The sequence below is a fragment of the Gastrolobium bilobum genome, unplaced genomic scaffold (genome assembly GCF_033153095.1).
Source record: "Gastrolobium bilobum isolate Gb01-03AN ecotype WA unplaced genomic scaffold, APGP_CSIRO_Gbil_v1 utg4364, whole genome shotgun sequence".
In the NCBI taxonomy this organism is placed as follows: Eukaryota; Viridiplantae; Streptophyta; class Magnoliopsida; order Fabales; family Fabaceae; genus Gastrolobium; species Gastrolobium bilobum.
In genome coordinates this window covers 42818-114906 of record NW_026898973.1, presented here as the reverse complement: position 1 = coordinate 114906, position 72089 = coordinate 42818, and the positions used below count along the sequence as shown (strand labels likewise).

Sequence of the window (72089 nt, the reverse complement as noted above, 5' to 3'; positions counted from 1 at the left end):
TCCGGGAAGGTTGTCATGCACACCCTTAATGTCTAAAGATGAATTTTCAATTTAGGTTATCCTTAACCTTTGAAGGGTTCAATTAATAAAATATCATAAGCCTCTAATTTTCCAATTACAAAATCATGAAAAAGAATGTTCAAGATCCATTTCCATGGTTTCTTGAAGCTAAAAATCTTGTTAATCGAATTGTAAAAATCACGCACACACTATTCAAAAATAAAGGTACCTATCAATCTTTTAGATTTCCGGTAAAGATAATCATATATTCATTTTAACAGTAAACAAAAGAAAAATTATAGAAATTGCATTAACATTGCATCAAACTAAATTCAAGTGTAAAAAGGTTAAGAAGAATAGACCAGGAACTTGAATACAAATGTTGAGAACTATAAAAGCTTAAAAGAAATACATATTAGAACTTGAAACTTTGAAGATTCTTGGGCTTTTCCAATCTCACGTGTTCCTTGCAAAGAACGCAGAAAACTAAACTCAAGAAGTGAAAACAAACTTGCTAAAGACTGAAAACTAAAAATCTATATGAAGTGTTTTTTTTTTTTTGTTAGTCAAAATTGAAAATCCTAATTAAAGCTAACTAAAACTCCCAAAAACTTCAAGCATTGTTGTCCTTTAGATTAATCAGCATCCTACGATTTAGATCTCTTTCAACTTAGCCAATTGTTCACGTGTTCTTAATTCGTGCAATAGAGTGGTAATAACAGTAAGTTAATTTATCTAAATCTCCTGTCCTTTTTTTTACTTTTACCTTCATGGGATGATTTCCCCTACCTTTTGGGTCTTTCACCTGTTTTATTAGTCCATTCACAGTCCAATAGGAAGTAAAATATAGGTGTTTAAACAATCCAATTTTACATCTAACATTACACAATTGTGTTTCTTATTAATCTTAGCATTCAAGAAATGAAGAAAACTCAAACTGAACAGACAAAATAACACTGAAAAGTAGATATCAGAGAAATATGTGTGCAATATAGAAACTGTTAGAATATTTACCAGAAAAAAGGAAAAGTAAAAGTGAATATTTGTTTCATTTCTGAGTCATACACTGCACAGAAGATGCACAGGAGGTTTTACATCTATATATCCTATCAATTGCCAAAGTTTGTTATAACAAACTATGGCTTGTAGAAATATCCTCTATGACCTATTGGGCACAACGAGCCTTTAAAGGAATGACGCGGTTGAATAGGGTACAGAGAAATGTTTTGCAACACTGCCCCTCTTCACTAGACTCACGAAAATTTATTTATATATGCATATTTAGTAGAGATAGTTTTGGGGGCAGTGCCCTAAAAAAAATTAAAATAAAGTTTTAAATGCATTAAAAAATAAGTGAATATAAGCAAAAAGGGATTTATATCCCTCATATTACATGAACCAAATTTTTGTCATATTAAGAAGAAAAGAACAATTCATTGAATAATGTGTCATCTCAATTTCTTTAATATTATATAACTTGTCTTTTTCTTAACATGACAAAAAATTTCGTTCATATAATATGAGGTGTATAATCCTCAAACAACAAAAGAAAAGAAAACTTCGACTTAACATAAAAAAAGAGTAATCAATTTAATGATATAAAACCACTAAAACATAAGCAGTAAATAAGATGTGTTTGTTTCTTAGTATCTGCTTTGTATTCCTGACAATGCAATTACTAAAATTGTTCCCTAAGTGACATTCCTAATTAATTAAAAAATATATTTCTTCTTTACTAAAAAAAGATGTATGACCAAATTTATGTGTGGCAACCAAATAGGTCCGCCAATGGCCCTCTTCAAGCATGATAATCTTCTCCTCTGTGCTCCAACTAGGGCTGGAAAAACTAATGTTGCAGTCCTTCTGCTGAAGTCTTCAAAATAGTAACATTCTTGAAGAAAAATCGAAAATCGTCTTCAGAGATCAGGTCTTATTGAAATCTATTTTTAAAAAATGGATTTTTGATTTTCAAGAAAAAAATTCCATTTGATAAGGTCTGTTTTAGAAAAATAGTTCTAAAATTTATAATTCTTTTTTAATTTTTAGAATCAAATTTAACAGATAAATCTGGGTTGTTTTTGTTTTATGTTTTGACTTTTAACTTTCAAAACAAAAAAACACAGAAAACACTTGTTTCATTAACTATTCTACAAAACAGTTTTAAGAACCCAAAAAACATAACACAATTATCTAAAGGCAAAATAATTTTGCCTTTAGGAAAAAATATGAAAAGATAAAGCAATGCATAAAATAGTTGTAGGATGGTTATACTAATGCATTAATTTTGACGGTAGAGAGGATGAAGAAAAGGAAATAAATGATAAAAAAATATGAATAATTTATACACTTATATAAACTACGTTAGGTCTTAGAAGATCGTATTGCTATACCGAGTGGTATGCGCTCAAGGATACCTTAGAGATAGGTACCGTAGTTGGCTTATAGCCAGTATCCCAATCACTGCACACAAGCAATAGGCTCTTAGCCAAGACGTGGGTGTGTGCACAGTATTGGCAGTAATAGTCAATAGCAGTGTTTTAAAAACCGGATCGGACCGGCCGGGTCGACCCGGGTCTCAGTGACCTGGTGGGTTCCCCGGTTCGATCTGCTCTTTGGACCGGTCGTGCAGTTAACCCGGTTTGGACCGGTCGACTCGGCCGGTTCTCGGTGACTCGGCGAGTTGAAGGAGACCCGGTTTGGACCGGTTACATGTTTTAAAAATAAAATAAAATGAGTTATATTACAAAAACGAGGTCATTTTTTGTGCTTCAAAAGTTTCAACCTAAAGGCTAAAGGAGACCCACCCGTATATCTCATATTCCTTGATTTCCTTCGCCGTTCGGATAGTTTCTTTCAAGTACCTAAAGGAGACCCACCTTGTATCAGCTGAGATTGACATTGCTCTTCGTCCTTGACTTCTTTGCAGTGCCTCTTCGTTCTCCAAAAGCAGGTAATCAATTTTATTATGTGTGATACGATAATGTGGCTGAATTTTATTATGTGTGTGCCTCTTCGTTCGGCTTAAACTTACTTCCTGCAACTTTCTAACTCTTAATTTCTGTTATGTGGCTGAATTTTATTGATAATGTGGATCTATACATCATCTGCAGAAAACTTAATATTTATGTTTATGAAGACACGACCTCCTCCCATTACAACCTGAATTTTTTGTTCTCATTTCTTCTTAATCTTAATGTGTTCATGTAATTTTATTTTAACTTTTGTTACTGTATCTGTCATTGTATGCATTTTCAATTTTTGTTATTCGTCAAGAGGATGATTTTGGGGTTATTTTTTAGAACTTGGTGATTAGAGTATACGGTGGGAGGGAAGAGAAGGTCAATCTTAGTGTGTATGGCTTTTCTAATGTTAATGGGTATTGCAGTCTATTTCAGGCTTTGGGCTATTGACTACAATATTTCTTCTTATGACACTGAGCTCTTAAGGTCCCCCTTCTTTATAATCTTTCATTTTTCTTCTGTTTCAGTGTCATTAATGAGGAAAAAAATATTGTTTTTTAATAATTAGAGGTTATGTTCATTCTGCTTGTGTTGAACTCTTGTGAGTCTATTTGTTTTTTATTTTGAAAACAATGAAAAGATCCCTTGTTTTGTTCATTTTTTGGTTTATTTTCTGCAAAGCCTTGCTGATTTTAATTTAAAGTTATACCCATTATATGAAGCACAAATAAATATCATAAATTGCATGTACTTGTCATATTTCTCTGATTTTTTATCAAACCAATTGAGGGCTATCATTCAGGGGATAGCTCAGATCTTTCAATTCCCATGTCTGCATAGTGCAAAAAAAATCCCTACAATTCTCATGGTTTCAATTGACACTGCTAAAAGAAGTATTGTTCTTCTGTGACTGCTGGGATGCTTGAATTTGTATTTTACCATTATATTTGCAGCCTTATAGGGTTAGTTTATTCTAGCTTCTATGATGAATGTGTTTGGTTCACTCAACTGTTTGCAGAAGACAGTTTGATATTGCTAACAGGGAGGCAATGGATGAATCTGCTGAGTGGAGGCAATAGATACATAGTTGATGTCTTTATAAAAACTAGTAAATATTTCAAAATATTTATTATTTGTTGATGTCTTTATATACTTGATTTATGTTTCATGCGGATTTATTTTCACAAAGATGTCATATGCTGAACCTGGTTCAACACCATCCCAAGAAGTATCATCTCAAAATTCCTCTAAACCAAATTATAGGGGGAAAACTGATCCAAGCTGGGGGCATTGTAGACAAGTTATTGAAGATGGAAAAGCTGTTATAATATGTCAGCATTGCAATAAAGTTATCAGAGGAGGAGGGATTAATCGGTTGAAGAGTAATTTGGCCGGAGAAAAAGGGCAAGTTGAGCCATGTAAAAAGGTTCCAGCCGAGGTGTGTGATGAAATGAAAAAAAAGTGTTGATGAAAGTAAGAAGAAAAAAAGAAAAGTTCAACTTGAAGAAGAAGAAAGCGGTGATTATTGTGATGATATCAGACATGTTGATAATCAACCACCTTCCAAATCTGAAAAAGGAAAGAATACCATGGGTTCTTATTTTATTCCAAGAACAACTCCTGGAGCTCAACCAACCATAAAAAGCGCTTTACAAAGTAAAGAAGTGATTTGGAAAGCTCGCCGTTCTATTTCAAAGTTGATGATTGTTTCCGCCCTCCCATTTAATGCAGCTAACAATCCTTGCTTTCAGGAAATGTTTGATGCTGTGTGTAACATGGGTGCAGGTTTTAAAGCTCCAACCATGCATATGTTACGTGGTGCTTTACTAGATAGTTGGGTTGATGAGGTCCATAATCTTGTTGAGAGTTATCGCAATGTTTGGCAACACACCGGATGCACTATTATGGCGGATGGTTGGACTGATCGGTGTAGGCGAACTCTTATTAATTTTCTTGTTTATTGTCTTAAAGGAACTATTTTTTTGAAGTCTGTGGATGCTTCTCATGCTTCTAAAACTGCAGATTTATTATTTCAGTTTTTCAAAGAAGTTGTGCTATTTGTTGGGCCTGAAAATGTTGTTCAATTTGTGACTGATAATGCTGCCAATTATGTTGCTGCGGGAAGATTATTAGAGGCTGAGTTTCCCAAGATCTTTTGGTCTCCTTGTGCTGCTCATTGTATTAATTTGATGTTACAAGACATTGGCAAGTTAGAGGAAGAGGGTGAGGCCGTGACACATGCTTCAAAAATTACGAAGTATGTATCTAACCATTGTCATCTGTTGCATTTAATGAGAAAATTTACTGGAGGCAAAGAAATTCTTTGACCAGCTCCAACTCGCTTTGCCACAAATTTCATTGCTTTGCAGAGCATATTGGCTCAAAAAGATGCATTAAGATCAATGGTAACATCAAGAGAGTGGACACTTTCAGCCTATTCTAAGGATGTCAAGGCTAAAAGATTTGTTGAGCAAGTCTTAGATTCTAGATTTTGGAAAGAGTGTGTTGACATTGTGAAAGTTACTGAGCCACTTGTGCGGCTGTTACGTCTTGTTGATAGCGAAGAGAAGCCTTCCATGGGTTATCTTTATCAGGCCTTTTATAAAGCAAGAGAGGAGATGATCAAAAGGTTTCAAAGAAAAAAGAGAAAGGTGGAGCCATACTTGAGAATCCTAGATAGCCGATGGGATTCACAACTTCGTAAAAATTTGCATGCTGCAGGATATTGGTTAAATCCAGGATGTCATTTCAATTCTGAGGAGTTTCAAAAACACGAATTGACAACGTCTGGTCTTTTAGATGTTATTGAGAGGCATGCATATCAGGATGTGGATTTGCTATCCAATTTAACGGCTGAGATGAGAATATTCAGAGAATCTGAGTTTGATTTTGGAAGGCAAGCAGCTATTTGGGAACGAAATAAAGTTATGCCAGGTAAAATAATTCGTGAGCTTTACCTTTAATTCTTATTACAGTTGAACAAAATTAGTATGAATGTTAATTTATTTTATTGCTTACAATATTTCAGATAAATGGTGGGAAACATATGGCTTGGGTGCACCAAACTTGAGAAAATTGGCTATTCGTGTCTTAAGTCAAACTTGTAGTGCCTCTAGTTGCGAGCGAAATTGGAGTGCATTTGAGCATATTCATTCAAATAGGAGAAATCGGTTAGAACATAAAAGGTTGAATGATCTTGTCTATGTTCGGTACAACTTAAAACTCCAACAAAGGTATTAATATTATGCAAAATTGATTGTTTACTTTCTTTTGGACAAATATTTGTATGTATTTGCTCATGTTGAATATTGGAAAAAAATAGGAATCAATTGAAGCACCAAAATTATGACCCAATTAATTTTTAAACAATGGAGGATCATTACAATTGGATTTCTGAGGAGTCACCACCATTATTAACAGATGAGGAGGCAAGATCTTTACGTGAAAACATAAGCAATAATGTCATTCAACCAATTATAGATGATATTGGTTTGTTTCTTTATACAATTTATTAATATAATTCTATTGTTTAATTTTATGATGTGATAATTGCATATTAATTACTAACTTACATAAGATGTGATGTTATTGTAGATCAATTGAATTTAGATGAAGATGACGATGATGATGCACAAGGCATGGCTATTGCAAACCACAATGAAAGCAATGTTGGTCAATGTTTGGATGAGATTGGTGGAGAAGATCTAAGAGAACCAGAATTTATTGATACAACTTTACCACCATGGGCATAGTGTTTTTATTAGATTGTGTATTATTGGCTTATAAGTTTCATCAGATTCTGAAGGACTACAAGGGCCTTTGTGTTTGTTTATGACTTTATGTTATACTCATGCCCAGCTTTTGGTTTTATATTTTCGTGTAGTTCAGACCAGATTTGGGTTTTATGTTTTGCATCTTTTATTTTTGTGTTTGATTTACTGTAGTGTTTGGACATATTGCAACTTTTTACTTGCTTCCTCCCCTTCCCCTTTTTTTTAAAGCCCATTATTGATAAATTTCTTTTAAGAATTTTTAATATAAGTAATAAATTTATATTTTTTTTAATACAAATAAATTTATATTTTTTTAATATGTGAACATTGTATCCGGTTGAACCCGGTTGAACCAGTGACCCAGTGACCCAGTACCTCGACCGAGTCGATGACCGGTCCGAGTTTTAAAACACTGGTAAATAGGTCAAAAAGTGTGTACCTGGGGTCTTTAGCCTCTTATTTATAAGGGTTACCTTTAGGGTGTGTTCAGATCTCCCAGTTGTAGTGAGATTCAACTTTCTTTCTGTTGAGATAGGGGCCTTGTCTTGAGTAGCTTTGTTATTTGATATTGTTGGTATAATTGAGTATCTATCCTTTAAGAGATTCTTAGGTAGGTAGTTAGGATATGATATATATTCATAACAGTTTCCCTCCAGCCTGGTATTCCGAAGCTCAGAATGCCGGGGTGTTTAGGTTTCATCTCGACTTCAGTATTGTTGAGTTCCTGCATTTGGTGTTGCGTATTAGTTGTGTCAAAGACTGGGTCACGGGCCCGATATCTGATATATCGATGAAATATGGTTCTGGTTTGAAGAACTTCTTTCCTCTTTTGCCGAGGTTTTGATTTGTCATTTTTTGTCGTGGTGTGAGCCTTGACTACGATGTCGTGGACGAGGTCAAATCTGGCCCTTATCGCATCAGCTTGACCTTTCGCTTCGTACCTGCAGTGACAGTTACAATCTTCCACGTGTTGTACCCTTATTGGTAGTTCGTGCTTCGTGGAATGGGCGTCGTTCTGAGCTTTTGCAGGTCATGAGTGCATTTATTAAATGCGTGCAATGGTAAATTTACCACTTAGCCCTTGGTTATTTAACTGTTTAAGACCTCTTCATGTTCATGCCTAGGATGCTTTTTCCTTCGTATAAGTATTCATTTTCAAAACGCTTTGTGACTTTCACTTTCCTCTGGATCTTTCTCCTTTGTTTCTGGCGTTATCTTCCCTGAGTATTTCTTCCTTGCTGTTGTTGTTTCTGAAGATCCTCGTAGAGTTCACAGTTGCTTTGCCAGTTCCTTTCTCTGTTATTAATCAGGTACTTCTTCCTTTCCCCTTTTCTTTCTCTGTTTACTTGAATATGAAATCTTAGGGATTTAGAGTATTGCATTCTTCTCTCTACTGGGGAAGAACGACATTTGTGTTTCTTCCTTGAGTCTCCTCTGTTTTCCACATAGGCTTTCTTTTTTCAGGATTCCTGATGACTACTCCCGGTCCGGCTTCTGGCCGAGGTGATGAAGGGGATGAGGAAATAGTGAAGCAATTGCCTCGGGCAGTTCAATATTGGTTCCATGGTAAGGAGTATATCGAGGAGGAGAAGCTTCAACAGCTTCTTCGGGGCCATCGAGGGGGTCGCCGGGGTGGACGTGGCAGAAGCAGACAAAATGGAAGAGGGAAGGGAGGACATCAGTCCCAACTTAATTTTAATAATGCCATTGGTGGGAGCAACCTTTCTTCAATTTCAATTCCTGGTGTCCGTACTGGGCCTGACTCTTCTTTCGATCCGACCCCCTTATCCTATATTCTGCCTTCATCTCAAGTCGTTCTGGGTCCGAGGTCGATCCTGGATCGGATTCCCCTTCTTGGGTTGAGCAATAGCTCTTCTAGCTCTTCTTAATCCGAGCTTGGTTTACCGAGGTCCAAGACCCTTTTTCCACCATTTTGTAATACCTCATCAAGTGAGTTCCCAATTATCGATCTCGATAGCAGTTCCAATAGTTCCATTCCTTTTTCTTGGAGTCCCAAGTCATCAACGTCCAACCTTGATAATATGGGGTTGGATTTAACTGATTTTAATATTTACCCTACTCCTTCGTGTTCCAAGTCTTTGGTTATGGATGAATCTGACGTCCGAAATTCGGTTCTTCTGGAGATTCTCAACATGCACTCCATCATGTCACCTGCCGAGGTGACCCAACTTCCTGTTGGACACCCTTCCGGGACTGATATTCTCCCAGCCAATGATAATCCAGTATGTCGGGGTCCTGATGGGGATGAACCCCATTTCTTCTATTTTTACAGAGACCTGATTACCAAGGTGGGACTTCGGTTCCCCCTTTCCAATGTTCAAATCTTCGTGCTTCGTAGGCTCCGGGTTGCTCCTATGCAACTCCATCCCAATTCTTGGGCTTTTGTCCGAGACTTCGAACAAGTTTGTGAATACCTTTTTCTCCCTTGTATAGTCGATCTGTTCCTGTATATACAGCTCGGTCGGGGGCCGAGGTAAAAGAAAGAAAGGGTTGGGTCACCCTTCGAGGTGCTCCAGGTCGAGGTATCTTTATTCCTTTTACCCAATCTTTCAAGGGCTTCAAGGATTCCTACTTTAAAGTGGCATCTCGTTGTGATTTTCTCCCCTGGTTCGCCTAGGAAAGGATGGATGAAGGGGGTTTCGCATGTCAGTTTGAAATTTACTGGACGCAAAATCACTATCAACGGCGTCCTAGGGATTATACTACCCCAGGCTCTTTCCAAGACGGAAAGGCTGGCAGCTTCCATGTTGGTTGGATATGCCAAGGAATTTTGCATTATCGACCTTAGTCGGATTGTAGATAAGTTTGGAAATGATCTCCTCTGTGAACTCGGTATGTAGTTTCCCTTATATGTTTACTTTAATTCATTTTATAACTTGCATTCTGATTCTTGGCTCTCCTGCAGTTAGCATGACAAGCTCAGCATACAAGAAGTTTTTGCCGAAACCCAAGAAGACTTCCTCTAAGGGGAAAGCAACTGATGAACCCTCCCTTGACGTCAAAGAGACGTTTCGACATTATGACCGAAGGCAGCTTGTCTGTTGTGGGCTATATTGCGCTCTCTTCCGAGGTCTCTGCGCCTCAGCTCACTCCTTCCGTATCACCACCTCCACCCCCTACCCATGCTCCTCAAGGGGACATTGTAGTTTTGGAACCTGGCGAGCTGTGGAGGGCGGGGGATTAGGGTCGCCCTGAAGCCTCCTCAGCAACTCATGGGAGGTTCGCCTTTGACTCCTGACATCAGATCTGTGCTGGCCTGGATGGAAGAGGAGGCGTTGAAGACAGCTTCCTTAATCCAATCTTCCCAGGATCTTTATCAGAGACTCGATTTGTCTTCAGCCTCCAATCCTTCACTCACCGTTAAGGTGGATGAGCTTTGGGGGAAGCAGGAGGAGTTGTGCAAATCGAAATCCGAATTAGAAGTGCAGGTTGAGGATCTTTCTTCCGAGTTGGCCGAGATTAAGAAGGCTTTGGAGTCGACCACTACTAAGGTGGACGGTTTGAGTGCTGAGAAGGAGGCCTTCTTGAAATCTATGGCTGATAAAGATACTCGAATTCAGAAATTGCAGGCTGACTACAAGGAAGCTCAGGCTGTTATTATAAACGTCGTTGTTGAATCCTTTACGAATGCCATCGAACAAGCTCAGGTCCTGAACCCCAGTCTTGTTACGGAAGGGATAGACGTTTCCTATGGTGTGAAGGATGGCTCAATCGTTCCCGGCACTCCGGGTTCCGAATCTCCTCAGGAGGAGGAAGTCGAGGCCGAGGTTAATGAAGTCGCTTTTTCGCGTGATGCAGAATAAAGGGGTCGGTATGCCGGCCTTAATATTGTATCTTCTATTTTGGGGTCTTTGGTCCCCTTTTTGAGTTTGCATAAACATATTTGCCGCTATATGTCGGATTTTTGACTTGCAAATTTATTTTGTCATTTATATTTCTGAGATCGTTGCTTTGATTTACTTCCTGTTTTAATCGCATCGTGGGGTTCAATTCTGATCTCATTTTATCGCACTCTGACTTATGATTGTCAAGTTACGAGATTATTTTGGTCAATTTGGAATAAATTTTGTTCATCAACAAAAGGTATTCCTTTTTTATATCGTTAAGCTCGTAGGCTCGTATTATTTGGATAGAAATCGATATGCATCAAAACTCAAGGTCAAAGATCGTATTATTTGCATTTAATTGAAATCTATTTACATGACTGAGTTTAGAAACTCGTCTTATTTGCATAGAAATGAATCTATCTACTGACTGAGCTTAGAAGCTCGTCTTATTTGCATAGAAATAAAATTTATTCACAATTTCTTGGAGGTCAGATTTTGGGCCTAGTTGTAATAAGCCTTAAGCTTATCTGCGTTCCAAGTTCTTTTAATCGGCTTCTTAGAGATGGTCTCTAATGTATAGGCTCATCTTCCCAGGTTTTCCTTAACTCTGTAAGGGCCTTCCCAATTTGCGGCGAGCTTCCCATCTCTGGCATTTTTGTTGCCGATGTCCGCTCTCCTCAGCACTAAATCACTGTTCTGGAACGACCGAGGTCTGACCTTCTTATTGAACCTAGTCATCACAAGGCATTTTGCCATCATATTTCTATATTTGGCATTCTCCGTACTTTCATCCAGTAGGTCGAGCTCTACAGCCAATGCTTCACTATTCTGCTCCTCAGTTCCTTACAATCTTTGCACCCTCCTCCAGGACGGCTCTCCGATCTCTACTGGGATCATAGCCTCACATCCATATGTCAGCTTGAAGGGAGTTTCCTATGTAGCGGATTGGGCACTCATTCTATATCCCCATAGGACGAGATGTAACTGCTGTACCCAATTCCCTTTAGCATCGAATAGCCTTTTCTTGAGACCGTTGATGATCACCTTATTAGCTGACTCAGCTTGTCCGTTTGTCTGAGGGTGCTCCACTGATGCGAACTGATGTTTGATTTTGAAGTCGGCCATCAACTTTTGGAACTTTTTATCAACAAAATGTGTTCCGCTATCTATGATGATCTCGGCTGGAATTCCAAATCGACTTATAAGATTTCTTTCGAAGAATCTTTGAATCCTTGCCGAGGTTATGGTGGTGAGGGGTTCGGCCTCAATCCACTTGGTGAAGTAGTCTACTGCTACTATCAACCATTTGAGTTGTCCTTCAGCCGCAGTGAAAGGCCCTAGCAGGTCCATCCCCTACTTGTAAAACGGCCAAGGTGCCGTGATGGTTTGCAGCTCGTCAGGAAGTGCATGAAGGATGAGTGCATGCTTTTGACATTGTTCACATCTTTTGACATGCTCCTTCGCATCCGCTTCCATGGTGGGCCAGTAATATCCTGCCCTGAGTGCTTTCCTGGCCAAAGTTTTTCCTCTCATGTGATGCCTATTGATACCCTCATGGATCTCAGTCAAAGCATAATCCGCCTCACTTTGATTCAAGAACTTGAGCATAGGTGTGTAACCCTTTTGTAGAGTTGCCATTCTACTATAGTGTAAATGGCTGAGTTCCTCACGAGCTTTTTCGCCTCTTGGACCTCGTCAGGAAGGACTCATTTCTCCAGGTAGGCTACTATTGGCCTTCTCCAGTCCTAATTCTCAATTATGACCATCACGCAAGTCGGCACTGGGATGCTCTGTTGTATCACAGTTTGATGATTTCCTGAAGCCTTCGTGCTGGCGAGCTTTGACAGGATGTCGGCCCTGCTATTCTCATTTCAGGGTATGTACTGGACCACTGCCTCTTCGAATTCTGCCAACAGTTCCTTAACTTGTTGGAGATATTTCATCATGAGGGGACCCTTGGCCTGGTACTTCCCTTCTACTTGCGAGGTTACGAGTTGTGAATCACTGAGGGTTTTTACCTTTCTTGCTCCGTGTTCCTTTACCTGTGCGATTCCTGCAATGAAAGCTTCATACTCGGCCTGATTATTTGAGGTCGAAAATGCAAGGTTCAGTGAATGTTCAATGGACACCCCATCTGGGCTTTCAATTATCACCCCGGCTCTGTTTCCCTCGGAGTTTGAAGATCCGTCGACATATATAGTCTAGAGATTCTTTTTCTCTTGCTCCTTTCCTCTGATAGGAGTAAGTTCCAACACAAAGTCGGCTAGAGCTTGAGACTTGATTGCATTCCGAGGTTCATATGATATGTCGAACTCTGAAAGTTCAACAGCCCAGTTGATCATCATCCTTCCTGCTAAATCCTCCTTATGTAACACTTGTCAGATAGGCTGGTTGGTTCTCACGAACACTCGACGTCCTTGGAAATAAGGTCGGAGCCTTCTTATCGTGGTAAGAAAAGCGAATGCCACCTTTTCAAGCTTTTGATATCGAAGCTCAGGTCCTTGCAATGTTCGCCCTACAAAATACATCGATTATTGTCCCTTATCTGTCTCCCTTACTAAGGAAGCACTAATGGCTTTTTCTCCCACAGAGAGATACAAGATCAACGCCTCTCCGGGCTCCGGCTTTGACAACACAGGTGGGGAAGCTAGGCACTTCTTTATTTCTTCAAATGCCCTTTCGCAGTCTTTCCCCCATCCAAATTCCGCTTGCTTTTTCAGGAGCTTGAAGAAAGGCAAAGAATTTTCTGCCGACCTTGGTAGAAACCTGGTTAAGGCCGCTAGGCGACCTGTCAGCTATTAGATTTCTTTTTTATTTTCTGGCTCTTTCATTTCCAAGACGGCCTTGTATTTGTCAGGGTTAACTTTAATTCCCCTGTTGGTGAGCATGAAACCCAAGAACTTTCTAGCTGGCACCCCAAACGCGCACTTGGCTGGGTTTAGTCGGATTCTTCGAGCTCTCAGTTGCTCGAAGGTCTCTTTTAGGTCGGCCACGTGTTCAGCTGTATGCAGGGATTTGACGATCATGTCATCAATATATACCTCTAGGTTCCTTCCAATTTGATTTTTGAAGACACGGTTCATCATTCTCTGATACGTTGCCCTGGCATTCTTGAGGCCAAAAGGCATGACATTGTAGCAGAAGTTCCCCCTTTCAGATATGAAAGCAGTCTTCTCATGATTATCTGGATGCAGTGGAATTTGATTGTACCCGGAGTACGCATCCATGAATGATAGTAGTTGAAATCCTGATGAATTATCAACCAACTGATCTATATTAGGCATTGGATACGAATCATTTGGGCAAACCTTGTTGAGGTCGGTGTAGTCTACACAAATTATCCACTTCCCACTATATTTCTTCACCATCACAACGTTGGAGGGCCATGTGGTGTATTGTATTTCTCTGATGAAACCAGCTTCTAATAGCTCATCCACATGCTCGTTCAAAGCCTGACGTCAGTCAAGGCCTATTTTCCTCTTCTTCTGGGAGACTGGTTTTGACCCGGGGTACATAAAAAGCTTGTGACAGCAAAAGGTTAGATCTATCCCCGGGATCTCTGATGCCTTCCATGCAAACGCATCGGAGTTCTCATTAAGAAATGAGATTAGTGTATTTTTTACCTCTGCCTCTAGGCCTTTTCCGACCTTGGTGTGTCGTTTGCCTTCCTCCCAATGCTGATATTCCAGCTCTCCTTGGGGCTCTGGACGAGGTGCTTGGAGCTCCTCCCTCATGTCTAACTCAACCAAATTTACTTGGTTCCCACATGGTTACACCGATTGGTCTCTGATGAGATTTTATCTCCATTTTTAATTCTCGGAGGAGATGATGGCCCTCCATGGATGATCCTCAGTGTTTCATAGTAGTATTCTCTAGATTCCCTCTGATCTCCTCGTATGGTGATGACCTCATTCTTTGACCCCCACCATCTTCAATGCTTGATGTTTGGTGAAAACTAACATGTCCCACTCATGGATCATAGGCCGGCCAATAATTATATTGTATGAGGATGGTGCATGTACTACTATGAACCGAACTTTGCCAGCTCGAAATGCCTTTTTTGTTCCCAAATTCAGCTTTAAGTCTGTGTAGCCCTTTGGGGGAGATGGTTCTCTGTTAAAACCAATCAGCTCGGTGACGCACGGTTTCAAGTCTTGCTCATCCAAATTCATCTTTTGGAAAGCACTCCAAAAGAGTATGTTAGTCGAACTTCCGTGGTCGAGGAAAATTCTTTTAACCTGGCAGTTGACTAACACCCCGGTAATCACTAAACCATCAGTATGTCTAGGTATGACCATTTCTAGGTCCTCTTCACTAAAGAACAGCCTTGGGGGGGTAGGCTTACCAGCTCTTCCTTTGAAGGTTGGTCTGTCCCTAACCGACATGACTTCCTTTAGATATTTTCTCCTAGCATTTGCAGTGTCACCTCCTCCACCCAAGGCCCCACTTATCACGTTGCACTCAAATTCAGCTTCTTGGAACTCCTCATCTTTGTCTTTGACCTTCTTACCCTTAGGAGGGCGGTCTTTAGGGGTGTTAACGGGTCGAGCCGAGCCGAGCTTTAGTCTTAAAAGGCTAAGCATGTGTTTAAATGTGTCAGCCTGACCATGTCTGTTACCTGTTATGAATATAATTTCAGCCTGTGGCCTGTCTTATTTACAAAAAAATAAAAGTCTGGTTTAGCCTATTAGCCTATTTAAAAACATAAGACAACAAAAAGTATCCAAACAAAATATACAATCAACAACACTAGTAACTCCGTAAATATTCATAAATTTAATGTATATCAAAACAGCATAATATAAAACAAAATCATTCAAAAAGTATGTTTAATTAATAAAATGGGATGAAATGGATTGAGGAGAGAGAGTGGGCTATCACAAATAGTATAAAAAATATAAAAAATAAATAAAAATTAATATATTAGGCCAGCCTGGGAGGCTCTAAGGCTGAGCTTTTGAATTGGAGCTTGAAGCCTTTTAATTAAACGAGCTTATATACAAGTTCAAGCCTTGTTCCAACAATCAATTTTAGACATGTAAGCTCAGGCCTTCACGAGCCGAGCCAAAGGCCTCTGGCTCGTTTAGCACCCCTAGCGGTCTTGTTCCCGATCTTTCCTATCCTCCCTCTTCGGGATATGACTTCTGCTCCGGCTTCTCTGCCTTCGCTTGCTGTTTTTCTTTCCCTGAGTTCGGATGAGGTACTGCTTCAACTTTCCTTCTCTGATGTGCTTCTCAATGGCATCTCGTAGATCCCAACAGTCATCCGTAGTGTGGCCATTTTGATCATGAAAAGCACAATACTTGTTTCTATCCAAGCTGCCCTTGCTTTTGAGGGGTCGAGGCCTTTCGACGTTATGCATCTCGGTTTGAGCCACTTCTTTCCATATCTGAGATCTGGACATGCTTAATGGTGTGTAACTATCGTATTTGGTCCTCGGAGATCATTCATCCAACCTCTTGTCATGAGAGTCGTCCCTTTTCTTTGACCCTCACTGATCTCTTTTTTTTTCTTGCTTGGACTCCGGCGATTCGGACTCCGTCCCCTGGACTCACCATAAGCTTTCTGCATGTCTTCAACGTCGATGTATTTGTCCGACCTTCGTCGAAATTCCTCCAGATTGTTGACCGAGTTCTTATAGATGGATTTTGCCAGTAGAGAGTCGCCATCTAATCCCGAGATGATTAAGTGCAGGTGGACTGGCTCAGTTAAGCTTCGAACTTTGAGGGTTGCATCCTTAGATCGATCGAGTTACTTTCTCAGTGATTCATTCTTCTTTTGTCAGATTCTTCCTAAAGCATAGGCCGGAATGGGGTGTGCTTTACTTGTGGCAAAGTTCAAGCGAAAAGTCCGAGCCAGGTCCTCAAATGAATCAATTGAGTTCTTGGGGAGCCTGGTTATCCATGTCATTGCCTGACCTGTCAAGGTCGTAGCAAAAATTATGGCCTTAATGGGTCCAGTTATCCCGTTGAACAGCATCTCAGTCTTGAATGCCTCTAGATGGGCGTCTGGATCCTGACTTCCGTCATAGGGGGTATCTTGGCACTTTTGAATCTCGACGGAATTGCCAAGTTGATGAGTCTCTCAGTAAATGGGCTATCATTAGCCTCTTCATCATGGAGATAATTATCTCTTTGGTTGTTTCCCTTTCCTCCGCCTTCGTACTAGTTGTTGTGGCGAGGATCTCGGACGTTTTCAGTTGTCGAGTTCTGATGTTCCGGCCTTTCAATTTGAATTGGGCCTGCTCTTCCAGCAAGGCCTTCTGGGCCTGCTCCTCCATCTCGGCCTTCAGGGTTTTGGTTTCGCAACTCGGCCTCTAATGCCTCCATCTTCTGGGCATTCAGCCTATGTTGAGCCAGGAATCTGTTCTCCATCTCTTGCATCCTTTGAAGGATTGCGTTAATGGCAGTATTAACCACGTGATCCTCACTTCTGGGCTGGTCATTATGCGGAGGTGGACGTGTAGGCTCCACCATCGGGTTGCCTTGGGTCACGAAGGGCAGTTGCTTGGTGTCGATCTCTCCGACTTGCACCTCTACTAGCACCGGTTATGTAATCGACTGGAGGCGTCCGAGGGCAGGCTGATGCGGCGGCGGTAGAGTTTGAGCGTTGTTGGACATCGAACGGGTGTTCATCATCGTGGGATGGGAATCGAAATTTAACGTCACCACAGACGGCGCCAATGTTAGGTCCTAGAAGACCGTATTGCTATACCGAGTGGTATGCGCTCAGAGATACCTTAGAGATAGGTACCGTAGTTGGCTTATAGTCAGTATCTCAATCACTGTGCACAAGCAATAGTATAATATCCCTAACCTAATTAAATAGTAAATTACATGTAATTAAGTAAATTAGCATGTATTAGTGAATTGAAATAAGTAAAAGGCCTAATTAAATTAATTAGGATCACTTTTGAGGTAAAAAAATGCAGTCAGCGAAAATTATGGGTAAAAATGGGTGTAGGCAAAAGTATCTAAAATATGAAAGTAAAAGTAAAAATATTCTTAGAAAAATATTCCAGACCTTTGGGTAAAGTTTGGAAGTAAACGGAGTTAACTAGATAGATGAGCTCATACCCAGTTAAGATAACTTAACTATGTTAAGTGGAAAAAGCAAGGAAAGAAGCCTCATTCTTCCTCCTCCTTCGTCGACCAAAACAGAGAGAAAAGAGAGGGAGAGACCATTTTGAGCTTCAAACCCTAGCTCCCTCATCTCTCAACGAAATTCATCGTTCTAAAGCCAAAAATGTAAAGAATCTTCTCTTCATTCCAAATCCTAGCTTGGTTTTGAGTGGGAAGCATTGTGGAGTGAGATATCTCCCTCCAAAGATTTCGACCCTTGTGAAGATTTGAGGAGTTTGATGTCATTTTCTTCCATGGGAGCTTAGGATAACACCATTCCTTGGCTGTGTGATGCTTTGGGGTAAGTTTTCACTTCTCAAACTTGGTTTCCATGGAGGTTGCATGAGGTTGAAGATGATGAATAGTAATTTTGTGAGTTTGATAAGTTTGAGTTATATTGAAGCTAAGTTCCTTTACAAATGTTGTTAGGAATGATGAATAAACGGTGGAAATGAACTTAGATAGTCGTTTGGTTATTGTTTCATATTTTGGAAAAATTCATGCTTGAAATGTGTAGTTTCTTGCATTGTTGAGTCATGGCCTGGATTGGTTGTGTTAATGGTGCCCATTGTGTTGATAGGATTGAAGCAAGTGGACCCACATTGAGTGACCAATCATTGGAGGAAGCCATGGAGCTTGAGTAGCTCATTTGGATTGGTAAGTTCATGCCTAAATTATGGTGTGAATGGGATTGTGTGGTTTTTGAATATGTTGTATGTATGTTAAATTGATGGATTTCAAACTCTTGAATAGGGTGCATTGGTGATTGGAAGGAATTGCCAAGTGGACATACCAAGAAAGATTGGTGTGGATAAGTGAGATATAAGAAAGCTTGCAAAGGAAGGGAAACATCAAGAGGTAAACCTTTGGATCTTGGAGGTTAATCCCTCTTGTGGTTCCACCATTGCTTTTATGGAAGTAATGGTTAATGAATGGATGATTGAGTAGTAATGTTAGTATTATTGTATGTTTGCATTCATATAGTATTGTTGTGTCATTGGAGAAAGGGCCAATGGACAAGCACGAGGGGCTAGGTTGTATGCTTAGTGGAAAGGACTAAGATGCAACTGAAGAATGTGTGATGATTTAATTGTTTAATTTTTTGACCATTTGAATGCACGAGTATGCTTTAATTAAATCATTGCTATTATTTCCTCTGGATATATGATGTAGTGCGTGCCATGTGTATACTAACCCTTCATGAAGGAAGTGAACTCTGGGGTTGGAGCAATTCTCCAAGAACCCTGGGTTTATTGAGTTTTATCTCACCCCGTTTGGGGACTGTTATTTCAGGTGTAAGCAGAGATGATACTAGGCGAGGCAAAGGGCACGAGTAGCTTTCATATGATAGATGATATTTGAGATATTTTGATGCATTAGTGATAGATGAATGCGAATACGACTTAGAAGTGGATCATTGATGTTGTATTTCCCTGGTGGGACTTTGATCACTTGTTATTTCTAAGTCTTTGGTATGTAATCATTTTGAAATACATTGATGTAATTGAGCCCTTTGGATATCATGTGAGCCTTGAAATGGAAAGAATCATGTATTGAAATGGTTGTACAATATCTATTAGGTGAAAGAAAACCTTTGAGGTTGAGAATTAATGTAAATATAAGAATATTATGGCTTGTTGTCCATTTTCCACATCCTATATGATAGATTTGGACCCTTGTCTTGATGGAAGTTATAGATCTTTTTCTTATCTTCCAACGAGACTAAGATTACGACAATCGGATAAGTATAACTCCAGTTAAGGGTAAAATACTAAGGCTAGGTGTAATCTCCAGAAATTTGGCGCTATTAGCGCCGTGGTGGCGCTAACCGCGCCAAGATACAGTGGGAAAACGCGTTCTCGGCGCCATTCGCGCCATGATTGGCGCCGTTCGTGCAATAAGTCGGGAAAGCTTATGTTTCGTGGCGTTATTCGCGCCAGTCTGGAGCCATTCGCGCCGGTCCCAGTGGTTTCAGCACTCGTTTTGTAGAAAATTCATAACTTGGACTACGGTTCTCCGATTTGAGCGTGGTTTGAACCTACGCGTAGATAACGAAGAGATCTATAAAATAGTAGAAGATGAGAACCATATAAGTAGTGTAAAATTTCTTAGGTAACTAAAAAGTGGAGGTGTTTAGTGTTGAATAACAATAAAAATGAGTATGAAAGCCATGATTGGCTCCATTCGCGCCATGATTGGCGCCGTTCGCGCAATAAGTCTGGAAAGCTTCTGTTTCGTGGCGTTATTCGCGCCAGTCTGGAGCCATTCGCGCTGATCCCAATGTATTCAGCACTCGTTTCGTAGAAAATTCATAACTTGGGCTACGGTTCTCCGATTTGAGCGCGGTTTGAACCTATGCGTAGATAACGAAGAGATATATAACATATTGGAATATGAGGACCATATAAGAAGTGTAAAATTTCTTAGGTAACTAAAAGTTGGAGGTGTTTAGTGTTGAATAACAATAAAAATGAGTTTGAAAGCCTTGTTGGTCTAAGGGGACTGCTTGGCACACTATGGTAGCAATATATGGTCTAAATAAAACTTGCAATAGGTGTTCCACATATAGTTTAAGTTATGATCACATTTATGGGAGATTTTTTAAGTACAAAATTGATTTTAAACAGAAACGTTTATAAATAAAAAGGAAAAAATTCGTCTGTACTTTAATTCAATTGTTGTGATTGTAAGTGCGCTTAATGCCGTACGTAATGTTAACAAACTGGTTCTAGAACGGGGTGTTACAAATAGGCTCTTAGCCAAGACGTGGGTGTGTGCACAATGTTGACAGTAATAGTAAATAGGTCAAAAAAGTGTGTATATGGGGTCTTTAGCCTCTTATTTATAAAGGTTACCTCTGTAGATCTCTCAGTTGTAGTAGGATTCAACTTCCTTTCTCTTGAGATAGGGGCCTTATCTTGAGTAGCTTTGTTATTTGATATTGTTGAGATAATTGAGTATCTATTTTTTAATAGATTGTTAGGTAGGTAGTTAGGATATGATATATATCCATAACAATCTGTATTCATTCAACTTGTATGATAGTAACAAATTTATGTGTTCATTCAATTTGCATCATTACACATTTTGTGTGATCAAGATTATTATATTATATAATCAAAGAATATAATTAGAATTAACACGAAGATAAAGTCTGTGTTGTATGATTCAATCTGTGAGCATGATTCTATAATTTTAAATTATACTTGTAAGTCAAGCACCTTCGCCCTCAAGTTATTGATATTGTAATTTTTTAGAGTTCAATTTAATTTTTTCTTCTAAAAATTATTATATTATCTAACTATATATAATTATATGGTTCGGTGGATGTCCTTTAAAATAACACAAACTTATGTCCTTTCAGTGACTTACACAAAATCTTACCAGTAAGAGTTTATGTAAATCTAAAAAAAATAAAATTCACTTTACACATCAATGATGTGACTGAGGAAAGAGAGAAATAAATAAATTTTTAGATTTACACAAAGTCTTACCGATAAATCATTGAAAGAACACAAGCTGGTGTTCTTTTAAAGGGTACTTCTTTTTCCCATAATTATATAACCAAAGAACATAATTGATAACTAATTTTTTATTAATAAAAATAAAGTTCTTTTTTATATGATATTTGTTAACTTGTAAAACACTCTTGAGAATAGTGACCAAAGTGTCACTTTTTGGTAAAAAATTTACCCAAATGTCACGCGAACAGTATTTTTTATCGGACTACCACGTGTCATAATTCGCTACCACTTGTAGCGAATTTCGTGGCCAATGATTTCGTGACATATAGCCATATTACAGACCAAATTCTCTACCACTGGTAGCGAATTATGACACGTCAATTTTTTTTTGCGAAAATGTGTCATGTGTCACAAAATCATTAGCAAACGCAAATCGTTACCAATCGTAGCGAATTACGTCACGTGGCTGTCTGATAAAAAAGTATTGATCGCGTAGTATTTGGATAAAAATTTTGTCAAAAAGTGACATATTGATCACTGTTCCACACTCTTGAGTCACATGTCCAAACAAAATTTACAAAAAAAATCCTCCAATTTTACTCTTGTTTTTTTTGTCGATTATTGCTCCATGAAGTAGTGTTAATATTTTTAAACGCTTGTTAATATGTTGTCAAATAATATCTTTGTTGATTATTACTCCATAATATAGGTGGGGAAAATAGAAACATAACCTAATTTAGAAATCAAAACTCCATTTTGAAGTGTGCATACATTTTGTGAAATATCATAGCTAGCCAAAGCTGTGTAGTTAAAATGGAAAAAGATGTGTCATTTTAGACAACACACCTTATATTTTTTCACTCTCACAAAGAGGTGGAATTCACAATTTTAAAACTTTTTCCATTCATTCTCTCCTCCATGATTTATCTATTTCTTTAACTTAAAATGACACAAATTTATGTCCTTCAAAATAATACACACTTTTCCCCATAGTTAAAACAATAAATTAGAGAAGGCCACACACCGTATAAGTGCCAGTGAGGAAAAGAGACAATGCATACAAACTAGCCAAGAGATTTTAACATGTTGAGAAACAAATTGGAGATACCCATGAAGATGCATGTTTATACGAACAACAAAGATTGTTTAAATCCACACAACAAATAGAACTGAAGGAACCATATAACAAGTACTTGAATAATTCCTTCATTTTTAGATAGTTACATTACATGGAATAAGTTATAACTTATGAAAGTCTATTGTGACAAAGCACTTGTGTTGTAGACAAGAAGTACACCACCAGCAAGAAGACCAAGTAGAGTTACAGCCCAGATAGCCAACCCAGTGGTACCTGCATTTATAAAATTTGTTATCATTCTATGAATAAAAAACTATATTCTTTTACATTTAATATTGACCAAGTAATAATATTACCCAATTATTTATATTAGAAAGTTTGACTATGATAAACAACTCTTTTTCTCTACCTTTCATACTATTGCTTCTTGAATGTCAATTTTAAGGCATTAAAGTTACCAACACAAAAAAAAAATGGTTTCTTACCTCCAGTGTAGACATCACCGGTTGGAGACCAATCATTGGTGTCGTAGATAGGACTGTATAATAAATCAGCCAAATACAATTTGAATAAGCTGGTTAATTTATACATAATTGAATGAAAATAATTCATAAGTGAACATCAATATTCAGAACTTTGAATTGCATGAACTTGATTTCTTAATCCATTTTTTTTCAATACTTGATGGTGTACATCAATGGGTTGTGTGTGATTACCACTCTACATCAAATCTCAATTAGCGAGTGTGGGATAAAGACAATCTTTATACATAACCATACCTTTAGATAATTGTAAAGAGACTATTTTTCGAATTAGAGACTATTTTTCGAATTCGAAACCATGATCGGAAGTCACATGAACAACTTTATCACTACTTTAGACTCGCTCTCTTGTGTGTGTCTATATATATATAATTGGATCTAGAATTAGAAAGATGTAATTTACCTGTATCCATCAACATTAGCACCATATTTGTCCACAAACTGGTAAACACCCTTTCCCTGAATTGAAATTCAGAAGTTAAGATTATGTGGTGGAAGCTCTTGAGCAAAAAAATCAGCAAGCCTTAAAAGATTGGCACACTCTCAAGTAAATAAGCAATACCCACGCTTCATTTATAAACATGACAATTAATTCAAATTAATAATTTCTTTTCCTTTTTTTACTTCATTACTTAAAAATAATAGTAATGAATAGAAACAGTAACTTAATTATCATGTTAAGCCATATCAAGAAGCTGAAGCTAAAAACATAAAAAAAAACCTATCATGTTAACCAATATATTATATATTATAATTTAATGCAAGATACTAAACACAATCACAAACCTTTCCTTTCCTTCCAGATGCATCAACTCCATCCCTCAAGTTCATGCCACCACTAATTCCTACAATAATTAACATAAAAAAATAAAAATAAAAAGTGAAAAGTGAAAAGGGTAGTGCATATATATCTATGAATATTTTTATTTCAAAAGTGGTCGCTAACCATAAGGTTTGTCAGTCTTAATCTTCTTGCCACCACTGGCCACAACTTTGAAGGAAGATGAATTCCTTGAAAGGGAAGGAAGCCCTCTAACTGAAGATTTCTCAGCAGTGAAAGGAACAGGTTTGAGGCTCACAGAAGCCATAACTGAAGATGCCATTTCAATTGAGACTTGTTTCTGCTTCTGCTTCTACTATTTGTGTGGTATGAGCAAAACAAAACGAGTTACTCTGATAATAATAATAATAATAATAGTGACCATATATTAGTGATTGCTTTGTAACACGTGGCATGAAATTTGTGGCAGTGTGAAGGATATGATAATGCAAACATTATCCAAATGAGATGAAATGTTCACCTATTGTTTTAAAACATGCTTACAAACAAAATCTTCAAACCCATCTTGATGGAAGAAACGTGGATATTCCTTCATTCTATATAATCATCAGAAAAAAAAGAGAGCAAAATATTCAAAAAAAAAAAAAATATTGAAATAATATTGTGTCTGGATATATATAGCTCAACCACATAAAGTGAAGTGAGCTATTTAACAGTGAAAAAGAAAAACAAGAAAAGAGAAAGACATAAATAATCAAAACGAAAATTACTTTTAGATAATTTTGTTTATCAAAATACACATAAAAAAATATGCAGGATCCATATAGACTCATGTGAAGAGAAAAAAAAAAAATGGGTCACATATATTTTTTTGTGTATTTTGATGAATATTAGATAAAATTATCTAAAGTAATTTTAAAAACTTTAAATTCATAAAAGGTTTTATTATTTTTCTTTCATAGGAAATAATTTATGATGTTCTCTTACTTCGATTTTTGCACCCTTTTTTTCTTATGATGATGAGATTCATTTATTTTTTCTTTATTACATAAGATAGTTATCTCCTATTTAAAAAAAAATAGTATTTCCCTTTATTATTTTAGGAAAAAATTTCTTTTCAATGCACGTTGGTACTTTAGATACGTGATGCATTTAATTTTTTTTTTAATAGTGTTTTGAAAAGAAAAATCACAACAGTAATCAAATTAAAATTTAAAATTGGTAAGAGTCACTTCTGTAGTATGGGACTGCAATTAGGGCCGTTTGGATAAAAATATTTTTTACAAAAGTTAAAGTTATTTAGCTTTTCAAAAAAAATATTTGGATTTTGAAAAAAAAATTAACTTTTGACTTTCGCTTTTTTTTAAATAATTTTTAGCTTAAAAAAATATTTTTAACTTTTTTGTGGCTTCTATTTTTTAAAAAAACAGACCTACAAACGGACTTCATAATAGAAGTATTTTTTTAAAAAAAAAAATAGTTTTTAACTAAAAAAAAATGATCCAAACGGGAAAGAGATTAGTTTATCACTTATCGAGTAGGAGAATATAGTTACAAACCAAAAATTTATATTAAAAAAACTTTAAAATTTATGGAAACTGAATTTATAAAACCCAAAGAAAAAGGAATGAGCAATGATCTAAGTGGGAATTTTAATGTTTTTTTTATTACTATGCAATAAGAAACGGTGAATGTTTGAAGTGTGAAGTCACTAGTTAAGCATTCTTCTATTGATGTATTCACTACATGCAATTTTTTTTGGGAAGATACTCTACTTTTGTTTGTAATTTCGATTCAAGTACTTTTTCAACATCAGAACGTGTAATTCCATACTGATAACTTTGACAGCTCTATTATGGTTAAATAAACACAATATTAATGGTATACTTCCTATATTTTTATGTCACAGTTGCTTAAAGTTTAGACACATACATTTTGGGAGACCAATCACAGACGATAGATTTAGAATGAGATTCCTAATTTGCTATACTAAAAATGGAATAAGAAAAACGGGAACAAAAATTATTAATATATAACGATATTCATGGTAAGAAATGTTTAGTTTTTTGTTATTTTTCTAAACTTAAGGAGCAAATTTTATTTTATTTTTTTATGTGTGTATAAATAGGAACAATTTTATTTCTTGAAAATTTCCCACTACTTTGCACCCAAAATTGAATGTGTTACAATATAAAAAGCCTGTAGATGTTTAGAAATTTATGACACTAACACAGAAGGTGTCACCTCCTAATAACATTTTTTTTGTTTTTTTGGCTTTAGGTGATTAGTAATTTTTCCAAAAGCCACTTTAACTGGAAAATCAGAGAGCAAAACAGTTCATGGATCAACCAGTTTATCGACATGACTTTGAATGAAAAGAAAATCCTAAACTTCTCAAGCATATAAGTTACTCAGTTAGAAGAATTTCTTATGTATCAGTGTCAGCAACTCGAAAGTTCCAAACGGGGAAACAAAATTTTGCTGCTTATAGATAAATTCAAATGCCATGATTCCAAAGAAATAAATAGTTTACATAGAATAACTATAATTTGTAAGAGGTTAACCTATACCAATAGACGTGGGATGCTGATATTTTGAGATATGTAGGCCAAGGTGCTTTATGAAATGTCTTCTATTTAACAAAAAAGGGATAACATGATCACAAATTCATAGTCACAGTAGATTTGTCCATCATCTATAAACGTAAACACGTTTACCTTATTATCTTACTTGGTAACACAGCAATGACTTAAAAGAAATTTAAACATGAGTTTTCCCAGCAAAAATAAGCTCAGATAGAAGTTTGAACAACTACAAATAATAATACTTTCAAGGCTCCAATTATAAACAGCTGACACTATCTTTAAGCCTTAATGCTGCTGCCAAGCCACTATCTATGGCACCTTCAACATTGGGACTAACACAGAAGTCTCCACAGATGGCTAGTCTCTTGTTTCTGTCCCAAAGACATTTTTTGTCTTGGGCAATACTAGCAGCTGGAAATGCACTCCCCCTACAAAACCAACCAACATTACAAAAAATGTTCTCATCATAAGCATATAATAGAAATACAGTACTATTATTACTATTTGAAAATTTCTTCAGTTTCTAATTTTAAAGTAGCTACAGGAAAACTAAACAATGTAGATAGAAAAACAAAAAATAATTTATTAATATCGTGATCCATAATGGCCCTTTCGGTGCACACCTATATCTCTCATTAACCAGATGAAATTTTCGAAAGACATCATGCACCACATATAGTGAGTGCTATCTGACAGGTTAGCATTCATCCATATTTTTGGCATAGTTATTTAATGTTTATCTTAAACATATAATGGGTGACCTGATTTCAAAAGAAAATAAACATCATCGCTTTTCATGCACAGATGTAACCTCAAATACATGCAGGGATATTCCATAGATCAAAACTTTGTAAGAAGAAAGAGGTTTTCAATGACTGGATTTAGAAAATTATCAACCAGAGGTAAAGGCGATTGAAATTCTAAAATGTGAAAACATTAGTAGATAATTAGTAAAGATGAACAAAGTAGGCACTATCCAGCTTAATGCAACCTGAAATATATAGTAATGCTCTAGAACTCAAGATAGTTCTTTCAAATCACCAACACCTAATCGTAATGCTAGTTATATTATATATATGTCCATGACTTGAGAAATAGAAATCACTCAGAGCTCCTATTTACATACTTAGTTACTTACTATGAAGCACCGACACTTCAAAAACTCCGATATGTTGTGTCCGACACTCTCAGACTCCCCGACACTTCAACGTGCATTGTAGAAACTCAAAAAAAGGTTCAAAGGTTGCGTTGCGTTTTTAGTTCTAACTATTAGATTCGTTGGATTACTATTACCATTTTATTGAATTTAATATAAATATTCGTGATATCTTATGATTCTTTACAAAATTAATGGGTATTATAAATTTAGCTTTATTTTTTTGTTAAATTATTGAATATTAAATATAATATACACAACATAAATTAAAAATATTATTCAATATCAAAACGTGTCCTAACGTGTCGAAATCTAACATATTTTAGAATTAACATGTCGGAGTGTCGTGTCGTATCGTGTCCCGTGTCGGTGCTACATAGGTTACTTACCATCTATGGGCTCTCTTGAAAAAGGGTTGAGATATGTTAAGCCCTGTGCTTTGAAATTCTTGGAAAAGCTGTTCAGTCACTTTATTCAGTGTAATGTCTGAGGGCTTCTTCATTCCAGTTTGAGCAATTATATCCTCTGCGTATTCTGCTGTTGAATGAAGAACCCATCTTTCACTGTAAAGTAAAGATGCCACCTCGTGAGTTACAAATCAATGGAAACTGAATTTACAATATATTTGTCCCACTAATGCAACATTAAACAAATACCTTGTAGTAGAACGGCTTGGCTTGCTGCTATCACAATAAGCCCAGCTTAAAACTTTAGAATTTTTAAAAGAGATGCCTTTGACTGGAATCTGAATCATAAATTAAAATTTGTAGACTGAGATCCTCAATTCTACATAACAGAAAATGTTCCTAAATAGAAGACTAAAATACTGAACAAAGCCTTAATTCAACTTCATTACAGATGCAATATCTTTCCACACAAAAATTAATTACGAAAAACCATCTCAAGTTGTTTTGTGTGGCAGTCAATTATACTTTGGAATATGTTGATTACAAAAATTACCACAAACCACCTTCTCTGCCAATCTCATTCTCTCAGTTGTTTTATATTATTAGGTTTCAAGCTACTTAACTTCTTCACACCAGTGGGAAAGAAGAAGGAGGAGGAGGAGGAAGAAGATATCAAGCTACACATTAAAAAGGAAATCAAGAATAATATCACCAAAACCAAGCATGAGCAATGAAATGGGTCCAAAATCAAATGAGCCATATCAAATTCATAAGTTAGCAAACTTGTAAAATTTAATGGCAGCTTGGGAGCTGTATAGCTATATCATACTGTTGACAGAGGCTCTGCAAACGCCAGCATTACAGCAAAACACGGCCTAACAGGAAGATTGAACAACTTTTCAGACAACTCTGGCACCAACTTTGAATCTGCATCCATCACAAGAGAGTAAAACATGGTCAAAATATATTCCATACTTTAAAGTTCAAATTCAAGTTGAATCTATCAATTGGATTATTTATCATATTCATGCCTCCTGCTAGATTATTGCAATCAAATAGTAAATTGTAATCCCTCTCAACTTTCTAGATTGTTGCAAAAATGGAAAAGTTAAAGAAACACTTCTCAATTGCATCCATGCTTGCCAAACATGATAGACGCCTATAAAAAGTGTCTCCTGCTAGCATTAGTTAATAGTTTGAAGGAAAACAACAGCTAACAGTAAAATAATATTCATGTCTCCTACAATTTCTATATGATAGTAACTGACTCAAGAATTGAGAATTAACAGTTTAAGAAAACAAATCTTCATTGAATCTTTATTGATAAGTTCCTCCCATTAGATAATAGATGAGTTCCCTGGTGAGTGAGGTAGAAAATTACATCGACTCTCTCTCACAACTCTCCTAATCGCTAGAGAAATCCTAATCTCTGACCTTGCCTCTCTGCTTACTGTCTAACTGCCCTACATGTATTCACTCAACCTATTTATAATTCCAATGATCTAACTAAATAATTCTGCTGGGATTTTCCTAATTACCCCTGTTAAAAAAAACCCTTTTGGGAACTAACTAGGCCTAACTAACAAAAGCTGGCCCACATGGTTCTTAGGGTCCACCATTATTTTTTCTAATCTACTATCCTATATAGGGGGTTTCTAACACTAAAATCAATGCGTTTACTTTTGGATATAGCCCAGTGCTACTAGTAATATCCAGGAAAGCAAAACACGATTACAGATAAGTGATAAACTTCCAACATACATGTTTTTTATCTAGTCTCTTAAATCAGACATATATAGCCATGCTAAATTTTGCATAGCTGTAAACTAATATTCCCAAGTGCAGTCAACCCCAAGCCTGTGCATACATAGAAAAGCCTGTTTCACAAGTCATCTCACTGAAGCAGAAAAGAAGAGAAAACTAAACAATGGAATTAGGTAAAATGTGTCAAAAAGATTCAGCAAGAGGTCCAATAAAAGCTGACACTTTTAAAAAGGTTATGAAGTCATTATTCATCAAAGCTACTTTTCCGCTCACTTGTATACTCTTCGTAGCAAATTTTTATGGTGGACAACAGTATAATAGCCTCTAAAATAAAATAAATGATAATTCAAGTGAAAAGAGGCAGAAAATGCTCTTTAACCCAAAGAGGAATGGTGCACGCAACAAGTTTATTGCCATGACGATTGGCTGATACCAGCTAATCTTTCCCAATCACTTTTATTCTTTTTTGCCAGGTTCATTCACTAAATTGTTTAATAGAAAATATAAGCTAGATGGCTCTCTACACAGCTAATTTTCTGACTGAAAGACCTACTAATAGAGCCCAACATTGTCTCCTCAAAAGATAAAATGAATCAGGGATCAATTTTAACATGGAAAAGTAAGGAGAGAGCTAAGGAAGAAAGCCATCATGTTCATACCAAGAGGTGGTAACCGTCCTGTCACCTCTGAAATCCTGGGAGAAACTATATTCTTGTCTGATGCAACAAGCCCCTTAAATTGACCAAGATGTTGTCCATCCGTCCCAGTCAATGACCACAAATTTTCATCTGCCAACCATTCAACTCTTCCAATACCCACACCAAACTTGCTTTCCACACCTAACAATGAAAAAAAATGAATAAGCAAGGGTTCACAATCAACTGTGAATAACAAAACTAATTAAAAGAATTAAGTAGATACCACTCTCATTGCATAATGCTTTACATATAGAATTCATGCCTGGAACACCCACAAATCTTTTGCTTAATCCTTCCTAAAAAAATTCCCAGTCAGAGAAACAACTTTTCCAATAAAAGTGATTTCAGATACACGGGGCTTTGTGGCACAATCATGTTTTCTACATAACTTGAACAAGTACGTAATTGATGCTAAAATGGAAGAAAAATATGATGAGTTTCCTAGAAAATATGTGTTTTTCTCATATCTAAGGTGCTGCTAAGATATATATTTTCACCTATCTGGTATTCACATTTTTAGGGAACTTAAAACCAAGACTTTAAAGGGGTGTCATGGAACCCAAATTGAAATACTACTAAATTAATGGAAAGTGTTGGAGACAAAGTCCTTTCAACCACCGAATTAAAGAAACAGAAAGACTCCAATGGCAAAAGTGGAAGGAAAGGAGAGAACAGCTCTGAATAATAGAATTATATGGAATTATGGATATTGTTGCGAATGATGTGTTATAAAAGACAAAGGACTAACTCTTATTTATACTAATAGTAGACTCCTAATCCTAATTAAATAAGGAAACAAATCATGAGATAATTGGAAATATGGAAACCAATCATAAGAAATCATCTAAAATACTCTAATTATCCTATAATCATGAGATATTCTCTATATATTCTAACAAATTTCAATCGAAAGTATTGACACTGCTAACCACTAATACACATGAAAGTATGACACGCTGTCTAATCAATCTTCACCACATATACTGCACAAAAAAAGTTGAGAACATATGTGGAATAGTTGTCAACCTGCTCTGTGTTGTTAAATTTAAGGGTGTGAAAATCAAATGAGCCAAACTTTTCCTTCCATTCAGCTACTAGACCCCTTGACTCCCACTCTTGAACTAGACATAACACTTCAGACTTGCTAACTGAGAAAAACGGAGCACCATGGTCGAAATGCAGCTCCTTCCCATCTTCAGTTTTATCTCTGGATTTCCAGAAAATAAAAAATTTAGTATCCTCTTTCAAATTACCACTTAGCCAATGAAAGAAATTTCAGTAACATTAGTAAGGAAATAACAATTTTAACTATGTTATACTTTGAACTAAAGTAATTGTCTCTAAATACCAGTGCTGTTTCTTTGACTAAACAAAGACAATCAGCAAAAGTATTTCAACAAAGCAAACAAGAAAATTAAGAATTTCTATAAAAATATATGAGTTGCTTTAAAACAATGCTTCAAATAATACAGACTAAAACAGTGAAGTAGAGATTTTAAACAGAGACTAAGCTACATGCTAGCTAATCTGATCAAGAAGAATGCTGGCAACATACCTTTCACACTCTATTTTCAACACTCTCTATTATCATGTAAAATCCCACGCTAGTCCCACTTAATCATCTGGGCACACTCTATATTCATGTGATCAACATGAGATTTCACCCAATAATAGTGAGAATGTTGAAAAGAAAGTGTTGCTAACATTTCTCTATGAACAATTTCAAAACATAAGCCAACAGAGCAATAAGTCTACTGACTCTTCTCCTTAAGTTTTCTCAGATTACAAAATTCAATTCCTCACAGACCTTCTTACTAGCACATATTCAGATTAACCAAATACAGCAATCAGGAAAACCGAAATCAGTTTTTTCCTTAAAAATAAAAAAATAAAACTTTAAGAAAGCAAATGGAAAATTCTGTAGCAATGATATAACATAAGAGTTCTCCTTGAATCAATTCAGTAACTTCAAAATTGCAATTCCATATCGATAAAACAATGATCACACAGAACCCCATTAACATAAAAAGGGGGAAAAGAAAGAAAAAAGAACCTTCTCTGGGACATGCGTCCACCAGGGCCTCTAGCTGATTCAAACAGAGTTACAGAAACCCCATTTCGTGCAAGAGTTGATGCACACACTGCTCCTGAAACTGCCAACATTCAAATATTATATATATATATATATATATATATATATATATATATATATATATATATATACATATATAATTAGTTAATTAAAAGCGAAAAATAAAATAAAATAAGATCAATTGGGCATAGAGAGATGAAGTGTATGTGTAGTGTATGTGCAGTGAAATGCATAACTTACTTCCACTTCCCAACACAGCAACCTTAAAGGCGGTGCCACTCATTGTTTCGTTGCTACAAATGGGTTCTGAAATGTCCTAGAGAGAGACACACAGAGACAGAGAGAGAGAGAGAGGCAGAGGAAGTTGTTGTAACGTTGGCAAGTGTCATGGTGGTGATGATGACACGAACCGGAGAGTGCACAATGCACATTACTTTTTCCACAATATTGGGTCATAAACGAAGAAAATTCTTAGCCTCTCTCTCTATGTATTAACATTAATAGGGTGGCAAAACGTGTCGGTTTCGGGTCAAGGTTTAACTTAGTGGATCAAATTGTCCAACTGAAAATGACCCGTTTTTGTTCGACGGTAAAAATTGAAACTCAGACACAATCTGCCGTGGATCGCGGGTCATATGTAAAAGTTAAATATTTATTTTTTTTAAAAATAGTTCTAAAAGAAATTGAATAAAATTTATACGTTGATCCTTGATCCATAATATATTGTCAAAATTATTAAAATTTTAACTTTTATTAATTTTTTTGGACAAATTTTTTTTGCAAATTGACACATGGGTTAACCGTGACATGACAGGCCGTTAATATATGTCATTTATTCAAATTTATACACAATCATTTTATCCCACATGTCAACATAACACATTTTACTTATCTTAAACATTGCCACCATATAATAATGGTGTATAATACAATAATAATACTCACAAAACTATCTGGTAAATAATTTTGTGAAAGGCTCTTAAAATTGCATAATTATTTTAAAGAAAATATTAGTCTTATGTTATAGAAAATTAATATCACGTGTCATAAGCACAAAAAATGTGAAGTCCACACATTTTTTATTTTTTAAAATAAGTGGACCAAATATTTATTGTATCTATGATATGAGATATTGATCTCCTATAACATAAGACTAATTTTTTTTTATTTTAATATAAATTTTTATAAAAATATCTTGTTGTAAGAATTATGTCATTAGACCCGATAGGTGCAGCTCAGTTGGTAATTTGGCGCTGAGTTAGTGGGGTTGGACATGTGTTCGATTTCTGCTGAATGCATTCTTGGGGAAGGGGCTGAACCTTTAGCCATCACTGTTCCCCCGCACTCCGGATTAGTCCCATAGCCGACTCAAAGAGTCAAAACTCGTGGAGATACCAGAGGGAGCCAACTCGTCTCAAATAGATAATTAGGGTCGGGTAACTTAAAAAAAAAAAAATTCTGTCATTAGCAAAATGTGGTGGTTGCTTTAATTGAACGTCGCTTTCCACTTAGTTGTCCTCCTTATTCGTATGCATTGTCAATTATGCCTCCATGCCCGTATTGTTGCATGTAGTAATCAACTAGCTTTTTTTTGCATATACAGGAAAAATATTTTTCCTATATAATTAAATAATAATTTCTATGGAATAATAATAAATAATGATAATAGTAAAAATAATAAGAGATCTATGTTACGCTACGAAGGATTTGAGTAGGACGAAAAAAATTAAAATGAAAAATATTGAATTCTTAATGGCTCAAATATATAGTAAATTAGAACCATCGGATATAAATGGGATCAACGATTAAATTTTAGAATATAATTTATACCGATGTAAAATAATCTTGGCCTAACATATAATTGTTGGGTTTATGTCCTTTTGCCAAAATTCAATTAGGCTCTCAACACATGAAAATAGCCCAAAAAATTTAAAGCTCAAGAAGCTTAGAGTTAGGGTTTTTTAGTGGCCATATAAATAATTTTAGAGAAAAAAGTATTTAATGTTACTTTAGATAACTTTATCTAATGTTCATCGAAACGACGTCGTTTTGGGGTTGAAAAATTAAAAAATTAGAATGATAAAGACTATTATAACCATGAAATAAATTAAAATTACAAAAACACCATGATTTTCGCCTCAAAACATCGTCGTTTCGATGAACATTAGATAAAGTTATCTAAAGTAACTTTAGAAAAAACAAATCCATAATTTTATTTAGTCACCAACCTCTACGTTACTAAGATCTGAAAACTGAAATCCTAAAGTGCCAACACACTCCTCCCTCTTTCTCTCTTAAGCATAGTCTGGAAGAAACTATCATCCTCATGAGGCCATCTTTAGAGGCTTGATCTTGCATCTTCAGCAAGAAGGTTTGTTTGTTGGTATGCATAGAAGGCTGATTCATGAAGGAGGAGATTCTGTGGTAACAAAGGCGAGAAGGATAACCACACCTACACAAAGGAGATTTCTCGTGGGTTTGCATTGCAAGTAGAGCCGGCAAAACAAGCTCGGCTCGGCGGGCCAACCCGCCCAACCCGCCAAACGGGGCGGGGCGGGCTTAATTTTTCAACCCATCTCAAAAGTGGGGCGGGGCGGGGCGGGACGGGGCGGGCTTATTTTTTGGCGGGTTGATGGCGGGCATAAGCGAGTCGAGGCGGGTCAGTGTAAAATAGACTCGGGCTGGCGGGCCAACCCGCCAAACGGGACGGGCTGACTTAATTTTTGGTGGGTTGATGGCGGGGCGGGCCGCCCACTTTGCCACCTCTAATTGCAAGAAGTAAAAATCTATGAGATTAAAAACCATGATAATCAACTGCATTTCAAACCAGAATGGTCTTTACATTTATGCAAATCCAATTGCGCCAATAATAATGACATGTTGATCACTTATGGCATGGCAATTTCACCCCGTATGGCATGTTACATCACTTACATGGTAAAATTAAATAAAAAATAGGATGAAAAAAATATTAAATGTAATGATAGAAGGATTTATTTGATTAATTTTATAATATATTGAATTTATAGGTTTATTCATATCAAGCAATATACTTTTGTAAATCATAAATCGTTTTGATTGGTTCTCTTGATCCTGATTTGTATAGTATAATATATATATATAGGGTCAGGATCATTTTACACCAGTGTAAGTTACACTCTTAATCTTGTCTGCTGATCCCACTTATATCTAATGGTTCAAATTTTTTAGTAATGTGAGCCATTGGATACAAGTGGATCAATGATCAAGATTGAGTGTAAAACTTCTAACTCTTACACCGGTGTAAGAATATCCTGCCCCATATATATATATATATATATATATATATATATATATATATATATATATATATAAAAGAATAAGTTATTCTACTTACCTTTTTCTTATGTCTATTTTGCCTATCAATTTCTAATATTTTTAGATCAAAATTCCAAGACAAGAGAAAAATGATAACGATTAATTGAGATTTTGATCGACGGTGTTGAAAAGTATTAAGCAAGATAAATATGAAAAAAGATAGGTAAAGTGGTAAGCAAGGTGGGCATTATAAAAAGTAAGTAGAATATTTTATTTTATTTTTGGTAAACATAGAATATCTTATTTCATATTTAAATAATTTGCAATTTGTAATTTTTTTTAATATTGGATAAAAAAAATCCAATTTGTAATTTTTTTAAGAGGATTATTTCTTGTTGGGCTTTCTCCCTTCAATGCTAAATCCAAGCGCACTGAAGGGTTTCCTAAAATCCTAAATCATAGATTTCACCTCGTCTATATATGCATTAGTTGTAGGTGAAGGCTAAGTTATAAGATTAGATGATTTTGAGAGACTCTTGAGTGACACTAGAGAGATTTGTGAGCAAAACTTTGAGCTTTGTATTTAAGAGACCTCTAGATAGAGTTTGAGTGAAACATCTTTAGGGAATCATTGTTGGATAGGTTATATTAATCACCACTTTGGTAAATCTTGATTCTTTGTACCCATTATTATCATAGTAAACATTTGAACTGGACTAGGTCACGTGGTTGGAGAAGATTTTCTCACGTTAAAATCTGGTTGTGTTCTCTTTCTCTTTCTCCCCTTTGTATTTTTATTTTTCCGCTGGTCTGCCCGATCTGGTGAAGTTTAAGCCGAGTTAAGATTGCCTTCCGAGATTCACGATCTTGTTGATTGACTTCCGCAAAAAAGCTTCTTAGCCGAGTTGAGGGAACCGAGTTCCTAACATTTCTCTCATGTAGTATGAAAGAAATTTCTCATGTTGAGAAACAAATATAGTGGGGTTCACCAATTTTATTTTATTTTTTAAAAAGAAAAAATATATTTTTCCATGTGAATGATGTAGGAAATCTTAGATTTATGCGGAAGCGGTTTAGGACCTAGTACATTGGTATGCTTACTGAATCATCATTGTTTCACAATTACCTCTCGGTGCGCAGGTCTCGTGTAGAATCTTCCCTTGTAGGATTCCTCTTCACGAACAGCTCACCTCAGCGCCGCAGCACGAACAACCTCCTTGAAGCTGGACTGTGGAAGATCTTCCAAACTATCTCTCGAGGAGGAAGGGGAAGTGTGTGGGCACTGATTAGATTCTGAGCTTGCCTCTTTCTCACAAAAAAGACCTCTGGAGGCTAATGACTTAAGAGGTACTATTTATATGGATTCTAAGAAACCCTAGCTCATTGGGCTCTAGGTTCCTTGAGCTCTTCTCATACTAATAACCCATTTGGGCTTTAGTAAAAGAGCAAACCCAACAATCTCTCACTTGCTCTTTTGGATACAAACTTGAGTCGTAAAACCCAAGATCATGTAACCCATAAGTCATCATTTATCCGAAAAATAACCCATCCCTTGTCTCAAGCTAGCTTGGGGATCTACCATCTGTTATTAATCAAGGCTCCTGATAATCAACGAATGATTATCTAATTCGGTGCTACTCCACTAAAAGCCCGAACTTGAACTCCAAGATTAACAACACTTATAACATGAATATGCATCGCCCCTTTGTAGAATGTCTATAATTGATTGACAAGTTTTCTGTAACTCAATCAATTATTTATTCCATTGACTATGATAGTTTCTCTAATGGATTACATGCACTGGCCAGTGTCTTTAATATCCAAGTACTGAAACATATCAAGGGGACATATCCTACAAATTCCATGTTGTTTATCTCATAAATACCGATAATCAAATAATCTCACTCCCAAAATACCGAGTTATTGGCCGTCAATAGATCGAACCTCACCCGTTGGTAAATCAAAGAATGAAAACTACTTGATTACCTATTTATAATAAACTCAGGATTAAGAGCAATTACATAACTATAGTTAACTAGAGATTTGATACCTTATGACAGAAAAACAACCTTAATCAAATCTCTCCTTGATCCTTTCAATGTGAATGTTAACTCACACCAATATTTTACAATGATTCAGACAAAACCATTTCATAAAATATTGCAGCCTAAATAAAGTGCCCAACTTTATTTAACAGCTGTGAATCCATTCATCAATTGTGAGAACCTATGATCATGTCCTCTATGAACGTATCCATATGATCATATACTCCACAGTTTGATCCGGACCTTTATGTTTGTAAATAGTGCGCAAAATAAATAAATAAAACCTTATTTATGAAATTCAGAAAATGATTTTATTGTTTCATCGTCTTACTCCAAGAGCAAAATGAAACCAATAACTCTTACTTGCTTAATGCAAGTCTGGGATCTTCCTAAGACCCAAAAAAGTAACATGCCTCTTGAACACAAGTTCAGGCAAACTCTTAGTAACTGGGTCTGCAAGATCCACCTCTAATGCTATCTGAGTTTAGTGAAAAACTCATAGCTCGAGGTTGATTTTCTTGAGTCAATATCCACTTGAAATAACTGAATTTTTGAAAACTCCGCTTTTCAAGACTCCCACTAGAACATACCAGCATATAATCTCTCGTTCTCCAAAGATACTTGAATACATGCTTAACAATAATCTAGTATTCCTCTAGGTTCAAAATGGTACTATCTCACTACTCCCACTGCGTGACAGATGTCTGGTTTAACGCCCAACATGATATGCGTGAGTCTACCTTTGCCAAAGCATAAGATATCTTGCTCATGCATTCTTCTTTCTTAGAAGTCTTTGGTCACTCCTTAGGAGGATGAATTCCACATCTGAGAATTATAATTCTTCTCTTAGAATTCTCATGTTGAATTTTGGCAAGAGTTTTGTCAATGTAAGTAGCCTGAGATGATGCCAACAACTTATTCTTCCGGCCTCATAAGAGTTTTATACCAAGAATATAATTGGCTTCCCCAGTACTTCCATACCAAAACACTAACTTAGCCAACCCTTTATGCTTGATATTACCTCCACATTGTTTCTAATAAGGAGCATATCATCTACATAAAGTACCAGAAAAGCTACTGTCTTCTGTTGTATCATTTACATACAAATACACATCATTCATCAAGGTTCTCTCAAAATCAAAATTTTGATAACCTGATCAAAACTGATGTTTCAAGACCTGGATGCTTGCTTAAGTCTATGAAATAGACTTTCACAACTTGCATACCGTGTGTTCCTACACATTTGCTATAAACCCTTTTTGTTGTTGTATGTAGATATCCTGACATCCGACTCCCAAAATGAAATCTCATAATTGAGACTTATAGCAACTAAGAGAATCTGGATAGACTCAAGCATGGCGTCTGGCAAAAAATGCCTCCAAGCTAGCTTTGAAGGTTTTCACCTTTCTGTCCATCCTCTCTTTGCCTTTTATGTCCACATGCACCTTGTGGGTTTTACCCTTCTTGGTGTCTTTACTAGGACCGAACGGAGTTGAAATACAAGTATTTCATCTCATTGTTCATAGCTTGAGCAACACTTGATCAACAACATCTTCTAATGCATTATCGTAACTAGTAGGATCAATGTCACTCAACAAGAAACAACTTGAGAGTTAACAAGGTTCTCTTCCACTACGAATGTACTGCACTAGACCTTGTGTATTTATAGGTAAAACAAAAAATGGGTCAAATGATGGATCTTCAATTTCTTGAGGATCCGCTTATCCTTGATATTGTTCCTTTACATGTGATACTAATATTTCTACTAGTTTCACTTATATATTATCATGTTGAATTTCCAATCATGGTTCTCTTGTTTGTTCACTTAGAGATATATCTATCCCCTCTTGAACAATCAAGGGAACAGTGGATGAAGCTTCTAGAGATTCTGGAAATTCTTGATCTGAGATAAATCTCATCAAGAATAACCTAACTTCAGAGCTTATAATTTCTTATCTAGTCCTCCTTTAAGAAAATCATGTGAGTGCTCACTTAGATTATCTTGTCCTTAAGACTAAATAAGAAATCATCCCTAGTTCTCTTAGGGTAGCCAAAAGATATGCACTCTTCCATACAAGATTCAATCTCATTTGACTGCTGTTGTAGGACGTGTGCCATAGCACCCTAAATCCGAATATGGTTTGATTTGGGCTTGCACCCTTTCCATAATTCTTTAGGTGTCTTTACAACAAACTTTGACGGAATCAAGTTAAGAAGGTACATTTCCTTCTCTTAGGCATCTCCCTTGAACAATATTGGCAAAGATGAATAACTGAACATGATCTTCACCAAGTCTAGAAATGTTTGATTTTTGCATACTGCAACTTCATTCAACTAACACGTTCTTAGAGTTGACAGTTACGAAAACAATCCCCTCTTAAATCAGGTAAGACCTGAAATTACCAGACAGGTAGCCAAACACTTTAGTAGACCAAAGTGTTTTGATTTGAACAACTACATGCTTTTCTGCCTCAGACTAAAACTCTCTGAAATTTCCAAAAGTTTTAGACTTATGGCGCACTTGGTTCATCTGTCCAAATCCAAAGTAAACATTCATATAATGAAGTACTCATCACCTCTTCTGGTCTGAACGCTAAGTGGTCCACATACTTTAGTATGTACCAATTCTAGTTGAATAGTTGCGCAAACCTTTTTGGCCCTTGTAGGATTGCTTGGCCACTTTACCTTCCAAATAGGACTAACACGTAGCTGTTAGTTAAAAGATTATTGAACTTTCAGTTCCTCTTTTAACTAAAACATGTTTCCTACTTGAGATAATATGACTCAATCACAAAGGCCAAAGTTATGTTTCATTTGAAACTTTTATTTCTTTGGTGAAATTTCTTGTTCATCATCCTTCCATTCAACATAACAAATTTAAAAAGGTTATAGGACATAGGTAATAAAGACTATTTAAACAATGTACCAGAACAAACAAGACGAAGATGAACTTCGAAATGTAACTGAGGAATCAATTGCATTGTCAACCCATGTTTTAACCAAAACAACTAACAAAAATTGAATTCCTCTTGAAATCTGGAACAAATAAACAGTCACCCAAAACCATAGTTTTATAAATAACTTGTCCTACTGCAAATGCAGACACAAGTTCCTATTTTCAAGCTTAAAATATCTATGTCCATTGCTGACAGGCATGCCATGTTTGAACTACTACAAAGAGTAACAAACATAATCAGTGATTCATGAATCAATAATTCATTCACTGATCAGGCCTTGATATGCCCATGTCAGGTTCTTTTCATCACCTCTGGGCAATTTTTTTTTTCGGTCTGCACTTGAAGAACTTGCCTTGCGGCTTCTTCATAGCAACTGGTTTGACAACTGATAACCAAGTCATTTTGTTCTTGTTACCACCCTTGGGTTTCCCTTTGGATTTAACAAGACTCTTAGCAAAACCTGCACCGACTGCATTCTGTCTAGCAGAGCTGCTAGACGCAGCAAACATGTCATTAAGAGTCTGAAGCATTTGTACTCCACTCTTAATCATGTACACTTGCTTCTGCAAGTATTTGGAAAGACTGACAATAATATAGCAGCGAACTACCATATCTACCTATGGCCCTCGCATTGTCAGGACAAATTTTAGCTTCCATGTTTTAGAACAATATCAAAAATTTGCTTTTCACTTATTCATAGTTGGTACTATCTAGAGGTTTTCGACTCAAAATCATTTCTAAGATATTTTCTGAAAAACATATAAAGCACACGATTACAAACAAATAATGCAATAAACAAACGAAGTGCAAGTAGATTCTCATAACTACTCTTGTTTATTGTTAACAATCCTTCAGTTTATCTTTACAAGGCTTACGATGGGCAAGTCACTTGTAAAAACCAAAATTGTTATTTGGGCCTTCAGTGCCATTGCCAGAGCCTCGATGGGAGGGTTAACAATTTTACCAAAGTTGAACGTAATTAACCATTGTTTAATTTCAAAATTATCCTTAGTGTCTAAGCATTGCCGACGATGGGCCGTACAATACTTTACTAAAATTTTGAAATTATTAAGATTTAATCTAGTGAAATCTGATTATCCTTATCCGATGGGGCTTCAGCGATAACCATTTCACTAATAAACCCACAAATGGAGCCCGCAGGTTTTAAAATTAATTAATTTTTAAAACCTTCACCCATTCAACATTTTTGTTTGAGAATTTTCATAAGCCCAGTCGAATTCATTGTTTAATTTCAAAATTATCTTTAATAACTTAGTATTATCGACGATGGGCCGTACAATACTTTATTAAAATTTTGAAATTATTAAGGCCCAATAAAATCCAATCATGCTTATCCGTTGGGGCCTCACATGATTATTTTATTGATAGGCCCACAATGCGCCTGCAGGTTAAATTAATTTCTTAATTTAAATCTCCTCCCATAGATATTTAAGTCCAATCTAATAAAATCCAATCATGCTTATTCGATGGGACTTCACATGATTATTTTATTAATGGTCCTTATAATGCGCTTGAAGGTTAAATTAATTTCTTAATTTAAATCTCCTTCCATTCAACATAAGCAACATTTTCTAATTTCCAAGAATTATTTAATTGAGAGTATCCTTTGTTTGATTTTAAAAACTATATAAGTAAGAGCACCGATAAACGTGCACTAAGCTTAACATAATTTTGAAAGCATTAAGGTCCTGAAATCCGGTCACTTTACGTCAGCGTGTGCTCCAAACAATCATGATACATGAATGTTGTATGCAGCGTGTGTTATTCCATGACCATTTCAGAAAACCCACAAATTACTCGCAAAATAAAAGAATTCTCTTAGGAAATTTTCTCTAATTATTTTTCTAGATTTAAATCATCCAAATAGCTGACTTAATTATTAATCTAGATTGCAACAATCATAATAATTATCATTTATGAGGATAATTTGAAATCAAAATAATTTCCATAACGATTATTTGTCTTGATGTTAATTATCCAAAATTAATTAATTCAATTATTAATCTAGATTTTTAATAAAAATCATAATGATTATTAATTAATTTCTTAGGATGATTTAAAATCAAAATAATCCCATAATAACTATCATACTAGTCGCTGAAGACATAATAGCTATTATGCTCATGCAATCATACAAGTTATGCAACAATATGGCACCACCTATTCTATATGGCATGTTATCGCAATAAAGCATGTTATCAATCATATAATTTATACCAATCAATAAAAGCATTAAATAATAAATCATAATTACTTTAATCCATGGCCTTCCTATTTTAAAGAAAATAAAAAAAATGTTACAACTTTGGAATTCAACTTTCGCCTAGCCCACAGTATCTATCTCAAGCCCCTTTAGGGTTTCATGGGCCCAAAAGTCCAAAGACCCAATCCTTTGGCGAGAAACCCTAGGACGCGAAAGAGGAACCCTAGCCGTCAGGTCTGCCGCGCCGTCACCCGAAGTCAAATCAGGCTGAAACTCCAGGGGAAGGACCGCCACGTAGAGACGAGTGCACCGCCGCCGGAACCACGCAAAAAGGTGGCCGGACGCTCCCTCACTCTCCCATTATTTTCCGGAGAGTGGCGGCCACTCTCATCCGCTTGTGGGGGCGCGTGGAGGAGCGTGGAGACTCAGATGGCGGTAAGCCACCCACCGTTGCGTTCGTCTTTCCGTCCTCTTTCCAACCATATATAGATCGCCTCATTTCGAGATCGGGAAGACCTCGAAAAGTCTCCGACAGTACTGACTGCGCATCTTACTCGCGGTTTCTCGATCTTGAACTTTTACAAAATATTGGAAAAATACACAGAAATTCCAAAAATAAACAAAAACAGCAAGGAGGAAACCTAATCATATGGGATTAGCCTCCTTGTTACAAATCGAGAAATACACGAGAGATCCTAACCATGGATTAAAGCATTTTTACCGATTAAAATTTAAACTTTTATGAAAATGAATTATAAAATACACATGCTAGATTCATACCATAATCCTAGAACCCTAGGTGCCACATTTCAAGAAGCAAAACTAATTACATGAATAGTGAAACTAGATTCACATACCAATGTACAGCCAAGGCTCTGATACCAATTGTAGGAAATCTTAGATTTATGCGGAAGCGGTTTAGGACCTAGTACATTGGTATGCTTACTGAATCATCATTGTTTCACAATTACCTCTCGGTGCGCAGGTCTCGTGTAGAATCTTCCCTTGTAGGATTCCTCTTCACGAACAGCTCACCTCAGCGCCGCAGCACGAACAACCTCCTTGAAGCTGGACTGTGGAAGATCTTCCAAACTATCTCTCGAGGAGGAAGGGGAAGTGTGTGGGCACTGATTAGATTCTGAGCTTGCCTCTTTCTCACAAAAAAAACCTCTGGAGGCTAATGACTTAAGAGGTACTATTTATATGGATTCCAAGAAACCCTAGCTCATTGGGCTCTAGGTTCCTTGGGCTCTTCTCATACTAATAACCCATTTGGGCTTTAGTAAAAGAGCAAACCCAACAAAAACATTATATATCAATGAATGCAATAGGAGAATATGATTTCCTGTTTTCAATGGTATGCGTATTTGCCTTTGACTCTTGAAATTTAAAACACGCATGCTTTATATTGTTTACACATGTAATTTGTGTTCATAATATGTGATGGATAATTCCCGAGGCAGACTTTGCTTACTAGAGTGCCAATTCTATATTTCTATTTGCTAGATTTGGATATTTTATTGTAACTTCTAAATTTTTTTTAAACGGACAAATTCAAACCTCAGTATCGGATGATTTACATTTTTGCATAATCTCATATTTCTCTACAAAGTTTTTATTATTTATAACAAAGGATTTAGCATTTCTCCTAAAGTTATTTCCAAAAATTTAAAATAACAACATTTTAAGATTTGAAAAAAAAATTCGAAAAAAAATTCATATTATGAAAAGAAAAAATAAAATTTCTAAAGTATCATTATATTTTTTTAAATCCCAAAACAATATCGTTTTCAGTTTGTAGAAGATAATCAAAATTTCTATAATAAAATGATATATATTAAAAATACAAATAACTACCCGCCAAAAAAAATACAAATAACTATGTTCAAATTTGGCAGTCCCCAATATTAAATTCGTTCAATGGGGAACTATAAAGTATAAAATATGGAAAAGAATTATTCTAAAAAACAGATAAATACGGAAATTTTAAACAAGAACTATATATACTTTATACAAAACAAAAATCCTGTTGATGTCTGCATAGATATTTTTGTTGCGCTTGACAAACAACATTCAACAAATGTGAACACGTGGAATAAAAAAAACGGAAAAGGTGGAGAATTCATAAATCACAGTGAACTTAAAGAAAATTAGTAAAATAAAATTAAAAACAGAAAGTATAAGTTATAATAAATAAGGGATCAGCATAGCTAGCTTACCAAAAAATAAAAATAAAATAATAAGGAATCAACATATCTCTTCATATGAAATAAAATTATTTTCTACAACCTTAAAATGATATTATAATAGGAAAGTAAACATTTTAAAATATTTTATTTTTTATTTATAATTTTATTTTAAAATTACAGGAAATAATTTAAAAATGTTTTTTCCAATAAAATAATTAGATGTAAGGAGAAAATGTGAATGCAAATGTGAATACATAATGCGTCAACCGTGAAACTGGACAAAATGTAATTGGCTTGGTCGACCACATGCAATGATTTTAGGGCAACAATATACACTTTCCACTTGTTGGTATTTAATTATCATTGATGTGACTGGGTTTTATATAAAAAATTACATAAAAAAAAAAAAAGGTTTCCAATTTTTTATTGCTAACTTAAAAGAGATTACCAGACTAAATTTTTAATGATAAATTAAACACCTCATCAAGTTTGATTATATATGTCACTTATTAAACGAATTAACATACTTCCATAATATATTAAACCTAGCTATAGAAGTAACATTACTTTGTTTTGATTTCTGCATACCGTATGCTTTCGTCCCTCTCAAATGAGTCAAATGATTGTTCATAATCTTCGTACATACTTTCATATGATATTTAAACACATTTTTGGAGCGATTATTTCCCCATCAATTTAGCTTACCAATTAACCGTATTATTTATTGATTTTATTTAGTCACTGTTAGGCAAAAAATTTAAAAATTATAATTTTTATAAAAAAAAATACCAAAATAAAGCAATTGGATGACTAAGAAACTAACGCAACCAATTTGAATCAAAGAAAGCTGTCTTTCAAGAAGCGATCGTGGTTGAAACTTGAAAGTATGATCATAAAGTTGGTAATAAAATGTCGCGCCAATGAAGTTGGTTGTTTATGGAGGGTTAGGACAATGAAATCGAAGTACGGTGAAATGTGAGTAATTAGTAAATGGTTGCACTAATTTCATAAATAATTGCTTAATTACTTTATTTTAGAATATTTTTTGTTAAAATTATAATTTTTAATTTTTTTTTGCCATTCCAGTTATATCAGTTTTAAATTAACGGCCGTCAATTTTTCTTTTTCTTCACTCTGCAACTGTTAATTTAGAATCAATTTAATGGTAACCAAACATATATAACCTAAGAGTGATATATTTATTTTGAAATGAATGAAAATAGGTATTAGCAATAGTTCTTGCTATATAGAACAAAAAACTTTTAAGCAAATTTAATACGATTGACTTGACTAATAATAAAAAAGTAGAAAAAACAGTTTGATTTTGTAAACATATTCATGGCACGATTTGCATGATAAAACGCCAAATACTTTTTTTTTTTCATTTTGAGTGTAGTTTCACAAATTGCCTTTCGTAGAAATTAATGAGCATTAATCATTCGTAATTCACCACAAACTTTAAGTTTTTTTATGAAATTTCCATGCCTAAGAAAAATCAATGTTATTAAACTTAACAGCTCATTAACTCAGTTGTGGTACAAAGTTAATAGGTCACTAGTTTAATTAATAAATTATTGGTTAAATAGCTTAAATTGAATTTATATAAAAATATATAATAAATATAGAAATAGAAGTGACAACCAAAATGATGTGAGGTGGTTAGTATTTCACTTTCCTTTTCTTAAGTGTCAAATTTTAACTTCAAGAGTCCAATTATGATGGAATATTTTATCACAATTTTAAAACCGATTCAATCAAAAAATTGATATCAGGTTAGCACTAATTAAACTGGATTTATGACTAGTTAATTAACTGAACCAGCTTGGTTAATAATCTGGTTTCCAGTTCAACCGATGCAACCAATCAAGTTGGGTCGATTTTAATTAAAAAAAGAAGATTGTTATATGATTAAAAAATGTATGTATGCGAGATTGACGTTACCTACCAAGTTAAGGAAAAGCATATACTTTATTCTATCATAGTCGTTACTCGTTGATTGATCACTATTTTCTTTTTTTCAAAGGTAACAAGAAAAATAGAATCTCAAGTTTGAAAATGGCAGATGCAACACGCGGCATATTGTACGTCTAACAGCAAAATGGCTTTGTTGATCTAAACTTATGTTAAGTAATAAACAAATTGCTTTCAGGCATGCGCGGATTTTGACTAGTCTGGTCTAGTAAGTACAAATCTTGAGGCATAATTTATATAAAAATGCTAAAAAGTAATGCCATTTCTTAAGTGTATGGATATGCATGAATGCGTGATATCGTACTCACTTTTGGAGAGAAATATTTTTTTGGGAAAAAAAAATGTTTAATAATATAATCTATTTTTATTTTTAATAAGAGAAAATATATATTTAATGAAGCATATATTTAATAAACAATATTGAACTCTTTAATGTGGAGGTTATGTTTTTCCCTTGATAGGGTATAATATATAACAATGCTCTTAGATGCATGCAGTAAAACTCAGAACAGTGACCATTTTGTCACTGTTAACCAAAATATTTACCATATTGCCACACTAAATAAAAATTTCCAGAATGTCACGTGGTATAATTTGCTACGACTGGTAGCGAATTATGTTCGCCAATAATTTTGTGACACGTGGCATACTTTCGTAAGAAATAACTGACGTGTCATAACTCACTACTAGTGGTAGCGAATTTGGTCTGCAATATGGTCACATGTCATGAAATCATTGGCCAAGAAATTCGTTATCAGTGGTAGCAAATTATGACACGTGGCGGTTTGGTAAAAAATATTGTTTGCGTGGCATTAGAAAAAATATTTTGCCAAAAAGTGGCATTTTGATCACTGTTTCGCAAAACTCTACGAAAGACTCACCGTGAACATCTCAAGCGGAAGATGAAATAATGCTATGATTCTATATTTCAGCAGAAAAATAGCTCTGAAAGCTATCCCTTCAATGGCTGAAGATGCATTTATAAAAGGGAAAATATTTTCAAATGATAGAGAGAGAACCATAACAATTTTGTATAGTGGGCCCACTGCAGCGGTAGCATACTTCCAAATATATAGGAAATGAGTTGAGTAGGGAGTGAGAAATTCTCCATGTGAGGGTCTAAAAGTCTCACTTTGGGAGAGGTACAGAAGTGACCTCGTAAATGAGCCTTTAGGGGTCGACCTATAGAATTGAGCTGCTGAGGCCACTCCAGAACAAGTGTGTATTTAATCTTAAAGGGAGGATATACTTACAACCTAAAAATTTTACAATCTCTTATTACTAAATTTTAATCGTTGATTTCCGTCAATCTAACGGTTATAATTTATGGAGAATTAATAAGTATGACCTAATAAATTATAACTGTTAAATTGACGGAAATCAATAGTTAAAATTTATTGGTAAGAGATTATAAAACTTTTAGGTTGTAACCATATATCTCTCTTAATCTTAATATTGATAACACATTCTACTATGTTTGCATTTGATAAATAATGTGGGAACATAAAAAAATATATTTAAATTTCTATCAATTTATGTTCCTTGACTATTGGTTCATGGACAGAAAAACAAATCAATTTTATCAAATACATTATTTCTAACTATTTTTATTCCCTGGACCAAAAAAAAAAATATATATTTTTAAGAACATTATCGTACATACCCTAATAAAAAAATGCTTAAATTTTTATATGCTCTAATAGGGATGGAAAAAAGGAGCTAACCCGTCGGGTTGGCTCGTATCCCGCATAAAATGAGTTGGGTTAGGTTGGCAAAAATGAGTTGATAACCCGAGTCAGCCCGACCGAGCCAACTTAAAAAAAGTCGAGTCAAACTGCGGGTGAAATGGGTCAGCTCGTGGATTATCCTTTCTTTATTGATTAAAAAATACAAAATAATAATAATAAAGGGGCTAGATCTGATCAAAGAAAGTAGAAACCTTTTTTTGTAAGTTTATGTGTAGCAATTTTAATTATCTTATATCATATATTTTTCTTAAGCTTTAATATTTTTTTTATCTTACTTCAATGATGATGATGATGATGATGATGATGATGATGATGATGTGTTTATTTTCTTCGAGTTATTACATGAGTCTTAGATGTTACATAAGTCTTTGGGTTATTATATGTTTATTTTCCATTATCCCATCATCATCAAAAGAAATATAATGAACATTATACTCATTCTATTTGTAGCCACCTTCTTCTTGACCAATCTTGAATTAGCCATCACAAAAACAATACTATTCATGGGCATTTTGTTTTGAACGATTTATTCTCTTTGTGTGGATCTAAGAAAATAAAAAGCAATTAATGTGCAAAATTTATATTTTGAAGTGAAATACAATTCATATTTTATATTCATGGAAATTTACCATCTCAAAGGCATTGTAATTACTCTCACCCGAAGGAATTGCATGTCAAGCTCAATACATGAACAACAAATTTTTTGAGCTATGGATGTTCATCTCAATAAGACCCCCACCATTATGATGGAGTTTATTCTTAATTACAATCTTGACAATTAGATTACCAAAAACTTCCTTTGATATTTGAAATCTTCAAGTTGAGCTTAAATCTTGGATATTTCTTCTAAATCCCCCATCATCCTTTCTAAGTATACATATAATCCACGTTTAACTTCAAAATCAAATCTAAATGAAGGATTATAATGTAATTGCGGGTTAAGGTAGTAGCCCGCAACATGAAAAGGTTTATGAAGTTATTTGTCTCATCTTTCATCAATGACTTCCCATATAGGCAAATAACTAAAGAATATAAAAAATTGTATCAGTTTTAAAAACAAAGACTATAAATTTAAAATTTAAATCAAACTTGATATTTTAGGATGTCATTGAAGGCATAAACAAATTTCTTTTTAGCCCATTCAATTCCCTCATAAATGAAGCCCATGAATATCCTCTCATCTGAATTAACCATACGAAGCAACTTGACTAAAGAATAAGCCCCAACAAGCAAATAACAATTTTTTTTTCAAAGCCCCTTGCCTAAAACCTCATCCTCAACAAACTTTCCATCATTTGTCTTTGCAAATTGGCTAGACTTCCATTCATTGGAGGTGAATATTTGTATTAATGCTCCTTTGTTATCATGAAGGCACCCTAAAGTTAGCTAAGATGTGGCAAATCGAGTTATGACCGCTCTCAACAAATTTTTTCCTTTGGCGAAGTGGTGCAATATAGAAATTAGAGAAGTTTTTGAATATATATATAAATATATATATATATATATATATTTAGTTTGTGATTCTCCCCCTAAAATTGTATCATGGTGACCAATATCTTCTTTCTAAATCCTCCAGTATGCAAGATGTTCAATACAATCTCTTTCTTTTTTCCATCAACATTTCTCCTTCAGCTTTGTAATTTGTTGCATTGTCCATCACCATTTGAATAACATTTTCTTTATCAACCTCCTAAATAATATCATCAATCATCTTAAAAAGTTTATTGGCAATTTTGGATGTGCCATATGCATCAATAAACTCAAGGAAAATAGTTCCCTTAGGGCTATTCACTAAGAAATTTATTATAGCCCTCATTCTTTGACCGGTCCACCCATCAGTTATTATTGTATATTTGATTTTCTTATAATATGCTTTATGATCTTCAATATTTTGCATTGTCAAATCACACTGGTACTTTAAATATGACTCTAATCTCATGGTAGGATGATGGTTTGGATCCCATACCATGTTTTGAACCGATTCCAACATCTTACGGAATTAATCATTCCTTGCCACATTGAAGGGAATGACATTATTGTAGAAGAAAAGGGCAATATCTTGACATGTTTCATCTCTCGAATTCTCCTTAAATTTGATATTTATTGAAGTTTGAGTGCTTACTCCCATTTTTATGAAAATATTAATAATTCAATCATCCACTTCACTTAATTATTTTTCCACCAAGATCATTATCATCATCTTATGTGATTGTTTTCTTCATTAGTCTCTCTTGTAATGAGGATACAATTTCGTACATTTATATTTTCACTTCATCAAGAATGGATTTACAACACATCTTTTTGTTTTCACACCAAATGGTGCTTGAATCGATAAACTTCTCTAGTTACTGTCTTCTTACAATAATTGTATAGAATTTTTCTACCACCTTCATCAAGTTGAATACCATGCTTTCATTCCACATATGTCCTACTTCTAACAAAAATTTTGTTCATTTTAATTCATCTACTAGAGGCATCAACAACATCATTACTAGCACTAGTACTAGAAGCCATTTTCATCTTAAATTAGATTCTATCAATTACCAAACCATCACCATTTTCAATCTTAATTTAAATAAAAGAATGTATAATTGAAAGACACAATGAAAATGCACATCACGAAGCTTGATTATGTAATTTAAACCACCTTATTATATCAAGGGCTTTATTAATCTCATGCAATAGGAGAGAGTTCTCTCATGTTATAGAGACAATCATGTGTGGAACCCATCCATTATAGAAAAAAAGAAAAAAGAAAAAAAAAGTAACACGGAAATCGATATGTGTAGGAGATAAAAACACTCTCTTACAACATAAGAATATATTTTTCCTTAAATCAAACATTCATTTAATCATAACCTAATATTTAAACAAAAAACCCGGGGGAAAACTAGTTAATATACGAAAAAAACTAATTAATAGAGGCAAAGTGAATGTGTAACTGGGATTTGAGAGAGACACAATACAAAGCTTCATTTTTAAATTTAAACCACCCCTATTAAGTCAGTCATTCACAGAATCACAACCCAATATTTAAAAAAAATGAAAAAAAAAACTAATTAATTGAGGCAAAGAGATACACACATCCCTAAATAAGACGAAAAGAAAAGAAGAGAACCAAAGAAGCTAAGAAGAGAAAGCCTAAAACTGCCATGAAGCAAAGATGTTGTTAGATGCACGAAGTTGTATTCAGCAGTCCCACCATCCAGAATAAGTCGTACCTCCCAGATGCAAAGACGCATAATCGCAAGTAAGATTGGGGCTGGTTAGGTTTTCTATTTGACAACCATGCTTTTCAATGGTAAGGTACATGTCTTTTCTTTTTTGGGTAAAATTAACTATTCAAGTTAGATAAAAGAAAAATGATTAAATGAATGGGTGAATTCTTTCATGAGGAACACAAGCTCCAAATGATCCCACGATTCTTTATCTTCCCTAGCAATCTTAAGCGATCTTAGGGGATTTCAATCCATCAATTATTCTGGATTGATTTTGGAGGAAGAGATGGCAAAATCGCACAATCATACATTTTGGAGTGATTTTGACTACCATGATCAACAATAATTTGTAGAGATGTAAGACGTGCTATATAAAAGGTGAGGGAATATTCCAAAATGTCTAGAGTAGAGGTAGTTACTTTGCAGGCATGAGATGTTGCAAAAATTATTTATTTGATAGTGATATTTTATGGCTCTTTGACCGAAGTGGGATTTTTACCCTTTTAATTTTCTAATTTGGTATTACATTTTTTATATTTACTAATTGGGATCATTTACTGTCGCGACCCCCCTTGGAGCACTGAATGTCGCGAACCCCTTCTGATGAGTCTCTAATTTACTATGTATTAAGGGTTAATATGAGCATGAAATTGAAATAAAAGTAATTAAAAGTTATGAGAATTATAATTAAATTGTTATTTTATTCTTAATAATATTCTCATAAGATTTCTGATATTTTGCAGTAATTTCAGTAATAAAGAGATAATTGGAGATATCAAATAGAGTTGCTTTGGATTTCTGAATCATTGAAGATTTTATCAAATCTTCCTTTGAATATTTTTAAGGAAAGTTTTCCATTAAATTAAAAAGAGGAAGATTTGAAGGATTTGGTCAAAGATATGATTAGAAGATTTGGAGGAGATTGAAATCAAGAGATATGATCAAGATTTGAATCAGAGGAGATTGAACCAAGATATACAATGAAGATTTGATCAAGATTTCTAAGCAAGGCACAATTATATAAATAGAGACTCAGACCCCAGGAAACAACAATCTTTGGCTGGAGAGAAATAATTAAAAATCAATTTTATTTTCCAACTTAAGGGGAATAGTTAAACTAGTACTTGGTGCATTAATTCTCGTGGGAACGATACTTTTCTTATCACTTTATTACTTGGAACGATCGGTATACTTGCCGTAATCGCAACACCTCCCCCCGGAAACTCACTCGGATTGTGCCGAGTGGCACAATCTCGTTACCGTAGGCAGTCTCGTTACTGTAAAACTTCGGAAGATCAAAACATTTGACTCGGGTATCCAAATTAGATAAAAAAAATTATTTCACATAACTTTTCGAGTCTACGCAATGACACCTCATTCGACAGATTTTATCTCTCACTAACATAGTTCAAATTTGTAACAATGGCCATAATCACAATGATGTTTGCCAAATTTTGGTGGGAAGAGGTTGACATCCTTGATTTGTTTAGCTTCCTCGATTTCAAAATCAATTTTTTTGATATTTTAATTAATTGAATTTCTATCTGTTAGAGTTGCAGCAGACCTGTACAAGATAATAGTTAATTTCAAAATTTGTTTTTGTGAAGAAAGGGACCACTTTCTGAGTGTTGGTGAAACACTTGAGTTTGTGGTTGGTGAGGATAATGGGTGTGTGGTTGGTGAGGATAAATGGACCACTTTCTGAGTGTTGGTGGTTGTGTTGAGCTTGTGAGGGGGCTAAGTTAGTAGGTTGGAGTGTTGGGGCTTTGTTCTTGGTCGTTGAAGCCAAGTGGTCATCTTTGTGAAGAAAGGAACCACCTTGTTGTGCATTTTTGTGCACTCTTCCAAGTCAGAGTTTGGGAGCTGGTTGTGAGCTCCAAGAGCAACCTTTTGCCTCTGTTTTAGACTTTGGTGAGTTGTACCAACCTTGATCATGTGTTTTGTTGAGTAAAAGATGAGTCTTTGCATGTTTAATGAGTTAAACAAGTAACCAACAGTGTTATGACCCTAAAACAGTATAAAGATGCATGCTTTAACGTTTGAAAGTGATAAAAATGGAACCTTGGAAGGATATCTTCGCGAAATGCAGAAACTGCAATCTGTCGCGAAATATCCGGATATTGCTCGTGGAATATACAGATATTGATATCCGGATATGAGGATCTGGATATCCGGATATTGATATCCGAATATTGCCAGAGTGATATCCGGATATTGGATATCTGGATATTGCCTGTGAGATATCCAGATATTGCATATCCGGATATGCCCCCGAGGCATATCCGGATATTCTGCGTTTACAAGGAACAGTAGCGTACTGTTCATCCAGAACTGATCTATGGGTTTGTGGACCCTAGTTTGAGGAAGTTGAACTTCTGTAATTAATTAATGTAAGTCAGAATCATGTGATTAAGGACTTATGGCTTGGTGAGAAGCCTTAAGACGTAAAACGTAATGAAAAGGCGTTGTCTTTATGTTGTATACTTGTAGAGTATGATTGTTGATGTATTAATTGTCCATAACAGTTTGTGAATCTGCTGTGTTTGGACTTTGAGCTGTGGACTCTTGGCTTTGAGTGTTAGCTTGCAAGGTAAGCTTTCGTGTCCTCAGTTTAGCCATGTTGTGGTTCCACCATGTCCCATGGGGGTATGGTTATATGCATGTTGTGTTACATGCTTTTGATATATGAAATGTTGTTGAGCTTTATGTGTTAATGGCTTTTAATATGCATGTGTTGTTCCATCTTGACAGTAAGCCTGAGTATGTAGCGGCATACGAGACGGTGATCCGGGTTGGATGCAAGTAGTATCTTGCACTAATTGTGGGTAATAGACGTATACTTATTCCTGCATTTCTCTGGCCAGTAGAATAGAATTGACACACATGACATGATTATCTGCTGCATTGCACTGTTTTAGAAATGATATTGATGAACTGCTTTTAAACTTATATGGCACATGTAAGTGAGCTTGGGGTGGAAGATCCTTTAGGACCCCTTGTCTTACTGAGATTTATTGTTTAGAGATCTCACCCCACGTTTGGGGAATGCTTGTTTCAGGTTCAGGTAATATGGTGACTGATGCCTCTGGCGGCAGGAGGCCAGAGCTTAGCTGATTATGATTTTACTGCTTATTTGCTAGCATGACTGGACTGGATGCTGTTTATGTTTTCCGCTCTTTATGTTTTGAGTTGAGACTTATGTTGGGCTTTGTTGCCTTATTTGGGTGAGCATGGGAGTTGTCCATGCCACTATGTTGTTAGTACTTTTGAGTTGAGTTGTATAAACTGTTAGTTGGTCCGGTCTACGGGTTGTAGTTCCGTGACTAGAGCCATACATTATGTTATTTTAATTTAATGAGGTATTTCAGTTAGTTGTTTTATTGCAATTGCATACAAGCGATGTTTTATTAATTGATTAATAAGAAAGTTGGTAATGTTAATGACTTCATAATTGAAAAGAAAAAGATATTCCGCATTTTTAATTAAGCGCAGCTTAATACGATAGTATGATAACATTACCGGATATATACGGGGTGTTACATTTATGGTATCAGAGCAATGGTTCGAGGGAAAAGCCTGTATGTATTGCAATAGCTAGGATGTTTGGTTGTGTCTGTCTGGTGTTTTTACTCTGTCGAATTTTATTATGATAATGCATATGTAATCACATTGTGTGGGCCTGATCAACTCATAAACTGTGTAACTTGTGCAGAGTCATGGTAAGATTCGGGAGAACACGAGAGACTTCTGAGGATCAAGCCGATCCTATCCTGACTGCATTGGCTGAGATGCAGGCGGCTAGGTTAGCCGATCAGGAGGCCACTAGATTGGCCAACGCGGCAATGATGGATGCTGTTCGCGAGGCGAACCGGATAGCCGCAGAAGAGGTTCGTGAAGCGAACCGAAGGACCACTGAGGATGTCCTCGAGGCGAACAGGATGGCGAACATGACGATGATGAGAGTCATGTTGGAGGAGATGAGGGCTGGTCCTGCTGTAGGCCAGTTACAACCGCCACCACCGTCGCCGCCTCCAACTAGTGTTCAGGATGAGAGCCTGAGTCACATTGGTAGTGCTGCTCATGTCGCTGAGACAATGGAACCCCTTGTGGGGAATGCTGAGGATCGTGATGTGATCGATCGCCGGCTGAATGCTTTCAGGAAGCATAAGCCACCTGTGTTTGAGGGGTCTTTGGACCCTATTGCTGCTGCGAGATGGCTGGAGTCGTTGGATAAGATATTTCGAGTCATGCAGTGTACAGACCCACAGAAGCTGATATTCTCGACTTACATGCTGGAGGCGATGCCCATGAGTGGTGGACAAACATCTCTCGCATTTTTGAGATGCAGGGTCGTGTCATGATAAGGCCATTCTTCGAGGAGTGTTTCTTGGGCAGATACTTTCCCTACGATGCGCAGGAGAGGAAGCAGGGGGAGTTTGATCGACTGGTTCAGGGCTCGATGTCTGTTGACGAGTACCTGGCCAAGTTTAATGAGCTGGTGAGGTTTGCGCACTTCCGGATGGTTCCTCCTACTCTGATGTTTCTGGCTGCTAAGTTCCGCAGAGGACTTAGTGAGGTGATTGCTGAGCATATTGAGGATCTTTCAGCGAAAGATTTCATTCGGCCGAGTGTGTCTCCTTGGGGAGCACCGGTCATCTTTGTGAAGAAGGACGGGACAATGCGATTGTGCACCGACTACAGGCAGTTGAACAAGGTGACGATCAAGAACAAGTATCCCCTTCCTCGGATTGATGATCTGTTGGATCAGCTCAGGGGCGCTTCTGTGTATTCCAAGATTGATCTCCGGTCCGGATACCATCAGATTCGGGTGAAGCCGGAGGATGTCCCGAAGACCGCGTTTCGTTCGAGATACAGCCACTTTGAGTATTTGGTGATTCCTTTTGGACTCACAAATGCGCTGGCAGTGTTTATGGATTACATGAACAGGATTTTCCAGCCGTTTTTGGATCAGTTTGTGATCGTCTTTATTGATGACATTCTGATTTACTCCAAGACTGAGGAGGAGCATGCGGAGCATCTGAGGATTGTTTTGCAAGTGCTGAAGGAGAAAAAGTTTTATGCTAAGCCTTCTAAGTGTGAGTTTTGGCTCAAATCAGTCAAGTTCCTTGGGCATGTGATTTCAGCGGATGGAGTTGCAGTGGATCCCAACAAGATTGAGGCTGTGCTGGATTGGGAGAGGCCCAAGACAGTTACAGAGGTTAGGAGCTTCTTAGGTTTGGCAGGTTATTATCAGAGGTTCATCAAGGGTTTCTCCACGATGGTTCTCCCTTTGACTCGCCTTACCCGAAAGGAGACTCCATTTGTGTGGACTCGCGAGTGTGATGCGTGCTTTCAGGAGTTGAAGGAGAGATTGACTACTTCACCTGTGTTGGTCCTTCCTGATCCTGAAGAGCAGTTTGAGCTTTACTGTGATGCTTTAGGAAAGGGGCTGGGCTGTGTGTTAATGCAGTCTGGTAGAGCTGTTGCTTTTTCTTCGAGGAAGTTAAAGCCTCATGAGGAGAACTACTCGACTCATGATTTGGAGTTGGCTGCGATTGTGTTTGCTTTCAAGATTTGGAGGCATTACCTGTTCGGTATGCAGTTTGCGGTGTTCAGTGACCACAAGAGCTTGAAGTATCTGTTTGATCAGAAGGAGCTGAACATGAGGCAGAGGAGATGGATGGAGTTTCTGAAGGACTACGACTTTGAGTTGAAGTACCATCCTGGCAAGGCCAATGTGGTAGCTGACGCTTTGAGTCGGAAATCCGTGAGTCTATCCAGTTTGACGATGGGTGACTTCGACCTCATAGAGAAGTTTCGAGATTTGAAGTGACAACCTTGTTTGGGGGTGCACTTCTCGAGATGGAGATTGTGAGAGTCAGGAATGAGCTTATGGAGAAGATCCAAGAGGCGCAAGTGCAGAGAGAGTGTCTCGACTACGTGAAGAACCAAGACGGTGTGTCTTGGAGTGAGGATGGACTTCTGTTGTTTCAGAAGCGTGTTGTGATTCCTCGAGGTCCTTTGACCGAAGAGGTTATGGCTGAGGCCCATAAAGGACAGTTTACTGTTCACCCTGGTGCTACAAAGATGTACCAAGACCTTAAGAGGAATTTCTGGTGGCCAGGAATGAAGAAGGACATAGCTGTGTATGTGTCCAAGTGTTTGATCTGCCAGAAGGTGAAGATTGAACATCAGAAGCCGTCTGGTAAACTTCAACCTCTTGAGATTCCGGAATGGAAATGAGAGAGCATTTCCATGGACTTCGTTGTGGGTTTGCCGAAGACTCATGTTGGCTGTGACTCGATATGGGTCATTGTGGACAGACTGACGAAGTCTGCCCATTTTCTTCCAGTGAAGGTGAGCTTCACTACTGAGCAGTTGGCCAAACTGTATGTTCGCGAGATCGTGAGGCTTCACGGGGTGCCTGAGAGTATCATCAGTGATAGGGACCCTAAGTTCACATCTCGATTCTGGGAGGCGCTGCAGGGAGATTTTGGTACTCAGTTGAGATTGAGTATAGCCTATCACCCTCAGACTGATGGATAGACTGAGCGGACTATCCAGACCTTGGAGGACATGTTGCGGGCTTGCACGTTGGAGCAGGGCTCGGCATGGGATAGGTACTTTTCTTTGGTGGAGTTTTCGTATAACAACAGTTTCCATGCTAGCCTGGGCATGGCACCCTACGAGGCGCTCTACGGTAGGAGGTGTCGTACACCTACCTGCTGGTCTGAGGTTGGGGATCATGAGTTGTTTGGCTTTGACTTTGTCCAAGATACCACCCTGCAGATCCAGATGATCAGGGAAAAGCTGAAGCAGGTGCAGAATCACCAGAAGAGTTACTACGATGTCAAGCATCGTCCATTGGAGTTCAGTGAGGGTGAGCACGTGTTTGTGAGACTTTCACCTGTCACAGGTGTTGGACGGGCACCCGAAGTGAGGAAGCTGAGCCCGCGGTTTATTGGGCCATACCAGATTCTTGGTAGAGTAGGGCATGTTGCCTACCGGCTTGCCTTGCCTCCGAACCTAGCCAACATCCACGACGCGTTTCACGTGTCTCAACTTCGCAAGTATGTAGCGGATCCTTCGCACGTGGTGAAACCGGAAGATGTGGAGGTTCGGGAGAACTTAAAGACTCCCGTCGGACTACTCAAGATTCTCGATCATAGCGAGAAGCAGCTGAGGAGCAAGATCATTCCGATGGTCAAAGTGCAATGGTCAGAAAGAACTCCTGAGGAGTGTACCTGGGAGCGAGAGGACGAGCTTCTCCGGCAGTATCCCGACTTCCGAGACAGGTATATTCTGATTTTGAGGACAAAATCTTAAAAAAGTGGGGTGAATGTAAGAACCTGCACCTTATTTAAGGAATTAATTAGTTAATTATGTGAAATTAGGAAATAATTCCATAATTGACCCTAATAATTATTATGAGGCTTTAATAATTATAGTAAGTGATTAAGAATGCTGAAAGTCGCTTTTCGGAAGAAAAGTGCAGATACCGGTTCTGCTAGTCGGTATAAATGCGTACCAAAAAAGTATCTCGGAAAATTATAATAAGGGCATAATAATTACTAGAATAATATGTAGGACTTGTAAAACGAGTTTCAAGTCAAAATAATGAGAACTGGTGTTGAAAACTGGTACTGGCCATAAAAAGCGCGTACCGGAAAGGTGCTCCGAAAATTATAAGAAAAATATGTTAATTTTGGTAAAATTAAGTAGGTTAAGAATACTGAGTTTGGGATTAAAATGCTAAGAGTAGAAATTAAAGCTAATACTGTGTGTTTAAGTGAGCTATGGCTATAAATACTATCTTTTAAGGGCACACAAACCTAGGAAACATATTTTTGAGCGTGAGGTTTTGAGGTGGCTGACTAGAACTTGGTTCCTTGGCCTTCTTCTCTTGAGTTTTCAAACCTTGAAGCTTTTCCTTTGAATTTCTTCACACTCTCTCTTGGGGAAACACTTGGGTGTGTGGTTGGTGAGGATAAAGGGACCACTTTCTGAGTGATGGTGGCTGTGTTGAGCTTGTGAGGGGGCTGAGTTAGTGGGTTGGAGTGTTGGGTCTTTGTTCTTGGTTGTTGAAGCTCCAAGTGGTCATCTTTGTGAAGAAAGGAACCACCTTGTTGTGCATTTTTGTGCACTCTTCCAAGTCAGAGTTTGGGAGCTGGTTGTGAGCTCCAAGAGCAACCCTTTGCCTCTGTTTTAGACTTTGGTGAGTTGTACCAACCTTGATCATGTGTTTTGTTGAGTAAAGGAGGTGTCTTTGCATGTTTAATGAGTTAAACAAGTAACCAACAATGTTATGACCCTAAAACAGTATAAAGATGCTTGCTTTAACGTTTGAAAGTGATAAAAATGGAACCTTGGAAGGATATCTTCGCAAAATGCAGAAACTGCATTCTGTCGCGAAATATCCGGATATTGCCCGTGGGATATCCATATTGATATCCGGATATTGCCAGAGTGATATTCGGATATTGCCTGTGAGATATCCGGATATTGCATATCCGGATATGCCCCCGAAGAATATCTGGATATTCTGGGTTTGCGAGGAACAATAGCGTACTGTTCATCCAGAACTGATCTATGGGTTTGTGGACCCTAGTTTGAGGAAGTTGAACTTCTGTAATTAATTAATGTAAGTCATAATCATGTGATTAAGGGCTTATGGCTTGGTGAGAAGCCTTAAGACGTAAAACGTAATAAAAAGACGTTGTCTTTATGTTTTATACTTGTAGAGTATGATTGTTGATGTATTAATTGTCCATAACAGATTGTGAATCTGCTGTGTTTGGACTTTGAGCTGTGGACTCTTGGCTTTGGGTGTTAGCTTGCAAGGTAAGCTTTCGTGTCCTCGATTTAGCCATGTTGTGGTTCCACCATGTCCCATGGGGTATGGTTATATGCATGTTGTGTTACATGCTTTTGATATATGAAATGTTGTTGAGCTTTATGTGTTAATGGCTTTTAATATGCATGTGTTGTTCCATCTTGACAGTAAGCCAAAGTATGTAGCGTCATACGAGACGGTGATCTGGGGTGAATGCAAGTAATATCTTGCACTAATTGTGGGTAATAGACGTATACTTATTCCTGCATTTCTCTGGCCAGTAGAATAGAATTGACACAATGACATGATTATCTGCTACATTGCACTATTTTAGAAATGATATTGATGAACTGCTTTTAAACTTATATGGCACATGTAAGTGAGCTTGGGGTGGAAGATCCTTTAGGACCCCTTGTCTTACTGAGATTTATTGTTTAGAGATCTCACCCCACGTTTGGGGAATGCTTATTTCAGGTTCAGGTAGTGTGGTGACTGATGCCTCTGCGGCAGGAGGCCAGAGCTTAGCTGATTATGATTTTGCTAGTATGACTGGACTAGATGTTGTTTATGTTTTCCGCTCTTTATGTTTTGAGTTGAGACTTATGTTGGGCTTTGTTGCCTTATTTGGGTGAGCATGGGTGTTGTCCATGCCACTATGCTGTTAGTACTTTTGACTTGAGTTGTATAAACTGTCAGTTGGTCCGGTCTACGAGTTGTAGTTCCGTGACTAGAGCCATACATTATGTTATTTTAATTAATGAGGTATTTCAGTTAGCTGTTTTATTGTAATTGCATACAGGCGATGTTTTATTAATTGATTAATAAGCAAGTTAGTAATGTTAATGACTTCATAATTGAAAAGAAAAAGATATTCTGCATTTTTAATTAAGCGGAGCTTAATACGATAGTATAGTAACATTACCGGATATATACAGGGTATTACAATGCCTCTGAAGCTAAGTATTCATAATCATGCTGGCTATGCTTGATGCCTTTGATGCTAAAATTTATTTTTGTGAAAAAAAGAAAACGAAGAAAAAGTGAGAGCAAAAATGAAGAACCATAGTAGCAGGGAAAGAAGGAACCATAGTAGTAGGGAAAGAAGGAACAAAGCAGGGATAGACGATAATATGCTGGCCATGCTTGATGCCTCTGAAGCTAAGTATTCATAATCATTGTCTCGCACAGGTGCTGCTACAACTCTAACAGACATAAATTCAAATAATTAAAATCTCAACAAAAATGATTTTGAAATCGAGGAAGCTAAACAAATTGAGCGCATCTACTGTGGACCGGGGGTAGGATAGACCGTTCCAAAAATGGAAAATAAAAGGGGATAGAGGAGGAAATATAAGAAAAGATAGGGGTATAAGAGTACTTTTTTTTACCCAAAAAAGAAAAGGACCACAAATTTTTTTTATACTCCTGGAGTATATTAAAAAAATCCAAACAAATCAAGGCTTTTTTTTTTCCGCCAAAATTTGGCAAATACCCTTGTGATTGTGGTAACATTGATATAAATTCGAGCTACGTTTGTGAGAGATAAAACATGTCAAATGAGGTGCCATTGCATAGATCTCGAAAATTTATGTGAAATAAAAAAAATCTTTTGATTTGAATTCCCAAGTTAAAAGCTATGGTCTTTCGAAGTTTTACGTAATGAGACTGTCTAGGGTGACAGGATTGTGCCACTTGACACAATTGTGTGAGTGTCCCAGGGGGGTCGCGACACTCACCTAAAAAATAGTTATGTGAGATCCCCAAGGGGGTTGCTGCACTCAGTTCACTGAGACTCCCTTTCGGGACTAAACGACCCTCATTGATAAACTTAGGACAATGATCTTTATACATTACACCACCTTCATCTTCGTACATCCTCTCATAACAATAGGTCAATTATTACCGTAAAGCACATGCTTTTTTATACAGATACAACTTAATAGAGATTTTCATATATACTACACCCTTTTCTTCTTCGCACATCGTTACAACAGTGTTGAGATATATAGTCCCACATTGGTTGTATGTGCAACTAATGTGGAGTTTATAAGATCTTGGGCACTTCCACCCTTTGAGCTAACTTTTAGTGTGGTGTATCCCAAGGTTTTTTACATGGTATCAGAGCTGGTGTATCCCAATAAGGATATTTTACGTAAATATAAAAGGGTAAAGTGTGTGTCATTTTAAAGGATGTAAAATTGTCTTATTTTAAGAGAGAAAAAGAGATAGATAAAGGAGGAGAGAGAGTTGACATAGTGAAAAGATGTAAATTGTGCAATTTAAAAAGATAAGCACTTGTGTTTGAACCTCCTCAGTACCACCTTTGGGAGGGGTTTAAAGCCTTAATCTGGACCCGTCCCGAATCGGACTAATCGCGAAGCGATGAAGATATTTCATAAAAAAAAAAAAAGAGATAAGCACTTTTCCCAATATAAAAACCAACGAATAAAAAAAATAATCTTTCGCTCTATTTCCACCTAAGCTGTAAATGTCTTCTGAACGTTCTGGAGTTTTGGATAAGAGTTTAGAAATAAAAGGTCAAAGAAATGACTTATTTAAGAAAGAATGAAAAAATTGACCCGTGTGAACCAAAAAAAAAAGTCTTTACACGGTAAAAATCGCATGAAAAGCACCAAAATGCATGACATTCTAAATATAATGTAAAAGGTTTAAGCATTATTTATATGATAACGCCGCATAATTGGAACTTTTTAAGTTAAAAAGAAACCTTAAATATCAAGTGAGATACGCAGGCGGCCACCATTTTAACAATATTATGTAGATTATGCCTCGTCCTATTTATATCTAACCTGAAAAAAAAATTAAAACAAAGAAAACGTCATTATGATAAATAATTTAAAAAAAAATACTAGTAAATAGCTGTACACAGAAACATATTATTCTTCAAAATGCCTCGGGCTTGGTCTCTGACATAATCAGCGTTTTTAAATAAATTTAAAACGGGGGATTGGCCTGCTAATTTGACAATTTTATGTAACTTATGTCATGTGATTTGACGCTATTTAGGGGTAACCTAAAGAATATAAAAAACACCAATAATTCCCTCTTTATTATTACTATTATCCCCCCAAGAGTTATTGGTTTAATAACATTTCAATTAAATCTAAGGAGAACTTGACATGTCATAATGAGTTTGATTCTCGAAAATTACAATACAATTCTTGGAGAGAATAAGAGTCAGACAAATATGCTAGAACTTCAGATGTTAATTGCTATCAAAAAAATTAATAATCTCAAATTCGAATTTATACAAATAAGAGAGTTTTGTATTGCTTGCGATATTGCCCACCTCTAATCCAACTAATCACACAATAGGTGAATCGATAAAAAAAAAATTTTAAAATTTGAAACCTAAAAAATTGATAAACATAATTATAAAAAAAAGGAAAATATTTCTACAGATGCAGATAAGTTATTTATATTTATTCTTAAAATGATGTCGTTTTGATATTGTAATTTTAAAAAATTATAAATATAAAGATTATTATAATCCTGAAATAAATTAAAATTACAAAAAATATCATGATTTTCGTCTAAAACGACGTCGTATTGAGCTTACTGCAGATAACTTATCTGCGGTAACTGCAGAAAAAACACGAACTCATACAAAAATAATTTGAAAAGTATAACATATTGATAAATAGTTTTAAGCAGAAATGTATAATTCGAGAATGAATTTTTTATGTTAAAACTTTGCTAAATGTGAAAATTTTATATTTATAGCCCTTCTCATACATGTTCACAGTTGTACTAGTATTTAATGTCTATAAAAAAACCACGGTTTAAGTAGTATATATTTAATTTCATTCGTAAGTAATATTTTTGCATTCAAATCTTAGTGAATGCAAAAAAAATTAGAGTTTAAAGAGCTAATTCAAACATCATTATTTTCTCATAATGGCATGATTATATAAAAAATTCATAATCATATAAAGATAAATTAATAGTTATAATTTAATAATTTATTTTAATATATTTTTCTGTTTATCATTATTAATATAGGGAAATATAAGAATTATGTTGCAGTAATGATACTGTTCATTTCTGCAACAAGGATCCGGCAACGTATCTTGAGGATACGGCGCTGTATCCTAATTTTGGTTTGACTTTTTTTTTTTAAGCGTGGAACCCACACTTGATTTGTGTGTGCAAAAAAATGATCTTATCATATATGACACGAAAAAAACGAATCCATTAATGTATAGTTATAATTTTCAATGTCTTTTTTAACAAGAGAGTATCACCCTTATTACCATATACATGATTAATAAAAAAATAAATTGTCTATAAAACACTTGTGATTCATCCAAGAAGCCTCGTCTTGGTTTGACACCGAAAGGAAAGAGAGAAGATTCAAAGCAAGCATGTGTTGTTAAGCATGTGTTGTTTTCATGTCTTCTGTGTCATATAATTCTGATATTGACAATACCATTGCATTGATTTAACCCAACAGAAACACGCAAACTCAGCCCATTCATCACGTTTTCTCTTCTGCAAAGAAACATCTCTTGAACAATCTTACCTTTGTGTTTGAACTTGTTTCCTCCTGGTTTTGAGGTATGTTTTTTAGTTACATGTCACTTTTTTTTTCTTCTTGTTTTTGGTTACCCTTTAATTATGGGTTTGTGTTCTGTTTTTATTTCTCTCTTGTCCTTGGGAAAGTTGCAATTTTTTTATGATTTTTTTTTTTTTTTTGGTTTTTGAGGAAGATGATAGTTGGTGTTGTGTTCTTCCTCCCGTTTAAGTTCTGGGGAATTTAGTTCAATTTCTTGTTCGAAATCTTCTTTGAGATCTAAAAAAAAGCACAAACTGAATTAGTATGAAGATGTTGTCAACCCTAAACATAGGTTGAGATGCAAAGCTTGGTGCTTAGAGCAAGAGAAGTTATAGAATAGAGTCAAAAGCATAGTTTTTATTTTAAATGATTACAGTGGTTAAGGAACAATGGAGTATAGTTCTTGCTGGGTCTCCCTTACATTTTAATTTTATAGATTTTTCAAAAACAATTTCCTTTATAGATTTTTTTTTTTTTTGACAGTCTACAATATATTGGGTAAATCAGTTGAATTTGCTTAACTTATTGAGAAAATCTGATAGTGATGTGTGAGCTTCATAGTAGATTTATTATGACTAGGCTTCATTTATTTTGCAATACATCACTTTTATGAAAGGATCCTGTTTCAATATCATTGGAATATTATTTGGCAAAACTTAAACTATGGTATCAGTTATTACTTTTGTGTGTCACATATGCTATAGAAAACCATGAATGTGCTTAGTTATGCTCTTGTGAGGCCTGAGATTCTTGCATTTTCTTTATCATTTCAATTATTTGTATGGGCGTTCCACTTGATTATTTTTCAAAACTCTTGACATTTTTTTGTGGTTGAACCAGGTGACCTTGGAAGTGGTTTCCTTTGAAGCAATTGATACCATTTGACATTAAAAGCTGCTTTCTGATACTTCATTTCATTCAATCATGACCTGTTTTCCTTTCTTATTCAGTAAAGTGTCTTCAGCAAGACAAGATCCAGACATTGATGAAGGTAACTTAATCACATGTTGTAACCAATTACAGTAGATAGTACCAAGATGGAATTGTTATAGTTCCTTAAATTTGATTAATTTTCTAGGGATGTGGTTGAATTAAGATATCTATGATATAATAATACGCTGAAAAGATCTACTTGCAATATTTGAATTTAATTGAATATACTTTGAACTGATATTTCAGGTATTCATAATGTTAGAGTCTATCCCTACAAAGAACTTAGAAATGCTACTGAGGATTTTAGTCCAGCCAAAAAAATAGGAGAGGGCGGTTTTGGTTCTGTCTATAAGGTAAACTAGACCATTTTCAAGTACTGCTTATTTCATCATTGCAATTGGCATGATCATTGTTTTTCCTTCCTTTTCTTATTAATGAGAATGAAATCTGAACTATATTATGTTGGATGATCAGGGACGACTTAAAGATGGAAAAATTGCTGCTATAAAAGTTCTTTCAGCTGAATCAAAACAAGGGGTGAGGGAATTCTTGACAGAGATTAATGTGATCGCAGAAATAGAGCATGAAAATTTGGTTAAGCTATATGGTTGTTGTGTGGAAAACAATAACAGAATATTAGTCTACAATTACCTTGAGAACAACAGCCTTGCACAAACTCTTCTAGGTAAATGCATTTTTTCTTAAATTTGGGTAACTGCCTGTGTTTTATCTGTTTATGCTTGGTATGGGAAATGGAAAGTTCTCCTATCTCTTAAAATCTATTTTCCTGGACTATTGTTGAACAACGCCTTTTGCAAAAGCTTGTGGGCCAAAGTTGAGAAGAATGTCTTACTTCATGGATTTTTTTTATAAACTAGTCTTTGACTCTCAATCTTTCTCTAATTCTTTTTTAATGAAGTTTTTTTCTTTCAACTTTCAGGTAGAGGTCACAGTAGTATCTACTTCAGTTGGCAAACACGATCTAGAATATGCATCGGTGTTGCACGTGGGCTTGCTTTTCTTCACGAAGAAGTAAGGCCTCCTATTGTTCATAGGGATATAAAAGCAAGCAATATTCTCCTTGACAAAGACCTTACGCCCAAGATTTCAGATTTTGGTCTTGCAAAGCTTATTCCATCAAACATGACTCACGTCAGCACACGTGTAGCTGGAACAATGTAAGTATTGTAATTTACAGTCTCTTCGGAATATTTTTATTTTGTTTTGTTTTTCCCCTTGAAACTGCAAAGTAGCCTTACCCTTACCAATCTCAAACTGAAAGACTTGATCCCTCTACCTCAATTTCTCAGTTTTGAATTCAAGATCTTTGTCTTATACATGGAAGTTAACACTACTGGAGTATGTTCTAACTGGTCAGAATTACATGCTATATTATACTAGAAAATTATAATCCAGTTGACAAGATTCAATTATCATGTCAATTTATGTCATTCAAGTTTAGATTCATATTTTCTCATGGCATCAGTTACCACGCTGTTTTTATGGTGACGTAAGAGTTGTGCCAATGCTGTGCACGAATTTGTTGTCCAAAAACTGCAATGCAACTTAATCTGGCTGGTTCAAAATTTGTATATATTTCAACTAAATCCCTAAGGTCATTGAAAGTGCTGATAAACTGCTCTTATATTTGCTTCTGGATGTTATTATATATGATTTCCATTTACACTGTCACCTTTCCCTCCTTACTTGAGAAAGAGGAAAGCTTCTCTTTTCCTGTTTATATATGCATATAATCTTTTTAATCAATTATTTTATATCAGAAATTTACTGATGCATGGTCTATTTTAGAGGTTATTTGGCACCGGAGTATGCAATAGGGGGGAAGCTGACACGGAAAGCAGACATTTACAGTTTTGGTGTCCTCCTTATGGAGATAGTCAGTGGCAGATGTAACACAAATTCACAATTACCAATAGGAGAGCAATATCTTCTAGAGAAAGTATGAATGTCTCATATTTTCTCAATCTTATTTGCATTTCTTTTACTGGCATAAATTCTTACTACCCCTTTGTTTCTTCAATCATCATCTATTTTAACTAGAATTTCCCATTTTCATTTGTTATTTACTTACTGGAAGTGCCCAGTATTAAAACATGTGTGATCATCTCTGAAAAAATTTAACTCCCATTTTGGTTTGAACTGCTAGTAAATACAGTGTCACATTCATATGCAAAAGCATATGACAAGCCAAACCACCATTCGTAATTTATTTTTTCCCTTAAAGTATAAATCGAAACTATATCAGAATTATGCTTTAAATTAAAATGGAAAATATTGAATCTTTATAAAACATCTATTGTCAGTCTACTAGTTTATATTGTGCTAGGGGTATGCATGATTTGGTTCGGTTATGGTAAACCAAACCAGTTTTAAAAAGTGGTTTGGTTCTTAAACCAATTTAGAGAAAATGGTTCCGGTTTGGAAAAATATGGTACGGTTTGGTTTGGTTCGCGATTCAGTTCTGTTCATTTGGTTTTTCACACTTCTAAGAGAGAGTATGGTTCGGTTCAGTTTTATCCCTATCCGAACCAAATTGGTACCGTGGTTCAGTTGCTGTTTTGAAAAAAAAATCCCGTCTTGAACCAGTTCGAAGAAAAATAGTTCTATTCTGTTCTTGAATCGGTTCAAAAAAATGTGGTTCTTTAGGTGCAATTTGGATTGGTTCGCTATTCAGTTCGGTTTGATTTGGGTTTTTTGCACACGCTATGCCAAGTAAACTCATTGGTGATTCTCATAGTAATGTGTTAGGAAACCACCTAAACTAAGGTGTATGTGAGGAAGGAGCGCAGAGGATCCAGGTCTCTCAGGAGGGAATGGTTAATGTAACAAATTGTATGAGAGGCAATCAAGGGGAATTGAGAGGGAATGTTTGACTTGCATGTATACAAAAAGGAGAGGGGAGAAGAGAGGGGTAAGGAAAAAAGTGGAGAAGAGTGAGGGAGATTGCAAGGCCTCTTGAATATCTTTTTTTACATATTTTTTGTTTCAGATATTTGACTTTTTATAAATCCACAACACAGGTACTGATATCAGTATATGCTGAAGAATAATAGAGTAGATTCACCCATACTTGTGAATAGCCCTGCTTTAGCGCGCTATAGCGGATTTGCGTTGCGGTGCAGTGGCTGGCCGCCACAGACTGTACCGCTACGGTCAGGCGAAGAGTAGCGGATGTAACGGCCGCTATTGCGGCTGAATCGTGGCGCTATTTCGCCGCTACAGTAGTTTCTGCAAAAATGTTCTCATCGTAGAAGGAAGATATTTACAACTTAGATACAAGTGAAAGTAAAGATGAAGATTTGGATGTTCATGATTTCAATTATGATTAGTTCCTTAAATTTTTTTATTTTGATATTTCACTTAAGTGGTAGTTTGAATTTTGACTAATCTTGCCACTTTATTTTATTGTGTTACATTATTTGATATTTTAATTCCTTCAATTTGTTTATGATTTGAATTTTAATGTTTGAAATCATTTATGTTTTAGTTTGAGATCCTTCAAATTTGTTTTTTATGTCACATTTTCATATTTTAAGTTTTATATTTGTGGAGTACAATTTAGTGTATTACTTAGATACACTTTGCACAGTAGCGTTGTAGCGCTACCCGTTATAGCGCTATAGCAGTTTGGAGGGTCAGCCGCTACGCGCCGCTATCCGAGATTAATAAGTATGGATTCACCATAACTAAGTGTGTTTTGCCCCAGTTTCTATCAGAATGTTAAAGGACTCTGTCTGTTCCCCCTTTCTATGGAAGAAAGTCTTTCTCATGAGTTATTCATAATCTTGAATTGCTAACTTCACATTTTTTTTTCCTAGTCTTTGGCATTTTGTTGCAAAAGTGTGGTCATATTCTAAAGCATTATATGAGATTTCTGGACCTTCTCTTATTTTTGCTTCTGTTTTTACAGACATGGGAACTTTATCAGAGGAAGGAATTGGTATGGCTGGTAGATATATCACTAAACGGAGAATTTGATGCTGAGCAGGCTTGTAAATTTCTGAAGATTGGCCTTCTTTGCACTCAAGAATCTCCGAAGCTCCGGCCATCCATGTCTTCCGTGGTGAAGATGCTTACCGGAGAAATGGATGTTGATGACAGCAAGATTACAGAACCTGCCTTAATTTCTGATTTTATGGATCTCAAAGTTAAAAGGAAAAATGAAAGTGATAATGATATGAAAACATCTTTACATAATACATCTTCTGCCTCAGGCAACCATGATACTACCATGTCATCAGCTGCTTCAACTGCTGCAACTACAACCTTCACTGTATGATCTAAGCATGTAAACTTACAATTCACAATGCTTTGTTCTTTATTTTCATTTTCTTAGGCTTGTATTTCATGTAAATTTTTCAACCTTTCTATACTGTCAGTTTAACTTTTTTGTTTTAGAGAGAGAGAGAGAGAGAGAGAAAAAAAGAAGGGGGGGGGGGGGGGGGGGGGGGTGTTTAGGAGGTTGCTAAATATGCTGTCCTGTAAATATGAACCCATGTTGTATTCAGATATAAATTTTGAAGATCTTTTCCTTTTTTTGTAGGGTTTAATATCTTTCATGTTGTAAGTAATAATTTATCTTTTACATACATATAAAAGTGTGTGGGGTTTATTTTATTTTATTTTTCCCTCCTTTTCGCATGGCCCCATATGAGCTCTACAAACTTTTATGTGTGTATAGGAAATAATTTTATTTCCTACCATATGAAAAACATCAAACCGTCTGTTGTATCTTTTCTTATCTCTCTCTTGTTATTTAATGTCTTTCTCAAAAATACCCTTGTAAAACTACACCAAAAGTAAAGAAAGGCCCTTGTAAACGCATATACACTTAAGCTTATAGACACACCACATAGTTTATAATATGTCATTTATTTGTCTAGAACATGGAGTTGAGATTTAAGGAATCATGTTGACAATCCATTTCCTATGCCTTGGGCCCTTGGTCTTTGTACGATTTCATGTGGGAGATGTTGTGGGAGGCTGGGAGCAATGGTGTCTCGAGTTCTTGCAGTTCTAGTTTAAGAAAGAATTCCTTATCTTAGTGATAAATATCAAACCCCCAAGCACAAACACAAACACAAACAAGGGGTGTGAATAGCCCAAACAGCCTACGACCTAGGTTCGATTTGGTCTAATTTTGTGGGAGCAATGGTGTCTCGAGTTCTTCCAATTCTAGTTTAAGAAAGAAATCCTTATCTTAGTGATAAATTTCAAACCCCCAAGCACAAGCACAAGCACAAACAAGGGGTGTGAATAGCTCAATCAGCCTACCACCTAGCTTATATTTAGGTTAATAAAATTAATTGAAACCTTAAAAAAAATCTATTAAGAAAACAAGTCATGGGCCGATTTTTACAAGGCATAAATTATAAATCAAAAGGATGATTTATATCATATTATTTATTTTAAAAAAATAAAATAAAATAAAATAGTTATTTAAATAATTTTAAATAATAATCTTTATTTTTATTTTAATTCTTGATAAATCTCAAAGTCTAATTGGCTTAAATAAGCTAATAGATTTATGTTAGACCTTTTATTTTTAAACATAGATCATATAAGACCTATAATTAACTTACACTAGTCTAATTAGACAGTCCAGGTTTAAAATATTTATATAGACATAACATATTTATGTCAAAATATAGTCTAGCCCAATTCATTTATGTCCCTTTTATAATTGAACTATGCTAGGGAGAATATGGAACCTTGTATATGCAATTGTAGGATGAACTTGTCGTCAACTTTTTTTTTTTTTGTCAGCAAGGGGTGCTAAACGAGCTCGGGGCCTTTGACTCGGCTCGT

At 35.9% G+C, this 72089-nt stretch overlaps 4 protein-coding genes across 4 annotated transcripts; 2 read left to right on the top strand and 2 right to left on the bottom strand.

Moving 5' to 3' along the window:
• Window positions 1–4149: 4149 nt before the first annotated feature.
• LOC133285965 (uncharacterized) lies at window positions 4150–6200 on the top strand. Its single transcript, XM_061483291.1, has 4 exons — window positions 4150–4398; window positions 4712–5221; window positions 5330–5894; window positions 5989–6200. Exons 1-4 carry the CDS (start codon window positions 4150–4152, stop codon window positions 6198–6200), a joined length of 1536 nt encoding a protein of 511 aa, XP_061339275.1.
• Window positions 6201–22269: 16069 nt separating this feature from the next.
• On the bottom strand, window positions 22270–23969 carry LOC133285952 (photosystem II 10 kDa polypeptide, chloroplastic). The gene is made up of 5 exons (XM_061483273.1): window positions 23733–23969; window positions 23573–23631; window positions 23190–23245; window positions 22730–22782; window positions 22270–22517 (listed from the first exon to the last, which is right to left on the bottom strand). Exons 1-5 carry the CDS (start codon window positions 23887–23889, stop codon window positions 22423–22425), a joined length of 420 nt encoding a protein of 139 aa, XP_061339257.1. The 5' UTR covers window positions 23890–23969; the 3' UTR covers window positions 22270–22422.
• Window positions 23970–26197: 2228 nt separating this feature from the next.
• LOC133285960 (uncharacterized) lies at window positions 26198–32714 on the bottom strand. Its single transcript, XM_061483284.1, has 9 exons — window positions 32510–32714; window positions 32231–32330; window positions 31204–31384; window positions 30401–30473; window positions 30139–30318; window positions 28545–28642; window positions 27965–28053; window positions 27698–27871; window positions 26198–26580 (listed from the first exon to the last, which is right to left on the bottom strand). Exons 1-9 carry the CDS (start codon window positions 32550–32552, stop codon window positions 26409–26411), a joined length of 1110 nt encoding a protein of 369 aa, XP_061339268.1. The 5' UTR covers window positions 32553–32714; the 3' UTR covers window positions 26198–26408.
• Window positions 32715–65107: 32393 nt separating this feature from the next.
• LOC133285949 (cold-responsive protein kinase 1-like) lies at window positions 65108–70707 on the top strand. The gene is made up of 7 exons (XM_061483271.1): window positions 65108–65329; window positions 66168–66318; window positions 66507–66613; window positions 66735–66945; window positions 67201–67438; window positions 68070–68220; window positions 70192–70707. The coding sequence occupies exons 2-7, from the start codon at window positions 66252–66254 to the stop codon at window positions 70558–70560; spliced, it is 1143 nt and encodes a 380-aa protein (XP_061339255.1). The 5' UTR covers window positions 65108–65329; window positions 66168–66251; the 3' UTR covers window positions 70561–70707.
• The last annotated feature ends 1382 nt before the right edge of the window (window positions 70708–72089 follow it).

Coding starts and splice junctions, on each gene's coding strand:
- LOC133285965 (XM_061483291.1), top strand. CDS start 4,150: ATGTCATATGCTGAACCTGGTTCAACACCATCCCAAGAAGTATCATCT. Junction 4,399..4,711: donor GTAAAAAGGTTCCAGCCGAG/GTGTGTGATGAA, acceptor CCTTGCTTTCAG/GAAATGTTTGATGCTGTGTG. Junction 5,895..5,988: donor ACGAAATAAAGTTATGCCAG/GTAAAATAATTC, acceptor ACAATATTTCAG/ATAAATGGTGGGAAACATAT.
- LOC133285949 (XM_061483271.1), top strand. CDS start 66,252: ATGACCTGTTTTCCTTTCTTATTCAGTAAAGTGTCTTCAGCAAGACAA. Junction 66,946..67,200: donor CCTTGCACAAACTCTTCTAG/GTAAATGCATTT, acceptor TTCAACTTTCAG/GTAGAGGTCACAGTAGTATC. Junction 68,221..70,191: donor AGCAATATCTTCTAGAGAAA/GTATGAATGTCT, acceptor CTGTTTTTACAG/ACATGGGAACTTTATCAGAG.
- LOC133285952 (XM_061483273.1), bottom strand. CDS start 23,889: ATGGCATCTTCAGTTATGGCTTCTGTGAGCCTCAAACCTGTTCCTTTC. Junction 23,246..23,572: donor CATCTGGAAGGAAAGGAAAG/GTTTGTGATTGT, acceptor ATTTCAATTCAG/GGAAAGGGTGTTTACCAGTT. Junction 22,783..23,189: donor GCTAATGTTGATGGATACAG/GTAAATTACATC, acceptor TTTATTATACAG/TCCTATCTACGACACCAATG.
- LOC133285960 (XM_061483284.1), bottom strand. CDS start 32,552: ATGAGTGGCACCGCCTTTAAGGTTGCTGTGTTGGGAAGTGGAA. Junction 32,331..32,509: donor TGCTGTGTTGGGAAGTGGAA/GTAAGTTATGCA, acceptor GAATGTTGGCAG/TTTCAGGAGCAGTGTGTGCA. Junction 27,872..27,964: donor CCAAGCCGTTCTACTACAAG/GTATTTGTTTAA, acceptor TTTACTTTACAG/TGAAAGATGGGTTCTTCATT.